A 71,452-nucleotide genomic window follows, 5' to 3' on the forward strand; every position below is an offset into this window, starting at 1 on the left:
TGAGAGTCGACAGTAAACCTATTACAGCTGTGGGTCAGTCAGTGAGCTGCACCAGACGAAGTTTAAGAAAACGTCTGGACAAAGCAGTTAAAGAGTGGCAACAATTACTCATTAAGCTACAGAAAGACTCTTAAGAAACTCAATGGGATAGGGAACTGACATACTGACTAATCAGCCAAAATTCAGTTGAACTGAGTGACTTAGCCTCTGATAGGTGTCAGATAGAATCTGGGAGGAGGAGGGGGAGGGAGAGAGAGCTATTTTCATCCGTCCTCAGACCTGTATCATATCTTAATGTAATTAGGCGCCATTGCCAAAGACATGGAGACATCAGCATTTCAGTTTCACTTTCACCTTGATGGTGGTGGTGCGTGCTAGGGACAGGGATGGATTACTGCACGGGCCTACCGGGCCCAGGCCCAGGGGCCCAAGGTGTCAGGGGGCCCTGAAGCCCAAGCCTTTGCATGGAATCATTGCCTCAACAAATCAGGATGTACTGTAGGCTATGAATCTGATTGAATTTAGTATTGGCCATCCCCAAAATGCACCAGAATACAGGAAATCATATCAAACAAATTTAAAAAAAATTCTGGGGGAGGACCCCCCCCCTCCGACATATACGACAATTAGTGGGGGGCCCTTAATACATCTGGGCCCAGGGGCCCGAATGTTCATAATCTGCCCATGGCTAGGGAGAGGTTGGGAGGGTAGCCAATAATCATGTGACTCTGAGAGATTTGTATTAAGGAAATTGTTTTTTAGCCAGTAGCCTAAATATTTACAGACTGAATTAGTTCCAGATGGTGGTTCAGTACCAATTAAATGACTTATAAGTGGCATTTGGGCATCCAGCCTAACTACTGCTTTGTTGGCTTGTTAAGACAACTATAGCAAACTATCGACCACAGGCTTACCTTAGGCGAAAAGAGATAGAAAGAAATCGAGAAATCCCCAAACTCATGCTGAATCTAATTGAAGGATAATGGCACGGTTTTAAAACATACCTGTTCCACTAGTGTCCCGAAACCATTTCATCCGAGCAGGAATGAATCCGAAAAAGAGTGTCAATAGCAGCAATCCCACGAGGGCGCCTATCTTTACCTGTAAAATGTAATCCATGTCTGAATGCTAATCTAGATGTCCACTGCTAGCTGGCTGGCGATCTTAACTCACGGGTAAATCTATCTGTCTGTCTGTCTGTCCGTGTTGCTAGCTAATGTTGGTAAACAAACTAGAATAGCAGCATGAGAAGAAGTTTAACCAGGTCAGATCTTAGCTAAACTAGCACTTCCGTCCACATGATAGTAACTGAGAAGTAGTTCATGAGAGAAGGCAAGATCGCTAAGAAGTCCATGTTGAACATCTGTAAATAACTAGCTACATTTCTAAAGTATTGTCTTCAGTGGTGCTCAATACTAACTGTGCATGTTTTCCAGTTCACCGATGGACTCCGCCCGCTGATGTATCAGCTGACCAGAGACGCTCTGAAAGAGAGACATTCTACCAATCCCGTTCTAGGTTGTGGTCACATGGATGGAACCTAGCGGTAGATTGATTGACTGAACCACTGAAGAATACAGAAGGAGGCAATGGTCAATGATTTTTAAACAATTCTACCGATTATGTTCAATTATATTCCGGAAAATGTAGGTCTATAAAAGATCTGTCAGCGTGCCAGCGTGTTTGGTCAATAACTGCAGGTCTGTTTTTATTTAGTAGACTGGACTTATCTCGTGGTTATAACAGGCTGACTCATGTAAACTAAGCTAAAGTTTATGAGAGCAACGCTGTTCGTCCGCACTCCCTCTTCAAGCACATGATAGTCACACCTAACACAAATGAGAAAGAAGCATGACTGATAAAACCTTAATGACAAAAGCAAATCAAATGCCATAGGGAAGGGAAGTTAACAGAAACTGCTGAGTCAGTTCACATGACATCCTTAAAGAGAAATGGTGACAGCCAAGCATTTTTCGCCAAAAACATCAGTAGGCTTAGGCGTGGCTGCCATGTATCTATCTATCTGTCGACCTATCTGTCTGTCTGTCTGTCTATCTATCTATCGATCTATCTATCTGTCCATCTGTATGTAAGTTTTAAAGTAAAGTTCTATTTTGTGGTGAACATATTCTTCTCTTATTAACATGTCAATCTGTAGGCTACACAAGTGTCTGAGGTGGTAGGATGTAAGGAATTAGGTTGGGACAGGTGTGACTTAAACATTCTATCATCACAGTCTGCATTGTCATCTACTGGTGAGTGTGCACTCAGACTCCGTGTAACCCTACTCTTGACTGGCTTTGTGTGCTGGGGATGGTGAGGGAGGCAGGCCTATGGAGCTCAGTTTCTCCTTTAATATTCCCCTTTGGCCAGCGAGGCCCACGGAGTGCTGACTGACGGCTGTTCCCCGCATCATCCATAATAGAAGAGGAAGTTTAAGGAGCGTTCCGGGAGGTGGGGGTGGGGGGGGCACTTTCACTGGACCTGCTCAAGTTTCCCATGTGACCATGTGGGAGACGAGTCTGTGTCTGTAGTCAAGGGCCTGATTGTCTGTGCTGGGGGTGACTTTAGGGTGTGTTTGTGGCCGGGCAGCTCCGGTGGAGCCTGTTGGCTCAGCCCCTGTGTAAGGTGATAACCCCCAAGGACAAAGTCATGGAATGAAGCCCACGCTGATGGAAGCCTCAATTGAGAATTAGTCAATGGAAGGACATGATAATAGGCAATGTTATATATCTGATGGGGTAATTAAATCAATGCAGATTTCTCTTGGATGTTGACTCTTTCGTAAACATTGGGTCTGAACTTCATCCCACAGGAAGAACAGGCCTACTGTAGCCTGTGACAGTATGGAGGAATAACACAGCAGTGACAGGATAGCTCACCGACCTGATCACTCTGCAGTGGCTTTCGGCTGGTGGTCACAGTGGAGCCTATGATGGAAAAATCCACACAGTCTCATTTTGGACACACAAGAAGAAGAGAAATATGCACACACACATATACACATGCACACACATACACATACAGTTACACATGCATACATACACTCACACACACACACACACACACCCACACACACACACAATACACAAAATGCACACACCCACACACTCACTATCCACCTTCAGTAGCACATGCATACATACACTCACACAAACACCCACCCACACACACACACACACACACTCACACATGTCGGGGACGTACATGCTCCTTGACCATCCCCTTGCTTAAGTTTCACTTTCCTCTGACTTTCTCGGTCAGCTGTAACACGCAGCCCTTGCAGACGCTGAAACCTGAGGAGGCCCGGGGCCTTTGTGCAGTCGACTGAATCTGGACGCAGGGAGGAGGCGCAGATCAGAGACCTGACAAGTGCCCTCACAGAGAGACAGAGAGAGAGAGAGAGACAGAGAGAGAGAGAGAGACAGAGACAGAGAGAGAGAGACAGAGAGAGAGAGAGACAGAGAGAGAGAGAGAGAGAGACAGAGAGAGAGAGAGACAGAGAGAGAGATGAGGTGGAGCAGGGCAGCAAGCGAGAGAGCAGGGGGAGATAGTGGCGGTACAGCAAGCGAGGGGGAAAGGGCATCGCGGCTGGATCAAGTGCTCCTGTTGTTTGGTGTGCCTTTGAATGACAGTGTCATGACACAGTTTTGTTCATCTGCTTTCGAGATGAATGTCTCCACTTTGCTATTTTTATGGAGTAGAGGAATTGAAAAAAGAATGGACCAAAGTTGTGTGTAAGTACTTCATTTTTCTTTCATAATTGCAATAATTTACAAAGGTACCCCTCATAAGTTACAATGTCATAAATGTTACAGTGTAAAACAACTAAGCAATAAAATTAATTGTACAGAAAGTATAATTAAGACATTTTTGAAAAAAAATCTCCTGCTATTACACATAAGATAAAGTACACATTTTATGCTTTGCATCATAAAACAGAATAATATTGTTTCGTATAATTGCAAATGACAGTTGATAGCTTATTTTACTGCACATTTTGCCGCTTCTAAGCCTCAGTGGTAATGTAGCTGTGCTTTGTTAGAACTCAGTGAATTAGCCATTAACATTTCATGCCCAATCTCCAGAGCGACATTTTACTCCTGCAGTGTGTCTTCGGCTCGCTCTTAGAGTGGGATCCTGCCGCCGTCGGTGCCTTGGCAGAGGGGTGGAGAACATGCCCTCATCCTCACCCACTCGCAGGTGCTGAAGTCCAGCTCAGGATGGGGAAGCTTCGGTCACTGGTGCTGCTTCTGGTGTCACTGGTGCTTTTAGTCGGCCAAATACCCGCTGCTCTTCCAGGTGAAGTATTCTCTTGTGTTAGCCTGGATTCCATTGTTTGTGTGTGTGTGTGTGTGTGTGTGTATGTCGCTATGAGCACATGTTGTCGAAAAGTTTAATGAACTATAAGCTCGTTTTCTAGGCCATTGGGTTTTCTAAGTTATTGGGTTCTGACAGAGTAACCACACACTGTTCGTTTTCTTTCTTAGGTGGAAGTAAGGAAGCGGAGCAAAGGGAAGCCATTCTGAAAGAGCTGCTGTCAATATGGCGGAACGGTGGGAGCTCGTATCCAAGAGGAGACCAGCCCCAGCACTCAGAAAAGCCTCAGGACCAGCAGGTCCAAACCGTGGTGCGCAACATCGTTGGGGGACTCAAATCTCTAGGTCTGCTGTCCCCCAAAAACATGGGCCTCCCGTCTCTAAACAAGCCCATAGACCGCCAGCGCCTGTCAGGCTTCCTCTACAACATCTCCACGTACCTCCAGGAGATGGGGGCCGAACTGGAGGAGAGGCAGCCGGCCTTCAGGGAGGAACAGTTCTGGGAGAAGATCCTCTACACCCTCCTGCAGGCGGAAGGTGGCGCCCCCTATGGGCCGTGGGACAGCAGGGTGCCTCCCAGGCCTAGCTTCAGACTGCAGGACCTGTTCCTGTCCCTCCGCGGCAGCCCGCACTGGGACGGCCTGCTGGGATTGGTCCAGAGCATCCAGCATCTGTCCGAGCGGCAGCCGCAGCGGCCCATCCTGGCATTCGTGTCGCAGAACTGGAGGACGATCAGTGCGCTGCTCGACGCGGTGCTGCAGGCGGTGGTGAGCGGCACGTACGGGCAGGCCAGCGCCGGGCTCCAGGGCTTCATCTGCGTGCTGCGGGGACGCCGCGACTGCGGGGGCTTCAGCACCGACTGGCTGGAGCAGCTGCTGGGCTTCCTGGAGACGCGCAACTGGAAGCCGGTGCTCAGCCTGCACCCCTCAGACGATCCCAGGGGCGGTGGAGGTGCAGGTGGAGGTGGAGGTGGAGGTGGAGGTGCAGGTGGAGGTGGAGGTGGAGGTGGAGGTGGAGGTGGAGGTGGAGGCAGAGGTGGAGGTGGAGGTGGTGGAAGCAGCGAAGGGACATCGGTGTCCACCGGTCGCCTGAGGCCCTTCAGCCTCCCCCCGGAGGCGGAGGCGCTACTGAAGGACGAGGGCCTCGCTGCAGGGGCGTTCCTTCGGAACCAGAGCCTGTTGGACATTGACAAGCTGGACTCGGTGCAGGCCCTGCTGCTGCAGGCTCTGTGGCGCTCGAGCGCCGGGGAGAGGGCAGCGGCGCAGCTGGCCCAGAGGAACCCCGCGCTCCTTCAGAGTCTCGACGGCCTGCGGAGCGGCCTGCTGCACCGCGTGGGCAACTCTGTCTACGGAAGCCTGCGCAGGAAGGTGTTGCGCGTTACCATGGCACTGCTGGACGACGTCAGCAGTGTAGTTGGCGTGCCACAACCGAATCGCCATGGAAGATGCATAGTGGGCAAGTGTAGCAGTTTACTTCTGATTGATGTTTGGTTTGAAGTTTTTGGCAATGGCAACAAGTAGCTTCATTTTATTGAATTCTCAACATTTCTCAAAATTGATTTTTTTGTCTGTGGGCTGTTTGGAGAGCAAATATGTAGGTCTTTATTTGCTATGCATAGGTTTGCATCTGTTATCTGCTAACCTGAGGCCATTACTGTGATGTAGTCAGCAAAAGAGCCACAACAGGAGTATTTTCTTCCAGTATCTCTGTGAAAGAATCACATGCATTGTGGCAGATTCAGCTTCTCATTTGCCTCATTTTTACCACAATATTTCAGTCTTACTACTCTGTAGTGGCTGCAAGCATATGGGTACAAAAATGAAAAGAATCCCATCAGCTCTCTGTCCATTTAAAAGAATCTTCAATGTGTCAGTGTTCCATAGAATCCCATCAGCTCTGTGTCCATTTAAAAGAATCTTTAATCTCCATATGCTCTCCCATTGAATCTGAAGTTCATTTATTATTTACGTTGAGAGACCCACTCTAATCAGTAAAATCTACTCATTTGACGTGGCCTAAGTTCATATGATCGTCTGGGCTGAAAGATTTAGCAGAGAACTCTGTCTGACACAGCTTTAAAATCACAAAGGCCATGTTAGTCATTAAGCATATCGCTGTTACCCCAAATCCTATGGTGAGTTCAATCTGCTTGCGCTTTTGTTGATGGCAGTAACCCAAGCCGTCTGGTATTATGCCCGCTGCGATGCTGTTACCACAAGCCTGATTGCCTAATTCAGGAGCCATAGTTTTCCACCAATGTCAATAGAGTTCTGCCATTGTGTGTGATTTGTGACATGTTTGACATTTTTTGTCATTCTCTTAAAAGGTGATCTAAGGCAGCTCATTCTGTGGTAAGTGTTGGCACCAAACTCATTTTCCACATCAGCCTGCTCCCATACTGTATGTCTGCCGTGCATGTGCCTGTGTGTGTGTGTCCCTCAGGTGCTTTCTTTTTTTATGAGCCTTTGGACAGAGTGTGTTTCGAGTTTCAGATCAGTTTGCACCTTTGTGACGTTTCCACTGCGTCTGTTGCATCGGGCCAGATAAATCAAGCGCAGGCGACAGTGAAACAAACACCAGAGGCACAGATTCTCAGAGTGCTCTCTCCACTTTCTGCTCTCTCTCTCTCCACTCTCTCCACTCTCTGTTCTCTCTCTCCACTCTCTCTCCTCTTTCTCCACTCTCTCTCCTCTTTCTCCACTCTCTGTTCTCTCTCTACTCTCTGTTCTCTCTCTCTACTCTCTGTTCTCTCTCTCCACTCTCTGTTCTCTCTCTCTCCACTCAATTCAATTCAACAAGCTTTATTGGCATGAATGTAAATTTTACAGTGTTGCCAAAGCATTCAATACAACAATAACAGTAATATAGATAATAATAATAGTAATACAAATAATAATAATAATGATAATAATAATAATAATAATAATAATAATAATAATAATAATAATGAAAATAACATCTGGCTTTTAAATGAACAGAACAAAAAAGAAAAAAAAACAAAACTATGGATTATTATGTTATTGATCATGTAACATGGGCATAAAATGTTGTTCATTTTCCACTACATCACTGCAGTGAGCACACATCCTCTTTTCAGGGGCCAGCCAGGTTTGCCTGTGTCGCCCCTTTTCAATAGCAAGGCTATGGTCGCTGAGCCTGTTCTCTCTCTCTACTCTCTGTTCTCTCTCTCCACTCTCTGTTCTCTCTCTCCACTCTCTGTTCTCTCTCTCTCTACTCTCTGTTCTCTCTCTCCACTCTCTGTTCTCTCTCTCTCCACTCTCTGTTCTCTCTCTGCTCTCTCTGTTCAATTCAATTGAGCTTTATTGGCATGACAAAAAATACCATTTGTATTGCCAAAGCATACATGTATGTAGTAGTGTGTAAAGATAAAACAAACCATCATGTGTCAGTGTGTGTGTGTATGTGATGGTGTGGATGGGAATGCATGTGTGTGTGTGTGTGTGTGTGCGTGTGTGTGTGTGTGTGTGTGTGTGTGTGTGTGTGTGTGTGTGTGTGTGTGTATTTGACTTTTTTGTGTGCTTCACTGATGAAGTGACTCCCTTTGTTTATGGCAAGCATCTATATATCTTGCTGCAACTCTTGCGCTCTTTTGTTCCTCTCCTAATAATATTCGTAGACTTAGATCCTTACATTTTTGAAGGTCTGGATGCATTTCTCTGAATTTAGGAAAAAAATTGATCTCGTATCTCTTTCCATTGGCAGCATTCAGCCAAAAAGTGAAGCTCTGTTTCTATGGCACCTTGGTTGCAGTTGGTGCACAGCCTGTCTTCTCTGGGCAGCCAGGTTTGCCTGTTTCTGCCCTTCTCAATAGCCAGACTGTGATTGCTTAGTCTGTACCTGGTCAAGGTTTTTCTCTGTCTGGTATCAGTGACTGTGGATAGGTAGTCTGCCACAGTGTACTCTCTGTTTAGGGCCAAATAACATTGAAGTTTATTTTGTCTTTTTGTTGTTTCAGTCCAATATGATAAGTAATTTTGTTTTTCTGCATTTATAATTTGGTTAGGCCGAATTGTTTGAGAAAGGGTGGCAAGGTCCTGAGGCTGACTATTAGTTGTGTTAGTAGTACTAGCTGGATGAGGGGACTTGTTTTTACACTCATCTCTTGGCGTTCTCTCTCTCTACTCTCTCTTTTCTCTCTCCACTCTCTGCTCTCTGTTCTCTCTCTCCTCTCTCTCCACTCTCTGCTCTCTGTTCTCTCTATCCACTCTCTGTTCTCTCCTCTCTCTCTCCACTCTGTTCTCTCTCTCCACTCTCTGTTCTCTCCTCTCTCTCTCCACTCTGTTCTCTCTCTCCACTCTCTGTTCTCTCTCTTCCCCACGTTCTCCAGGGGTATCAGACACAACTTGACCTGGAACGCCCAGGCCCTGGGCTTCACCTCACATGGCCCCCCCAGCCGCCCCACCTTCTTGACCTGCCCTCCAGCTGGGAAGGACAGTGGTGCCCCCTCAGCCTCCTCCTCCTCCTCTTCTTCCTCCTCCTCTTCCTCCACCCCACCCACCTACCGCAGGTCCAGGCTCCTTCCCCTGCCTGAGGACGCACTGGTGACGACCCCTGTGCCGACCCCTGACCCCTCGGCCTCGGAGGAGATCCTGGAGGCCGCCTGCAACGACTCCATCCCAGGCCTGACGGGCGTGTCCAACTTCACCGTCTTCCTCTACTGCAACCTCTTCACGGGGTCACTGGACGCCCTCAGCGAGCTCGGGGGGCCCGACCTCCACGCCACCTGCTCGGACGCGGCCTGGTACCTGGCGGTGGCCGAGGAGGACTTCCTGTGGGTGCAGGTGTGCAGCGAGTTCTTTGCGCACGAGTTCAACAACACGGTCTGTGCCAACTCCTCGTTCTGGGTCCACAGGGCACAACAGGTAATCAGACCAACGTCAGGTTTCAGGGTTCTGTTTGGGGGTTCTGTTTGGGTGTCAGGTTTCGGGGTTCTGTTTGGGTGTCAGGTTTCGTTCAGTGGGGTGACATAAGTTCAGCGCAGCTCTGTGTTACACCAAGGAGGATGTTTGCTGTGCTGTGTCCATTTGAAGTGCCTACTGGAAAATAATCTATGTTGGGGCAGGCTGGATATAGCTTTGCGATTGTGCTTGTGAAATGTATATTTTTCCCAGGCTGTATCTAGTCATACTGGACAGAAAAAGACCTCTTATGGAAAAATCTTGAGACCACTGTTTTTCAAGATCTTGTTCTTAAAAAAAAAATCATGGTTTTATTAATAAGATCTTAAAACTCTTAAGTCAAATAAATGATTCTAAATGTATAATCTTGAATTTCCCTCAGGCAGCACTTACTAAGGACTACGGGTATTTGAGCCAGTCTAGCATCTCGGAGCTCTGTGTGCAGCTGACAGGGGGTGCTCCGGGAGCCTCTGCCCCTGATGCCAGCCAGGACTGCTTGGCACTGCTGGGCAGCCCCTCCATGAATGCCCACGACTTCCGCAGGTGCTTCTTACCCAACGACTCCGCTCTCATTCTGTCCCTGTGTGGAAATGGGTTGACACCTTCCATGGACGACGGGTCATGGGTGTCCGAATACTGCTCGCGTGTCCTCAACACCACCCGCGGACTCGCGGAGGGGCTCTGTGACTACAGGAGCTGGCACGTCCAGAATTTTGCCAATGCCACCTTGCTGGAGGTCTGCGTCCACACCCCAGGCCTGCGGGACTACATGTGCAGCAACGCATCCCTGTACGCCGAGCTCCTCCACACCCGGCCGTCCCTCCTCATGGGTCTGTGTCTGGGTCCGGCCGAGGTGGACGAGGGCGCCGGGCAGCCCGGGGCCTCCAGCCCGGGTGGACGCTGCGCCCTCCAGCAGTTCTTCGACCTGCTCCCGGCGCCGTACGCGTTCGACACGTCGCAGCTGTGCGCCGACCCGGTGCCCCTGGTGCTGGACGCGCTGCAGAGCCTGAGCCGCTGCGAGGGCACCATGGATGAGCGCGCCAGCTGGCTGGCCACCGTGAGCTACGTGCTGCGCGTGCTGGACTTCATGGTGGGCCTGTCGGCGGGGCTGGAGGAAGGCGAGCGCGAGGTGCGGCAGGGCCTGGGCCAGGCCATCCTGCTGGCCAGTCTGCTGGACAACGGCTCCTTCTGGGCTACGCTGAGGCCCAACGCCTCCCTCAGCGTCCTCCACACTGTGGGAGTCTTCCTGAGGAAGGAGCAGAATCCAGCTGTCAAGGAGGACCTGCTAAGCTGCTTCAGTGTAAGATGGCGGACAGATTCATTCTGGGTGCCTTTGGGGTCCTCCAGTGAAAATATACCATTTTCTCATGTCTAGAAGTTTTGTGTTGTTCCAAGTTTTCTTGAGTATAATTTGTTCACCCAATTCAATGTTTTCTGTGTGTGGAATATTAAACAGTAGAAGCTGTCGCCAAGAGAGAAAAAATGTATAGGACCTGCAGCCTAATCCGTTTTTGACAGTAGCTGTTGTTTACTGCAGCAGAAGGATAAGACCTCAAGAGGGAAATTAGTTTTCTGTCTGAATCAACAAAACTGAATTGGAGAGGCCCTGGTGGCATCACGCTGATGTGCAGTGTATCTCATTTAACGTTTTGACAGTCCTGGAGCACAGGAGCCATTTGTATTTGGTGGAGGGTTTCATGTCATGCACAGGCAGATGAAGTGTCAAGTTGATGACAATACATTTGTCACACCCTTTTCTGAAAAGGCTTGAGAATGTTTTAATGGCCACTTCTGTCTGTCTCTCTCCCTCCCTCTGTCTCTCCATCTTCTGTCTCCCTCTCTCTCTCCAAATATGTCCGTCTGCCTGAATAGCCTGTACTGTGGGATCTGATCCAGAGACAAGGCAACTCCTCTGCCCTCAGAGTCCTTATACAGGTACAAACTAATATACTGCTGTATACTACAAACATGCACTACACTCTCCTTAAGATCTATGCTAACAAAGCAGATCCAGATAGATAAATAGATAGATAGATAGATAGATAGATAGATAGATAGATAGATAGATACTTTATTGATCCCTATAGGGGAAATTCAAGAATCCCAATCAATCTCCCCATATCATGTGTTCAGGAGTATCTGAAGATGCCACGGGAGGGCATCCAAATGTTGGTGATGTCAGCTGAGAAGGACGCAGTGAAGAGATTCCTGTCTCACGTCCATCAGAGCTGGGACCAGCTGGACGTGGTTGTCGAGGTAGAGTAAAACCCACCAGATCATTGTCTAGCCACAGCATCTCTGACCCTAAGCTGTTTCTAGGAGAATCCTCTTTTGGTTGTGTGGTAATAGGCCTGTGACTGCAGGAGGGTAGCTCCACACAGAATGATGAATGAGAACCATTAGGTCAACCCACTGATCTATATGATTGTCCGCATGGATCATGTGGAGTTCTATGAATATCTACTTGAGGATAAATGGCCCCTTGAACCAAAGCAGCGCTTGTTCAGTGCCCTACAGGGCCGTGAGGACTCTATCATTAATCAGTCGGAGAACCCTAACTCAATGTAAGACCGTATTCATCTTTAAGAGGAGCTCAGTGGAGTTGAATATAATTACTCTTGTCTGGCCAAAATCTTGTTACGCAGGGAGGGTTTCCAGAGATAACCTGTAAGCAAGGTCCTGAAATATTACGGTTGCAAGGCAGGCTTTGTGTGTCTGTTTTTTAATTTGATGTTCCGGATAAATCATTTTTGAAGAGCATCAGTCATTTTGGTGTGTTCCTGTTCATAAACCTGTTACTAAGCCTCAGGTGTGTTCCTGTTTATAAACCTGTTACTAAGCCTCAGGTGTCTTTCTAAGGCCTCCCCAACAGAGCAGCAGGCTATGGAAACCATGACGGCCGCTTTCATCCAGAAGTTTCCACGAGTGACCCCTGACCTATTTGTTGACCTCTCCCAGTTCATCCCCTTCATGTCTGTCTCTGACATCATGAGCTTCCCTGCCTCTTTGATGGTCAATGACAGCGTGTGAGTCATATCCCACCCTCTTCTGTGTCTTGTCTGTTTATATTGTTCTATTCAATTGATTTAATTGTATGTGTAGTTTTTCTTGTTCACAAGTTCATGAACTGAAAGCGTATCAGTTGAGTAAAAACACTGGGATTGAATTACCTGCAGCCCGCGGGGAGATGTGGGTAAGAAGTGCTCTGGAGCTACTGTTACAGCAGGGAATGAGTACACATAGACATGTTACTGTGGATGCACATAGACATGTTACTGTGAATGCACATACAGTAGACATGTTACTGTGGATGCACATAGACATGTTACTAGACATGTTAATGTGGATGCACATAGACATGTTACTAGACATGTTACTGTGGATGCACATAGGCATGTTACTGTGGATGCACATAGACATGTTACTGTAGATGCATGCAGGGTGGAAGGAACTGATGGGCACAGTTCAAGACCGTGTGTCCTATCGATATTACTCAACATGTCAAATGAAGTTCCTCTTCAAAACTCCACAGCACTCTGCACCATTTTGAGGACCTAAGCCAACTATATGCTGTGGCTTTGGATGTAAAGAGTTAGCTTCTGTAAAGAAAGTGCTTATTGATCACTTACACTGAACCTACACTGAGGCTTTCTACCTGGCCAGTAATGCAGTGATCGTTATTAGGATGGTATGATACAGTATCTCATAGCTACTCTCGCCGTGCTGGCACATAGCATGTAGCATGTAGCATCCCACTCACACAGTTGCCCCTGATGTGGCACAGCTTGCACCACTGCACACATCATTGCTATCATTAAACCTTTATGGGACGCAACAGCCAAGCAACATGACACAACATGACCGTCAGTGTCATTATGATGCTGACAACAACTGCGTGGATAGCTGAGAGCTCTCAGCACAGTGTGCCGCATAACATGACACCTTATGAGGCCAATTAGCCCCGTTGCAAATTTCATTATCAATCCAATAGAAAATGACTTGAGTGTCTTGTGCGTTCTGCTGCCCCCTGGTGGCGGCTCCAGACTGCTGGCGATCCGGGAGCACAGCTCGGTGATGAAGTCCCCCCAGAAGCAGGCGTTTGTCAAGCGGCTGCTCCAGTCGCCCGTGGCCGGCGAGGTGGCCTCCTGGCCCCACTACTTCCTCACCTCCATCCTGCCCCTGCTGCCCCACCTGCCCCTCGGCCATTTCCAGCAGCTCACCGCACAGCAGGTGGGGGTCACTGGGACACAGAGCACTCATAGGAGGCCATGTTGTGTTAGATAGTAAAGCAGTCTTGATTGGGGGATCCCGGGTGTTTTATAGCGCTTCATAAATCTATCAAGATAATCGCAAAAGGGATGGGCCTTATAATGTATGCATGTCAGATAACCCATTTAAGACGGCTATTATCAGGCACATCAACACTTCTTGAGTTCTGCTGTAAAGTCTTTGTATTCGCATTGTTATTCTTTGTTTGTGTATGAGCGGCATTTCCGTGTGGGTTTAACAGAGTGGGATAATCTTGTATTGAGACTGATAGCGGGGGTAAATTGGCATATTAATTCTGTTTATTTGTGATAAATATCCCCGCCACGCTGTCAGCCAGTGATTGCGTGTGAACTTTATAGCTCAGCATGGCATTTACACTCAGTAGTGTGACAAATGGTCCCGCTGGCCTTTCGACTTCCCCACGGGAATAAATGGTCTCGCTGGCTAAGCTCTGTCCTCATTCAATCCAGGAGCTCACATGTTATGCTGCATGATGTGAATAGAAAATCATTTCAGTCTAGACTAGAGGAAGAATGTGTCAGGTTGTATTATCAGGTTGAAGGAAGTGGCACTGAGGCTTTCTGTATGAACCAGTGAGGTATTTGACATGCGTTTGGTCCCGCCCCCAGCTCACTCCTCTGTTGGAGCTGCTGGGTAACAGCAGCCTGGATGCCACTAGAGGGCACCATATCCTCAGGACTGTCTACCCCAAGAAGAGGAACCTGACCAATGAAACCCTACTGAGGTGAAATTCAGATGCAGTGCATACCCATAGGCATCTATTTGGTTGAAATATTTCATTCCGTTTGTCTCAAGCCTGACTAGGTTGCCATCAAGTGTCTCTTTGCAAAAAAAGCTAAGCATCATTCATTTACTTGCGTGGGTTTTGCGTGTCTTTGACACTGTACATTTATATATGCATGGCTTTTGTGTCTTTGACATTGTACATCCATGTAACAATAGGGCCATCTAATTGTTTTGTCATAAGATCCCTGTGAAAGCTAGCGTTGCCAGTAAGACTGAGTGCTAGAGTTCCTTGGGCAGGTTGGGCGTGCTGGTGTGTTACCTGAGCCTAGAGGACCTTCGGCCGCTCCTGTCGTCCTCCCCTCACCCCGCCCTGTGGCAGCGGCTGGCCTCCTGTGTGACTGACGGACTGGTAGCGTCCGACGGCAGGGTGAGCGCTCCATTTCACAAGTCTTTTGTGCTGCTCTCATAATCCTCCTGAAATGCGATGACGTTGTGCGTCTGTGTGTGAATCTCGGAAACGGGGAATGGATACATGAGGCAGGAGGAGATGAAAGCAAATTCACACTCACGTGTCTGTGCACACATGCAACACACACACACACACACACAAACACACACACACACACATACACCCACCCACACACACACACACACATTTTAATGCTTTTATTTGGACCTTAACTACAGGGGAAGATTCACAGATCCAAACATTGAAGGAAATATGTTACACACTTAGGCAGGTCTGATCAAACACAGAATGCATTGTGCCACTCCATGATTATGGGTAAACATGGCATCATCGTTTCAAGATGGATATACAACCTGTTATTTCAGAAATGGAGCAGTACTTGGCAAGTTTCTGTGCATTTGGCCAGCTTAGTCCACACAGTTGCAATCCATGTAAAACAAGTTTGTGCACATGATACGTTTGCATTGAAACCCCATGTTTGTGATATTGCAGGCAAGTGGCTGATATTTCAACAGCTTGGAGTTCAAACAAGTGTCCATATACAAATCAAAAGAACATCCTATTTCAACAATAGTCATATTCTTAGTATTTTCATATATAATGGTAATATATATATGGTATATATAATGTAAAGTCCACCAGTCTATCATGCCCTGCTATGTAAAGTCCACTAGTCTATCATGGCCTGCTATGTAAAGTCCACCAGTCTATCATGCCCTGCTATGTAAAGTCCACCAGTCTATCATGCCCTGCTATGTAAAGTCCACCAGTCTATCATGCCCTGCTATGTAAAGTCCACTAGTCTATCATGGCCTGCTATGTAAAGTCCACCAGTCTATCATGCCCTGCTATGTAAAGTCCAGCAGTCTATCATGTCTTGCTATGTAAAGTTCTTTATAAGAACTGCATCCATTCAGGACATGTGCAGCGGTCTCGTGGTCTCATGGTTAGTGGAGTGAAGAATGCAGTGTGGTTTGTGGTTGCACACACACACACACACACACACACACACACACACACACACACACACACACACACACACACACACACACACACACACACACAAACACACAGGGATGGGCTGGTGCTGTTTTAATAATTTGTCCAGACTTGGTTGTTTTCAGAATACACAATACACTCCCTCTCACATCAACCTCAAGTTTGAGAACTTTAAACATCAGTTTCTTGAGAACTTGAATCATCCAATCGGAACACATGGAGCTGATTATGTGGTTTCCCCATGTATTGCCTAAAGCAACACGATGAAAAAATTCATATTTATGTGCCTTGGCATCAATATACTGTAACACCATTTTACACTTACACTGTGCCCAGTTACATACAAATCAGCTACAAGGGTCCTTCCTGATCAATAGCATTACACAGTGCAACATCAAGCAATCTGGACATGCATCTCTGATGCAGTATTTAAACTAGTCTATGAGATGTAGCAGACAGGTCAGCATAGTTGATCTGTTGACTGTTTATTAAATAGACACATATGGAAGGTTTGCAAAGTGATTTCATGCTCCCTTCATGCTTCCAAGAGTATTTTTAGTATTTTCAAAATACAAAAATACAGTATTTTATTTTGATACATGGCTTGGCTACTGGCTACTGTATTCTGCAGTTTATTTTGATACACTTAAAATGAGGATATTTGATATGTTATGTATTATGTATTTTTGCCTGTCCCTTTGACACGCACACGTTTCATATGTAATGACACATGTCTATAAACTCACACATTTGAACTCAGCACCCTGACCCTTGGAAGATCAACTAACATGATGCAATCTAATCAAATGAGTGGTCCTCAAATTGCAACATCCTCTTCCGATTGACATCTTCTTTCTCCACACTCCGTAGCCTTTTAGTGAGTAGTTCTAATAGCCAGTCTCGCCCCACGCAGCTGTCCCATTGGTTGGGGTTGGCGCTGGAGTCTCTGAATGCCAGTGCTCTGTCGCCAGCCGTGTTGGCGTCCCTGCGGGGTCTGTTGCCCCAGCTGGGTGCTGACTTCCTGATGCCCGTCTCCTCAGCTGAGCTGCTGCACATTCTGACTCAGCCTGATATGCCCACCTACACACCTGCACAGGTAGGCATACACACACATGCACACACATGTTCAAATGTCAGGAGTCAAATGGGCAACCTTTTAGCTCAGGAGGCAGGAGGAGTTAAGAGCAGGAATTAACTGGCTCACAAGAACAGGGTATTTATCCACCCCCACATGCCTGTGACTATGAGCGTAGATGGTTTCATTTCCAATAAAACTTGTTTGTTTTGGAAAGCAGTATTATAAATCTGGACCGGTATGTCTCTTCCCAGTCAGCCTCAAAAGTTTTGGGCCTCTTGGCTAGTAAACACTGAGTGAAAAACATATTTTTCTGTCATATTTAAAAGCTGTGGGAGATTAGTTTCTCCAGGGATTTGGTGCAACCTGCTGTCTATGTTTCATCCTCCAGGCATTCCAAATACTGGAGCGGATTTCTGAAAACACAAATGTAAGTTGCTCTCTAAATTTCAAACAGGGCTTCATCAAACTTACCACTAGTAGGAATAGCAGGTCTTTCCACAACACTGATAGAAATGTCCTGTTCTTTTTTTTTTTCTGTTCCCTGCCACCTTCTCATCCCTCTTTTTGTCTCTCTCTTTTCCTTTTCCCTTTTTTTGCTATCTGTCTTCTATTCTTTCTCTCCATCTATCCCCCTCTCTCTCGGTCCTCTCCTTCCCTCTCTCTCTCTCTCTCTCTCTCTCTGTCCTCTCCTTCCCTCTCTCTCTCTCTCTGAAATTCAAATTCATATACAAAAGTTGCTTTATTGGCATGACAAATGGGCACTTTTATTTCCAAAGCAGTTAATACTTAGAAGAAGAATAGAATAAGACATTACAACAAATGCAGATACCGAAATATAGACATTGACTGTTATAAGAAATCAGAATACGTACATTAAACATACAGGTACACTAAAGGAACCAGATCTGTTATCAACAGTACTTATTTTAACAGTGGTAATTATTACAACTTTATATTTCTCATTTAGAATTGATTTTATTATGCAGTAGGGTGACCTTCTGTGTCTGTGTATGTGTGTGCATGTGAATTCATCAGCTACAGTGTGCTTTGAGTGTGTGTGAGCGAGTGTTTGCTCAGACGTGTGTGTGTGTGTGTACACGTATGTGTGTGTGTGGGTCTGACTTCCAAGTGGTCTTGGAGTAGGGGTAGGGTGTGCGTGTGTGTGTAATGGTGGCCAGTGAGAACATATTGTGCAGCTATAAGACAGCTATCTTTGTATTCACTTAGTAAGGTAATTTACTGGGGGTTGAATTTGGGGTGTTTTTCTTTAAATTTTGTGAAGTAAAGATCAGAGACTTATTGGATAGATTTGCACTCAGTTAAAAAGTGCAGCTCTGTCTCAACAACATTGTCTTTACACTCTTGACATAGACGTTTGTTACTTGGAAGCCATTTTTTTTTCTGTGGCTGAGTGGTGCTTGCTGAGTGTATTTCGTCAGTATGTTTCTCAAATTTGTTTATTTTGCTTTTGTTAGGTAGTCTGCTAATATATACACTCTGTCTAGGGCCAAGTAGCATTGCATCTTGCTTTGGCATTTCGTTTTAGATTGCCAAGGTTGATAATAACTCTTGCTATAGGATTGATGAAAATTGCTTAAGTTGAACATGTTGTGTAATTTGGACCTGGTCTTGCCCCCTTAATGTGTGTGTCTCTCTCCGTGTGTGTGTGCTGTAGCTCAGCGTGAGTGTGCTTTGCCAGCTCAGGCCTCTGCTGTCTGGCTTGTCGGCAGGCGTGCTGAGGGACGTGTTGGGGCCAGAGTGGGGCCTACTGGGCCAGGAGGAGTGCCAGTGCTGGCGCCCCCTGCTGTTCACCCTGCGCCCTGCACACAGAGCCCTGCTTCAGACAGCCCTCAGGGAGGTAGGCTGCAATTAGCAGGGGGGGGTGATCAGTTCCAGTCATCCACAGTCTTGTCAAAAATAGTATTTTGTGTTTAATTGGATTAATCTGAGAAAGGGACAGTCTCAATGCAGTTAGGTCTCCCTTTTTGTATGCTGAGCATTTTCACCTTTCATATTGTGTCATTTATTTATATGAAAGGGGCTGGACAGACGATCTGCAAACACGTCTCTGCATCTGCGCTGTCTTCTGCCCCACATCTCCTTGAAGAGACTCATGACAGGACTGCGTGGAGAGGCCATCCTCACTAACCTGAACCTCTACAGGGACCTACCGTGGTCCCCGCAACAGGTATATAGGACACATGTGAACACTCATGCAACAGACTGAACACACTCTCTCTGCAGCACACGCACACACACACACACACACACACACACACACACACACACACACACACACACACACACACACACACACACACACACACACACACACACACACACACAAACAATTTCTCTACTTGCTAACATTCTTGGCCCTCTGGCAAATCTGAAACATTGCTTTTATCCAGTGCAGGCCTGCACACCACACACACATAAAAAACACACAACCTCAGGCACATTCACACACATTCTTCCTAATATGCACACCATTACAGGAGCTCTTTTGCAAAACCATTTGTCCCTGTCCGTGTACCCTGAGAGTGCCAGGTTATGCAGAATGCATTTGCATAGCAATTAACTGAGTTGTGGGTGCAGTCAGTCGCCTGTGAACGCACACAAACAAAGGACCTTCCTGGAGGGACCACTGAAGAGGCTCTTCCCTTTAAGAAAAGACAAAACAACATGAAAGTGTTTATCCTCCGTCCATATTAACATCCTATTCACACACACACACACACATTTACACACACACACACACACAAACCCTTCTGGCCCAAACCCAGCCAGCATTGAGAAAGGAGGGAGGGAGTGTGTCATTCGTGAGCGAGGGCCAAGCTGGCATAGGCGATGGCTTTTGCATTTATTTGCCATTCTTTGGCTTCGCTTCAGGTGAGCTTTTCAGGAAATTAATACCGCCGCGCTCCGCCGACGCCATCAAGCAAATTGGTGTCATTGTTCGTGCAAAAATTGTCCCTGAAGGGGACATAAATAAGTAATGTCTACACTCATGGATGCTTGCCTTGGGCTCCCGAGGTGTGTTCGACCCCCCCCTTCACATCTGCTCACTCGATAACTCACACAAAGTTTTTATTGTTTCTCCTAACCCCCCCCCCACGGCCCCAACAGGCTCAGCTGCTTTTCAGAAGGGTCCATCAAGTTGAGAACATTACATTGGAAAGTGTGCGGTAAGTGCCCCTAAGAGCATATGTCTTTTGTTCTGCCTCCATATGTGCGGCTCACTGAAATGAGCAGACCTAGCTGACCTCATTATGCGTGTCACTTGCAAAGTCAAGGAGTGTGCTGCTTTATGTCATTTCATGTTGCTATGGTTTCTGCAACTTAATGAACTGTTTGGTGTAGAATGGATAGAAGAATTGATGAATTCATGTACTGCATGTAATTAAGCAGTTTATTAATTAATGGGAGAATGATGTATGAATGAATAGATGGCTAAATGAATCAGCTTTCACTGTGTAAATAGACTACAAGGGATTCTGCAGTGGTGTACTATTTTTTACAGTACATTCATATTCTATTTCTTTTGGTTTAGAACTCTGGGCCGTATTGCCAGAGGGATGAGCTGTGATTGGCTGATGCTCTGGACCAATGACACAGGCTTCCCTGAATTGTTGCAGTTTGTCAGCAAGTTGCCAGGACAACTGAGGCCAGCTCTGGTAATGGGGTGCACCCCCCCCCCCCCCCCCCCCCCCCGCTCACGTTCCCATCTATCCCTTTGTTTTATCATTGCCTCTGTCTGGGAGTGTTCCCTTATTCTGTATTAATGCCTGCATTACAGCCATGTAGATGACAAAGCCTGCCATCCATCACTGCATGCTGCTTTGTTTGTACCCTGCATGAGTGGAGAATATGGCTGACAGAGGATCTCCCTCCTTCTCTCCTTCCCTCCCTCCCCTTATCCTGCCCCATCAATTTATTGCAGAGAAAGTGTATGGTGGAGGAGTTGAGGAGGAGACCTGAGATGGATCTTAATGAGCTGGACCCGTCCTTCTCCGCAACACTGCCGTATGAATGCTTTCTGCTCTCCCTCTTAGGTCTTTAAATAATTTGAACAGGAAGTGGCTTCTGTTGCCTGATAGCTTGAATTGAGATGAGCTCTGGGTACTTGCATTGGTAAATGTGTGTGTGTATATATATATATATATATATATATGAATATATATATATATATATATAAAAAGTTTGGGGTCACCCAGACAATTTCATGTTTTCCACGAAAACTTACACTTTTATTCATCCAATGAGTTGCAAAATGAATAAAAAATATAATCAAGACATTGACGAGGTTAGATATAATGATCTTTATTTGAAATAAAAAGTTTGTCCTTTTGCTTTCGTCAAATAATTCTCCATTTGCAGCAATTACCTTGCAGACCTTTGGCATTCTAGCTGTCAATTTGTTCTGAAGAAATTTCACCCCACGCTTCCTGAAGCACCTCCCACAAGATGGATTGGCTTGATGGGCACTTCTTACGTACCATACGGTCAAGCTGCTCCCACAACAGCTCAATATGGTTGAGACTGCGCTGGCCATTCCATTACAGACAGAATACCAGCTGACTGCTGGCTTTTTCTTTGCTACTCTGCCCAGAGGGCCAGCATCCCGGAGTCGCCTCTTCACTGTGGACGTTGAGACTGGTGTTTTGCGAGTACCATTTAATGAAGCTGCCCGTTGAGGACCTGTGAGGCGTCTATTTCTCAAACTACAGACTCTAATGGACTTGTGCTCTTGCTCAGTTGTCCCACTTCTCTTTCGGTTCTGGTTAGAGGCCTTTTGTGCCCCTTTGTGCTGTTCTCTGAAGGGAGTAGTACACACGTTGTAGGAAATCTTCAGTTTCTTGGCAATTTCTCATATGGATTAGCCTTCATTTCTCAGAACAAGAATAGACTGTCGAGTTTCAGAAGAAAGTTCTGTTTTTCTGACCATTTTGAGAGTATAATCGAACCCACAAATGCTGATGCTCCAGATACTCAACTAGCTCAAAGGAAGGCCGGTTTTATAGCTTCTTTAATCAGCACAACAGTTTTCAGCTGTGCTAACATAACTGCACAAGTGTTTTCTAATCATCAATTAGCCTTTTAACACGATTAGTTAACACAGTGTACCGTTACAACACAGGAGTGATGGGCCTTTTAACACGATTAGCTAACACAGTGTACCATTAGAACACAGGAGTGATGGTTGCTAACACAGTGTATCGTTAGAACACAGGAGTGATGGTTTCTGGAAATGAGCCTCTGTACACCTATGTAGATATTCCATTAAAAATCAACCGTTTCCAGCTGGAATAGTCATTTACCACATTAACAATGTATTTAGTGTTATCTTTGCATTGCTTTTCTTTCAAAAATAAGGACATTTCTACGTGACCCCAAGCTTTTGAACGGTAGTGTATATGCGGTATATAAAGTGTGTGCAGGTAAGCTTGATGTAATCTTTTTTTTTCAGGATGAGGATGCTTGACAGCCTCGCCAACACCACCTTCTTTGCCATTCTGGAGCACATCCGCCACAACTTCACCCACTTCCTCACACTGCCCAGACACAAACAGATGGCCCTTGCCGACAAAGCTGTTGACATGCTCGTAAGGAAAAAAGAATGACACTAATATGACACCAATGTCCTCTCCTGTCACAGCACCAGAAACCGCTAATGTAATAGCACTCATACCAATCACATGTGAAGCACCTCTGCTCAGAATATTAATATTACAGCTATACCCCAGGGCCATAGATGTAGCACTTACATTAGGGAGTCGCACCAGACAGGAGGTAGAATGCGTGTCTGGGATGATCATTCCACTCGCAGGTAGTCTCAGTGAGGGTCTGCAGGGACAGAATGGATTGCTGAGCAAACAGAGCCGCTGTGAAGTGGAGAGTTTAATCAATAGATATTATGTGCTGACAGCATGGTGTTCACTGGGAAAGTGTGTATCTGTTGTTGCTGTGTTATTGGCAGAATTGTTCACTTAAAGTGGATTTGTGTTAAACTGGATATTAGTGTTTGAAAAAGTATACTGTATATACCTAGATATGATATGTAGCGGAAGCTTGTTTGAGTGCCAAGTACATTTTCCTCGGAACTTTCAACCCCCAAATAGTTCAGTGAAAATGAAAACAACATGTGATATTTATTTAGTGCTTTTATAGGTACCAAAAATGCTGTACAGTTGGGGGGGGGGGGGGGGTTGTTTCACTACAACCGCCAGTGATTTGTAGCACCCACCTGTAATAAACAAATAGTTTTTCCTTTTCATTCACATGATGAACCTCCTCCTCATCCTCCTCCTCCTTCTCGTATGACAGGGCATCTCCCAGCAGGGCCTGACAGGGTCATCTCTGGATCTGCTGGGGCCGCTGCTTCCCTTCCTGGACCGGGCCACCCTGCGCCTGGTGGACCGGGAGGCCTTGCGGCTACGTCTGGAGGAGCTGAAGGGCTACTGTGTGCCCCAGGACAGCCTCCGGGACCTGGGCTCGCTCCTCACGGAAAAGGCCCTGCTTGGGTGAGCCGCGCTGGGAGGGATGCGAAGGGAAACGAAGGAAAGGGTGGATGAATTATAAATGGCATGTGATGACATACAACCACATCATTATATTTCTCCTGGAGGGCGCAAGACACATGAAATATTTACGGCTGAGTTGCTGGCCGGAAATATGCTTTCTTGACACCTTCACAGAGCAATGTGTTGTGTTAATAAATTAGCTGACGTGAGCAAGTATAATGGCTTTTCTTGGCACTCAGGAAATTGTGATTGTTCGTGCACATTTTGTCTGAAGTGTTAGTGTGGTTAATTGGGTGCAGTCGATCTGTGTGATATTCAGGGAGATGTGGTTTTTGTTGCAGGGAGCCGGGTTCCTGGAACGTTGGTGACGTGGAGCAGGTCGGCAGACTGGTGTTTGCGCTCACTCTGAAGCAGATACGCAATCTTCCCCTGGTGAGAACCACTGAGGTCTCCGCTGCACGAAATGAGTCATGCACAGACTCCGGGTGGAGTGGGTGGGGTGGGGTGGGGGTGGTGGGGGGGATTTGGGGGTGGTTGAAGTTGCACTTCCTGGCTTGGAGAACTGGCAGTTATTTAGGGTTTTGTATTTCATGGTAGAGATGCTTCCGTTCTGAGAGAGAGAGAGAGGTGAGAATGAAAGAGAGGGACATTGACGTGCAGAACAAACACTACATTTAGAAACATCCACAGATTACAGTTTTTGCCTGTTGCTTACACACTTTTTGCAGAATTTGTCTCATTATGTCACAACTCTACAGACAGCCAAATAAGACATACTGTAGCACTTGGAGATAAACAACTCACATCTATGCCAAAATGAAACACTGCAATCAAAACTCAACAATCCTTTCTAAAAATGTAATTATTGCAGCAAAACCATACACACATGCACCTTTTGAATTACTCTTTCAAATCAATAGCAACACACTGATGTGTTTTATATAAAACACTTCAGTCTTTGTGTTTTTATTTTTATTGTAATTTTCTCAAACTCAGTCTTGTGTGGAACCCAAAAGTAGAATTTCTGCAGTGATCTACTGACATTTTTTGCAACAAAGGTTTTTACAAAAAACAAACATTCTTACAGAAATAAAGAAAAGTAGAATCACACTTTTTACAAGGCAATACTGTAAGTGAATGTACTCTAAACAAATAAAAATATAGAATAGAATAGAACAAGATTACTGGTGAAATTGTGTGTGTGTGTGTGTGTGTGTGTGTGTGTATGTGTAGCGGGAGTGGGGGCTTTTATGGATCCTGCCTTCTGTTTAGATCTGGCCACAAGCCTTCGTCGACATCGCAGGTGATTTCCCCGTTGCCTAGCCCGAGAGGACAATATCACCTTGTGTGCCATATGCACCCTTGAACTGACCCTTGTGTGCCATATGCACCCTTGAATTGACCCCACCTCAATGTCTCTGCATGCTCCTTCCATTGCTTCCAAAAAAGGCATGCAGGTATGTGGTTGGTGGTCATACTTTTCATTGGCCCACTGAAAATAATCCGTCGATAGGTTTTAGAAAAGGGGAGTACAGAACAGTACATGGGTACTCAATGTAAAATACATACTTGAACAGGTACACAATAACTTACCTGAAGTCTATTTGTAGTGCTAAGCCTTAGACTGACTAGTGTTCAGTTTTCTCTGTAAGTGTTTTCAGGTAATGTATGTGTATGGGTTTTACCAATTACCAGATATGCTTGCATTTTGAATAGAAGTGTTTTCTCAGTGATAAAAGGAAATTTCACTTTTGAACAAAGTGTCTAATGTAAGAAATAGTGTTTAGTGTTTTGCAATAAGTATGTTGCAGAGTTGCAAATAATGTGCAAAGCAGAAAATGTGTTAAAGCTTTTGTTACACAGTGTTTAAAGTATGCTACAAAAAGTTTAGTATAGAAGATTTGGTCTAAGCATTCGGTTCTAGTGTGTAAGCAACGGGCAAAAACTGTATTCATACCGTTCCCCCTGCCATCTCTCTCAGGCAAACAGAATTGTTAGTCTTCCTGTGAAGATTCAAGAACTCAGTAGGTGGGTTTATGTAAGAATAAATGTGTTTATTTTTGTGCCTTTGTGAGTGCTTGTGTGCGTGTGTGCATGCCTCTGTGTGTGTGTGTGTGTTTGTTTATGTGTGCATCTCAGAACCAGCTGGGTGCTGAGGTGGTGGAGCAGACCCTGCAGAGCCAGTGGCGGTGGGAGGAGAGTGATGTTGGCCAGGCCTGTGGTCAGCCCCCGTCCCTCCGAGACAAGATCCACACCTTCATCCACAAACTTATCAAAGGCAGACGCAGGAGACAGAGAGGTTTGGACTCAGCAGCTCCTATAATAAAAAGAATTCATAACATGAAATTAAATGAAATAAAAAAATTCAGACCTGCTTGAAGGCCAGACTTTGTCAGTTTCCTCAATAATGATTACAGTGCTTGACACATTTTGTAACGGCACCTGCCAGCCGGCTGACAAATATATTCTACTGCAGTGAGAATAAACACTCACACACTGCCTTACCAGAGCGGAGGTTGTGAATATTCAGACCTTCAGTTCACAAGGCCAGTCACAGCAACACATCATGTTTTAATCATGACATGGATTTGGGTGATGAGTTCCCACTAGGCATGGGCAGTTCGCGACTGATTCGGTCAGAAAGAACGAATCCCGAAGGTGAACGACGAGAACTGATTCCCAAAACAAGAGAACTGGTTCTTTTTAACATACAAAAATATGGTCACGTAATAAAAGATACATACGAACAGAGCTTCATCTCCCTCGACCGTATATCGCGATTGAGTCTAAAACGTGAATGAGAGTAACAGCAGGTAGCAACCACGTTGCTATGGGTAAACAATTGATAGGGCTGGCTTTACTTACGTGCCTGCCTGCAAGTGCTATAACTTGGAAAAACGCCATATGATTCTTACTGAATTCCATTCAGTTTATTTATGAAAAAAGGCACTTATGTGCTTAATATTAAGCTTGATATTTACATAAATGATGTAACACACCATATGAGACTGTGTTTTAAAGGATATTTTACTTAAGACAACCAAGACGGTGCTCTAAAGCATATTTTGACTTAAGGAACTGAAAGAACTGAAAGAACGAATCAAACGAACGATTTGTGAAGGTGAAGGGAACTGAAAGAACTGATTCCCGTGATGCTGTGCGGGTACTTGTGTGAGTGTTGGTGTCCTCTTCTGCGCATGCACCACTGGTATAAGTTATTAGGGTCATGACCTTGAAGACCTTGATGACCTTGTGCGGCCCTTTTGTCATTTGGCAGAGCCAGTGCCAACCTGCGCGGACATCAAGGGCACCTTCCCCTCGGCCTGGCACACGGCCCAGTACCAGCGCATGGCTGACGGAGAGCTGCAGCGCTGCGTGGAGTTTGTGGGCCGCGACCCGGAACTCAGCCCTGATCAGCGCTGGACGCTGTGGTCTAAACTCAGGCAGGTCAGTCCTCTTCCAAGACACCCCCAGACACCCGCTTCCTCTTATACCTCCATACCAAACCCCCCCCGTTTGGTATGGTTACATCAGATGTTTAAAGACGCCATATATGGGAGTCGTGTAGAAACAGTAACAAAAGCTGTTGAAGTTTTTCTGTAATCTTCTGTATTCCAGCTAGCTCTCTAAGGGGCTTGCGCAGTGGAGAATGTTGTGCTTGCCAAGAAACCTCATTTTTTGGAAGGCCTCACACTCATTTGTCAGTGTTGACTAATAGGCTAATTTTGTGGCATGTTATTTTAGGATATTTCAGTTATTTTTCATGTCATTTTAAAGGAAATTGTTTTACCACACAATGATAGCTACACTAATAATACTATGCCAAATAAAATAAGTCATTTTGTCATTAAAAGAGTGTACATGATTTGGGGGAAAATTGTGTGTGTGTGTGTGTATATATGTGTGTCTGTGTGCGTACGTATGTGTGTGTGTGTGTGTGTATGTTGTGTGTGTGTGTGTATGTTGTGTGTGTGTGTATATGTGTGTGTGTGTGTGTCCGTGTGTGTGTGTGTGTATGTGTGTGTGTGTGTGTGTTCATTTGTGTGTGTGTGTGTGTGTGTATATGTGTGTGTGTGTGTGTGTGTATGTGTGTCTGTGCAGTCCTATAGGCCAGTGCGAGCCATGCGTCCTGAGCAGGTTCTGCAGCTGGGCTCCATCATCACAGAGCTAGGCGAGAGAGAGCTGCAGGCCCTGGACCTCTCTGACCTGGGACTGGTGGCGCACCTGGGCAGCCTGCAAGACTGGAGCCCAAAGAAGGTAAGCGCACGCTCACCTATGGGACACCTCTGAGTATCACATTGGGGAAGCCGTGGACTGCTGGTTAGGGCTTCAGACTTGTAACTGGTTGCCGGTTCAGCGTCGGCGCCAGAGAGCAACGGGTGGGGGGGCTATGAGCACTGACAGGGGGGGAACCTCACCTCACTTTTATTTGTTATTTTTCCAAAATTGCCATATAATAAAGAGCATCCTTCGAGCCTTTTGGATAACTGAATCAATATGATCAAGGGGGAAAATAGTGCAAGAACATAGCGGTCATAGCCTATAGCGTTGAATAGACTAGCACACAACATTTAGAATAATAGAATTTTAATAGAATAGCGTTGCATAGGCTACAATACAAGTAAATAGGCTATATAACAGACTCACCACTAGCAAGCCTAGGCTACACTAGGCTTCACTGTGTCTTTCCATTCATTTCGAAATGTTCTTGTAAGATCCTGCTCAAAAGCAAATTACACATACTGATAATATCACAACATTGCACATAGGCTATGTGATCCCTCAAAATGTTCTTTAAAGTACAGAACAAATTCCAACACATTTACGAAGTGGCTAGGTAGATGCACCAACTTTGATGGAAAGTTTAAGAGCGAACAGGACACTCGGCATGGCTTTTAGTATTTTGTGCTGCTCTGACAGTCCACTTTTATTGCCACTTTTAGTCTACTGTTTTTGAGTTTGGAGAAGTACTTGCAGCGACAGGCTATAGCCTACGAATGCCGACTCCACAACTGTCGCATTTCCCAGCCAGGTCCATGATAGGCTTTTTGTCACTGCTTCCAATAATGTCTCCTTCTGGATAAGGCAGGTTAAGACGCGTGCTGTGTTGGCTCACTAAAGGCCGATTCCATCTCCCCTTAAAGTAGCCTACATGATCCAAAGCACTATACGTCTCCGTTGCTCGAGTTTATCATTAGCACTGGACAATATTGGAAAATATAGGAAATGCGACGTGTCAGTTTGGCCCTTTATTTACAGTTTCTGCAATTTAGATGAACAGCTCATGCATTCAGCTTGGGTCATCCTGCGGTCATACACGAAAAACCTTGTATTTTCCATTATCTTCCCAGATCTATCTTGAGACATTTTACTGAATTTCTTATGCAGCAGTGTCTAAAAACCCTACTGGTCGAGATTTATGCCCATTTGGCGTTGCAGGAGTCGTGGTAAATGTATCGGTGGCACTCACTGCAACGGTGTCCAAGTGTGCAGAATCCCTCTTCATCGTGCAGTTTGCGCACACAATCAGCATGTCATGTTTCATTTTGAGTAGGCTAAGTGTTCAACATCAGTGTTCAATATGGATTTAATTTCAATCATAGGCATAATAATATTTAGATTTTTTTTTATGTGAGGGAGAGAACTCAGTTGGGGGGGCACACTGGCCTGTTTGGGCGGGTCTGGCCCCCTATGGCCCGCTCTTGACGCTGACACTGTGCTGGTTCGAACCCCGACCAGTAGGCACGGCTGAAGTGCCCTTGAGCAAGGCACCTAATCCCTCACTGCTCCCCGAGCGCCGCTGTAGCAGGCAGCTCACATCGTCGGGATTAGTGTGTGCTTCACCTCACTGTGTGTTCACTGTGTACTGAGTGTGTTTCACTAATTCACAGATTGGGATAAATGCAGAGACCAAATTTCCCTCACAGGATCAAAAGAGTATATATACTTATACTTATACAAGGATACAGACATCTGAAATGAGCAAGCACGGAAAACACACTTAATTAAGAGTCTTTTAGTTCTCCCTATGGTTTGAGTTTTCGCAGTTATAATGTTTCGTAGCATTTGAGTGCCTCATCTGTAATCTGTTCCAATCCAGTACACATGGCGCAAAATTAGACATGAAATAATTATCAAAGGACTGAACACAACAAGCCAAGTCAGTAAATGCACCCAGACAAATAAAGTGGGTCCATAATCTCTATTTAACCAGCAGCTTGTCCTGCCAGCTGTCAGTATAACAGAGGCCTGTGCTATTTATGAGCTTCTTAATTCCTTCATAGAATTGCATTTAATTCATCTCTCAGTTCTTATGTAAGACCAGTCATTGTTGGTCTGTAGGCAATGTAATCCACAGGTAAATCCTTGTGACAGTCCTGTCGTATGGTGCATATAGCCCTGGTGCACCACTGAGCTGAATTTCTCTGAATGGTTCAGATGAGGGCAGCTCTGCTTGGCATCTTGCGGCGACGTGGGCAGAGGCCAGAGCAGCTTGGAGTGGCAGAGCTGGCATCATTCGGGCACCTTATCTGCGGATTCAGCATTCCTGAGATTGCCCGTCTGGACCCACACAATCTTAGGTGAGCAGCGTGACGGAATTATGTCCCTTACTTCAACCGAGTTATCAACAGTGGAATCAAACCGAATTATGTCCCTTACTTCAACCGAGTTATCAACAGTGGAATCAAACCGAGCTGAACTGTATGAACAGCTCAATAGCGTTGAGTTCAGACTGCACAATATTTGTAGCTTTTTGAAAAAGCAGCCACCAGTAAAGTAATCTTGTGAAACACTTCCACATTTTCTGCCTTCTTGCTTTTGGTATTTGCCGAACCTGGATTCAATAAACATAAGCCACATCAAACAACGATCAGTCAGTGAGGACTGCACTTCATTTTCACTACATGTCTACATGTGTTCTGGGGGTCCCAGTGATAATGACAATATTGGCACAATACTGTAAGGGACTTTAACAAGAACGAGGATCTCAAGAGACCTCCTACCTGCTAAATAAGCTGTGATGGTTTATGGGAAAACCGTGATGGTTTATGGGAAGCGCACTCATCATTGTTCACTCTGCGTCCCTGCTTTCTTTCATGCCCTGCTCTGCTGGCTCATGTGCCTGGCCACTGCTGGTCAGTCTGGCGGTGCTGTTCCTGAGGGAGCTGGCCTTGCCCTGCTCGGAGCAGCAGCTGGAGGCTGTGGTATCGCGGCTGGCCAGCCCTCTCGCCTTTGGGCCTATTAGTGGATGGACCTCCGATGTCTTCACAGAAATTGGCACCCTGGCAGGTACTGCACTGGCAATACAAGCAGCTCATATTCACGCATTTTTATACAGTATGTTGCTCCAACCAAGCATATGCATGAATGAATTCCTGTGATATATTGTCTACAGGCACATCTATTATGTAAGTATGCATCATGCAGTTGGTGCTCAAGTCTATCCCCATACATACTGTAAACTAAACTTTAAAATACTTTGTAATTCTCTACATTATACGCTATACAATCTATTTGTACATTTGTCCATATCTCTAATTGAAAGCAGGCTAAGCCATGCACTTATCCACATACATTATATGGGCTATCCGATACACCCCTATACTGATATCACACACACCACATACATTATATGGGCTATCCGATACACCCCTATACTGATATCACACACACCACATACATTATGGGCTATCCGATACACCCCTATACTGATATCACACACACCACATACATTATATGGGCTATCCGATACACCCCTATACTGATATCACACACACACACTGGTGACATTATTTCACTGCTCTCCTGCTGGTCTCTGAAGTCTCGTGAATAAGGAACCTGAAAGCCTGACCCAGGTGGAGCCTGTTATGGTAGCAATTTGTCTTTGGAAGTATAGGAACAAAATAGTACAATTTCTTTTTTTCCACCCAGAAGAAAGCTCTCTGTTCTGTGTGGGGGAAAACAACAACATAGCGTACAGTAAACCCTTAAATTGTCCCCATATTTCTCATTATTTCCAGACTCCCCTAATGAAACCTTGAGTGCTTTTACTTTCCTTGGGGTGCAACAAAAGCAAATGGTCATAACCAAGCAGCCACGTAGTTTTGTGTTTGTAACCTAAGATGATGTGTGAGGGAATGTTATTCGGGCTGAAGTGTGTCACAAATCAGGATCGCTGATGAAGTGCAACTCTCACACCGCACTTAGCCATCCCTCCAGGAGAAGCAGGAGACTGGACACCATTTCTATCAATCACATTATGCTTCCAGCTGACTCATTTTCCATCCAGGCAGCTTTTGTGAGCATAACAAAGAGAGCAATTCCAAACACATTTACAAGCGAGCCAGAGAATAGATTTACTCCAGCCCTGCTGGCCAGCTGGATGGACCTTGACGGAAGATAAAATGGTTTTAGGGCTGTTAAGAAGCTCCTCTGTCCACATATTTTGTCTTTGGAAAGTCCATTATCCTACCCATTTTCATATATTTATTAAAAGTTTTGCGCAATCCCCCCCCCCCCCCCTCTCTCTCTATTGGCCTCCCTGCAGTGGGTCTGGAAGACATGTTGATGTCTGCTCTGGTGAAGGATCAGATCCAGGGCCTCACGCCGGCTGCCATTGCTCTCATCCCACCCCACAAACTCTCCGTATGTCTTCACTCTTACCCTTGCAGAAACAGTCTGCATGTTTAAACCCATTATTATTTATTGCAACTTCAGTTTTGTATTATGAGTTGTTTGCACCTCTTTTGGAGCCATAGGTGAAGTCAGCAGGGACAGAACATGGGTGGTTTCCTTATTTACGCGATGATGTCACATTAATTGTTTATAACCCTACCTTTGTTGTTGTGTTTTTTTATGCATCAATATTCAATGCCAGAAAAAGTTCAAGTACATGGATTGTATACTTTTTGTAAACAACAAAAGAACATTCTGTCCCTTGCCAACTGCATCTATGTAAATGTGCCCAGTGTGCATCCCAACAGGAGCACAACCCCTACCCTCCTTCACCCTCTACTGTCTGTCTGTGTGTGTATGTGTCTGTGTGTGGCTTAGGTGGTGCTGAGCACATCCCAGCTGTCCTGGTTGGGCCCGGAGCAGGCCTCTGCTGTCACGGAGGAGCAGTGGGCCGAGCTGGACAGCCAGCAGAAGCAGGCCCTCAACCTGGCCCTGTACGAAGGGGAGGTCATCCTAGAGCACCGAGGTCAGACCTCACCCAGGGCCAGTGTGTGTGTGTGTGTGTGTGTGCAGCGTACAAAATAGGGTTTCATTTGTATAATAAGGATAAGACTGAAGCGAAGGACGTTAAAAAGTGTAGGTAGACAAAAATAACACAGCGTAGTGTCACCTTCCCACAGTCTTGACCCTGCTAACTTAGCATCTAAAGCAGGCTTTTGGTCAGATGTTATTAAAGAGGGCACTGCAGGCCTCATTTGAAATGTATCAGTCCAGTATAATAAAATAATCATCAACTTTACAAGCACAGCTCTCCACATGAAGCTTGGTCTTTCAGTTTCATTATGAAACAGACAATAACAGCCCATTTTTATCCCAGGAGCGCATTTGACAACAGTAATAACGTTATACCAGACCTGGGCATGTGCTGAGATAATTGCTCTCTAATGAAATTATAACCATGTTTTTCTCCACAGGTCGTAATGGAGGCGTTTCAGAGTGGCCCACTGATAGCTTCACTGTGTGCTCACTGTCCCTGTGTTGTATATTATGGCATCTACTGTGAAAAAGAAGAGAATGGAGATTTATTCACTTTATTTATTCATGGCTCTTTATTGAATTCTTACATTTGTAATTAAACTTGCTCTTTTCAACATCCTTGTCATTTTTGCTCTGGTGAATGAGTGGGAGATGTTTTTTTGCTTTGTTGCTAATGTTTAGTGGACACAACCAAATTAATTCCAGTTGAGAGGACTAATGATGGCTCTTGAGATGCTTCTGGATGGTGCTGATGGAGCTTAAGTGCTGCTAGGGTACTACTTGCGCACTGTCGGGGCAGGGATGGTGATGCTCTGTCCCCTCTCCAACCTCTTCTCGCACTCAATCAGGTAGTTCACTCCGTCGATCACGCTCTGTACCAGCTGAACCTGCATGCAGCAAAGAAAACCCATGAGGGGCTCAGCGTTCATGTCATCAGTGTGAAGACACTTCACTGGGAGGTTGAAGGCATGAGTGGCTGTGGAATCATTATGACTAAAAGTAAATGATGATGATGATCATCATACTTTATTGTCAGTCAAGTCTGATAGTTTTCTTTCCTCACAGTGTCGCCATTCGCAATATCACAAAAAATAACTTCAAATGTATTATAAGAGCAGGCATGTTCCCGGCCTGGGCTATCTCACCTCAGATCTGCCCAGTCGGTCCAGGTTAGAGATGTCAAATGTGGTTCCTGTGGTAGCGCTGTCCACACCGCCCGTGCCTCTCTTCTGCAGTCTCAGGCTGTCCAGGATCTGGTTAAATCGTGGGTCCTAAAAACAAAAACACCAATCAACACACCACAGGTCCAATCTTATAGACCCTTTCAATAATAAAAACAAAAACAATGCTTGAACGTTCTATTTGGTTCCCAATCTACTTCCTCTGCATTAAGATAACATATGGAATGTTAAAACGGAAGCCTTGTGGGGCCAACTATGATGCTGATAATGGAACTCTCTTGAAAGGGTCTATAGCAGATGCACTGGATGAAGACTTGAAAGGAGAAAGGAGCTCACCTTGGCCAGGCGGGGCAGGTTGACGTGCACACCAGCCCTGAGGCCAGTGCCCAGGTTGGATGGGCAAGTGAGGATGTAGCCAAGCCTTTTGTTCCACATGAACTCCCAGCCTTTCTCCTTGATCAGCCTCTCCACCTGTCAACCCCAACAAAGAGCTACAACTGAACCAACCGGATAACCATAAACCAGATCACAGAAAAGAGACGACTGTCTACTGTGCTGCATTAGCTCTATTACTACTGCTTTGTTAACTCACAATATTTTACCTCTAGCAGACCATGGCAGAAGCGTTCAAACACTCTCTTCATGTTGCCTCCTTTCTCCATGGAGATGACACGAGTGTGATCCTCCTCGTTGACCCACACAAGGAAGGTCTTTTGATGGTTGTGCCTAGAAGCGAGATTGTTGCAGTGTTCAGTTTACAGCCATTAACAAGCTTACCCTTTTGTGAATATACATTGGCATCCCATTGGCCATGTACTCACCAAATACCTCTTGCGTCTGGCCAATCACGAGCCATCCCAGCGCACGTCAGCAGAGGTGAGACTGGCTTATCAAACAGGAAGTGATCCTGTAAGCAGAAACAGAATCAGTAGCTGGATTCACTCTCATTCTGATTTATGTTCGCAACAGGAAACTAAATCAGGTTTTGTTATGGATGCTGACAGTACAGCTCTGTAAACAATTAAAGTAAAAGTCAGATTTCAGAAAAGATTTTCCTTTGGTTATTTGTCTGTGCTCTGAAACAACTCAGCATCAAATGTTGACAACTTGGCAATACATTTAAGACTTTTATTATTGCCATATGTGGATCTCTTGAAGCAGGGGCTTATTTTCTTTCTCTCTGTATGTATTATTTTTTTCCCCTCTTACATCAATGAGCTGCTGCTGCTCCTGATCAGTCATGTTGGTGAGGCTGAAGTACTGGCCAGCCATCTCCCCTCTCAGGCCGTTGAGTGCATCCACCACCACCCTCTCCACCTCTCGTCTCTCCGCTCGGGTGCACGCAGGCGGCAAGCTCAGGCCTCGGATGCAACGGCCCGTCCGCACACGGGATGACAGAACGTAGCGCTCGTCAAAAACGCCCGAGCGGATCTGGTGGGATGAACATCAGCAAGCAGAGAGGTTATGTGAGGAGGAGAAGACATTTCCATTTGACTTACCATTGGGCCATGGTGTTGAATTTACTGGGCAAGGTACTGAATTGATCAAAAGCAAAGCCCTACATCATCAATGACAACAGTAACAAACTTGTGGTAAGAATGGTGGCTGTTTAATGTTTTTACACTATTTCATTGTATTCTATGTACCATCTCCTTAAGTATACCCAATTACATAGATACTTTCAGAAGGAAGTTTTGGATTGAAAAGCACTGCACTGTACCTTGCTTGCATCCAGGTCTGTAGTGTGTGTCATTGTGCGTGGGTCATAACCATTATGCCTCTCCTTGATCACAGGATCAAACAGGTCAGCAAACACCTGGCAATCAACAAAACATCACAGCAGATTCTAGTTTTAATTTGTTGTGATTGAAGGAAGACATACAGGTGGGTTTCATAAAATTAGAATATCATGGAAAAGTACATTTTTACCCCCTAATTTAGTTCAAAAGGTGGATCTTCATATATTCTAGATTCATTAAATATAAAGTGAAATGTGTCAAGCCATTTTTTTTTGTAATCTTGATTATTACGGTTTACAGGTCATGAAAACCAAAAATGTGTATCTCAGAATATTAGAGTAAAGAGGTTATAATACAGACATGTGGGTTTGCTGAGCCTTTAAACTTAGTCTGGTTCAGTAAACACAACCACAATCATGGGGATGACTGCAGACTTGATACAGTAGTTGTCCAGAAGGCTCACTGACACCCTCCACATGGAGGGTAAGCCACAGAAGGTGGGCAGCAAAGATTCTAGAACAGAGCTCTGTTCTAGAATCTTTGGTGGGCAGGGTGTTCACAGAGTGCTGTATCAAAGCATATTCATGGAAAGTTGACTGGAATGGAAAAGTGTTGTAGCAAAAGGTGTGCAAGCAACAAGGATAACAGCAGCCTTGAGAGGATTGTCAAGCAAAGTCGATTCAAAAACGTAGGGGATCTTCACAAGGAGTGGACTGAGGCTGGAGTCTGCATCAAGAGCCACCACAACGTGGAATGGGCTACAAGTGTGGTATTACTAGTTTCAAGCCACTCCTATATCAGAGACAAGGTTAGAGCGTCTTGCCTGGGCAAGACAGAACTGGACCGTTGCTCAGTGGTCCAAACTCCTCTTTTCGCATAAAAACAGAATGTGCATTTCATTTGGATATCAGGGTCCAATCAATGTTCCAAGAGTCTGGAGGAAGAGTGGAGAGGGACAGAATCCAAGTTGCTTGAAGTCCAGTTTGCTTACCATGGTATTACTGTACTGTACTTAATTGGCCAGACATTGTCTGACATTAATCCCACAGAGAATCTATGGCTTACTGTCAAGAGGCAAATGAAAGACGCCAGGCCCAACAATACAAATGACCTCAAGGTCGCTATCAAAGCAACCTGGGCTTCCATAAGCAAGTGCCATAGGCTGAGTGCCTCCATCCATACCACACCATATTGATGAAGTAATTTGTGCAAAAGCAGCCAGAACAAGTATTGAGTGTATAAATTAACTATTTTAGATGACCGGTAGTGAAGTTAGTCAGATTAGTTTTGATCAATAGAGCATAATCACTTGTATAATTAAGAAGAACATATATGCAAATAGAGAAAGTTAAGAATCACCGCTGCAGTACATTTTAACATTTAGGATAGGCAAAGCTGTGTTCACAATGTGTACAGTGATTCCTTAGCACCTCATATGACTCCTCATCGCCTGCTACACAGCCCACGGTCTTGATGAAAGGATGTCCTGGGTTGTCCACTCCAGTCTGGATGGCCTGATCAAGAGTGTAGCCTCCGGGTGTTCTTTTGTCACATAGTTTGGCATACATGGCTGGCGTGAGGTGACTGGCCATGCAATTCTGATGTTTTCGCAAATCAGGGTACTCTGCACTGCCATGGATATGAGTACAAAAAAAAATGTGATGTGTACAAAAGGCAATTTGGAAACGACTATCTGCAATGCCTTCACGCTAATATAATTCTAAGTCGTCCGTATACATGGGGGAAGTTTTAAGCCTAATTTCTGACCATGGAAATCAAACATACTCAAGTCAGTGACCCACTGGAGTGTCAGTATACGAGCTGCAAGGAAAATACTGCTTTACCTGGGAGGATAGAGCTTTCTGACCCCTGTCCCTGCGCTGACCTGATACTGGTTCAACAGTAAGCCTGTGGCAACAGTTCCTACTCCTATCACAGACATAATGTTTGTCCTAGAGGACAGAACCCTAGAGAAAATGCCTGCCATTTTCAGCTATTCTGAAAGAAAAACAGATGTTTTACCCTAATGTTAAATTGGTCACAAAGTAACATATTGTCAACAAAATCATAGACAATTTTAACTGAAGATTAATGGATATTACTTTAAATGACAATTTACCTGTTAATAATAATAATAATAATAAAAAACATTGTCATTGTTTTGGCTGGCATCTAAACCCTCTAAACAAAGTCAATTTAATCAGCAAATGAAAAGTGAATAAATAAAAAGAATGCAACATAGCAACAACTTCTCATAGAACACATTAGGGCCTGTGTCCACCAATTGCAGAGCTGTGTCCATCCAGCTGCAGAGCCGCAGACATATAGCGACCGATCTACCACAGTGGATCTACCAGCTAGAAGTTATTGCGTTGTTGCTAGGTTACCGGTGTTTTCAACTAGGCTACGGAATCCGACCTATGTCACTATTCCTTGTTCCCATAACAACCAGAACTACAAAATGTAATTTCGAGGAAATTACCAGTGCATGAAAATATAAACATACTGTATATTAACATAAAATGCCAAACTAACATTTATTTGGAAACAGTTGGCAAGAGTCATAGTTGATAACAACTGACAGTTGAAATGGCTGAACAGTTAAATAGTTGAGTAGTTTAAATAGTTAAATTATTTAATAGTGAATTATTGTAGTGAGGACATTTATTTTGAAACAGTTGTGGGCAGAGGAAATAATACTCACTCTAGAGGAAATAATACTCACTCTGTGTCTCTCCATTCTACAAGGATATAAGGCACATTCCATCCAACTTTCTATCCATTCATCCTCTTCAAACCATTCACTCATCCACCCATTAAACTATCCACCAACATCCATTAAACAATCTGCCTATCAACATCCATTCAACTTTCTGTCTATCAACATCCATTATACTATCTATTTTCCACTTTTAAACTATATACTCTGTCTCAGGCTTTAAGCATACAATCTGGCTCTCTTAAGACTACAGATTCTGTTCCTATTTCCTCTGCCCACATCTGTTTCAAAATAAATGTCCTCACTACAATAATTCACTATTAAATAATTTAACTATTTAAACTACTCAACTATTTAACTGTTTAGACATTTCAACTGTCAGTTGTTATCAACTATGACTCCTGCCAACTGTTTCCAAATAAAAGTTTGTTTTGCATTTTATGTTAATATACAGTATGTTTATATTTTCATGCACTGGTAATTTCCTCGAAGTTACGAAGTTTCTACGTTAAACGGTTAAAGCTGAATTAGAAATTTGGTGGGAAGAATAAGAAGAAGAAGAAGAAGAAGAAGAAGAAGAAGAAGACTTCGGATAACAGCACTGTAATAATAAGAAGAAGACTTCGGATAACAGAACAGTGCATTTTCATGCACTGTAATAAAGATATTAACAAAGATCCTTGATTACTAGCAAGATAGAGCAACGTAATTCGTTACTATGGGAGCAAAACGGGACAGTTCCGGTCTGCATAAGTGGGAGTGTCACCTTACGTCACTAAATAAACTTTCTCTCTTAATAAGCAATAAGAACAGATAAACATAATTGTGTTCACAGTATTATTGTCTATAATCATGTATGATACCAATGAATCATTCTTTAGGACATGATATGAATAATTGAATTAGTCATGTGAACCGAGCTAGCTAGCTAGCTAACGCTAGCTTAAAATGCTATACAAGTGGATGGGAGTAGCTATGGCAATACAGCTATGCTCTAACAAGTGACTAGTAGTTGAAGGACTTTGCTTAAACTTAATATACTGTTGCAAATTCACTTGAGTATAAACTATCAACTTTATGTCAGTAATGTTATTCAGCTAGTTGTCATTTCAAAGAAATTACACTTAAGTTCTCCGTTTAAAATGTTACCTTAGCTAAGAGGCTAGCTAGCACGCTAACAACCGGACAGTAACTGGCAGCAGCATGGTCTGATATTAAGTTATTTTATTACAAATCCGAACGCCAAAAAATTACATTTCTCCATTGACATTAGTGCAGCGAGGGTTTACTCTGGTCTGCATAAAGGGGGATTTCCCACCCCCCCCCTTGCAATAATCGAATGCGGAAATTGTCGAACGTTTGCGCCTCTCGCTCCGCTTTAACCCTCTCTGATATTAACGCCGCCATTTTGGGAGTCAAAAAATAACGAAGCCTAATAGCAATACACCTGCACCTGAATAGGAATAACCAGACCTACATAGTGCTTCTTTAAGAGTTTGAAGACTATTTTCTGGCTGAACTAACGTAGTCTCCTCAGTCATAAATAGTGATAGGCCTACTGTACATAACCACATTATTGAACATGACAGACAGTAGCCTACAGAAATAAACAAAATATGTGCCTAAGTGCCTGGACGAGTCGACGTGAGGGGCTGTCAGGCAAAGTTGCATCCAAAGCTGGCAGCGCCTAGTATAGGCTATGGATCCTTCAAGCGAACCGTTCCGTGTTGTCTGCAGCTGGCAGCTAACGTAGACCTGTCAACAGGAGCTACTCTGATTTTCAAGTGAAATCTGGATTACTATTTTTGTCGTTTGGCAAAAATGATAACGTGTTGACTAAGCTACTATCATGAACTGACTTTTTAGTTAGCAATAGGGTTCATAGCCTAACCTAACTTAGCCCACTATATTTTTTATAAATGACACCACAGGCTATCTAACTAATAGAGACCTGACTATAAAACCATCAGTGTATATGGGCTACCACACATTTGCTCTTTATATATCCATCTGCTTATCAACTAATGTTAGCTATAGACAGACTATTAATTTGCTATCTAATTCTACTTATAGAAAGCCTATGTGATGGCAAATGACACAACTGCCATTTTGAAGCCATGATACATACTAATAGTGATCCGATCCTACTCACACCCCTAATCAATTTCCCACTGATGGCCATGATTTACCTACATTTTGTAGCCTATTCGTCTTTACTTTGTCCCTGCCATTCAGGCTCATGCTTATGAACCACTGGCATGTCATAGAGGACATTTTTGGCCTTATCAGTGTAAAAGAAAATGCAGTTAAAACCCACTCTCCCCTATGCTCAACTTTGCTGGAGTCCCTCTTATGAGGTCATCACTGTGTCTGGAATGTTCATAAATTCAGTTATAAAAATAACTGTAAATATTGTTCTATTGTATTTAAAGTTGATTTTTCAAGAAAAATCACTACTCACTACTATCTTGCTTCATGTCCCTTCATTTGTGAAAAATGTTTTTAACCTGACATATACACTGTAGGAGCCATGAAGGTGTTTATTATTATTATTATTATTATTATTATTATTATTATATACAATCTGATTATTATGAAATGTTAAGTAATATAGTTTAATGGTTTATATTTGGGTTACTTGGGTTATTATATTTTGTTACTTTTGTTGTTTAATTTGCTTATCACGGTAATTGGGGGCGGTAACAATTAATTTAATGGCAGGTGCACAGGCACGGGCGGAAGTAGCCTAACTAGAGAGAGGGTGAGTTACGGGGAGGCCGTATTTCTTGTTGACCGCTGTTACGCTGCTCCGCTGCTCCGCTGTTGAACTCTGTTTAGCCTACATTTTCTTTTTACTTTGAGCACGTTATTATTACTGGATTACTGGATTAAGTTGGACTACCTTTTTCAATAAACCCGTCAAACGCATCTGGATCTCAGCGGATATTTTGTTTGGAACAGCGCGTCATACAATCAGCTACACCCATACCTTAGTCTCTCAGCGACTGCTTTGCTTTGGAATCAAGTCGCTACATACACTTTAAACTCTGAAAGACAATATGCATGAAGAAGAAAGATGAGGACAGAACAGCTGAACTGACTTGTGAACGTCAGCTCAGCTGGCTAGCTTTCAGGCAAGGTAAGAACCTCAGTAAGATAACTCTTTTTCCCCAGTGAGCAAGCAAGGGCAGGCTATTGTTATCCAGTTGTTGTCATCAATTGCCTTTAAATTGAGTGAACCGTCTATATCAACTAGAAAAAGAAACTAAAAGTTTCCCCAATCAGAACATTATACTTTTTTAATTTGGTGCCATCACCAATGCATAGCCTACAGGGCAAACAGATCGGTGGATGATGCCATCAATATGGGACTGCAATTTAGAGAGAGATGTAAACAGTGTTTTTAAGAAGCAGAACCCCTGTAAAGCAGCGGGGCCGCTCAGATCAGCTGTCTCCTGTGTTTACCGACATATTCAACACCTCGTTGGAGACATGCCATGTACCAGTCTGTTTCAAGGCCTCCACCATCATCCCTGTACCAAAAAAGATCACAGGCCTCAATGACTACAGACCTGTAGCCTTGACCTCTGTGGTCATGAAGTCATTTGAGCGCCTCATGCTGTCCCACCTCTAATCCATCACCGACCCCCATCTGGATCCCCTGCAATTTGCCTGCAGAGCCAATAGGTCTGTGGATGATGCAGTCAACATGGCACTACACTTCATCCTCCAGCAGTTGGAGTGTGCAGGCACCTATGCCAGGATACTTTTTGTGGACTTTAGTTCTGCCTTCAACACCATCATCCCAGTTAGGTTGCAGGACACTCTCTCCCAACTCTTCCACTCTCTGCCCACTTCACCTCCAGTCACAAGTCTGTCAAGCTCCTAAAGTTTGCGGATGACACCACCCTCATTGGACTCATCTCTAGAGGAGATGAGTCTGCCTACAGTAGAGAGATTGACAGTCTGTTAACCTGGTGCAGTGACAACAATATAGAACTGAATGCTGCAAAAACTGTGGAGATAGTTGTGTACCTCAGGAGGAATCCTGCCTTACTAGCCCCATCATACTCCATGACTCCCCAGTGAACACTGTGGAGTCCTTCCGCTTCCTGGGAACCATCATCTCACATGATCTGAAGTGGGAGCATCAGCTCCCTCATCAAAAAAGCACACCAGAGGATGTACTAATTGCGGCAGTTGAGGAAATTCAACCTGCCAAAGTCGATGTTGGTGCATTTCTACTCTACCATCACAGAATCCATCCTCACTTCCTCCATCTCCATCTGGTATGCTGCTGCCACTGCCAAGGACAGGGGAAGACTTCAGCGCATCATTTGCTCTGCTGAGAGAGTGATTGGCTGCAGCTTGCCTTCTCTCCAAAGTCTGTACACCTCCAGGACCCTGAGGTGGGCAGGAAAGATTATTGCTGAAGACCCCTCCCACCCCAGACACAGTCTTTATGAGACACTCCCCCCTGGCAAGAGGCTGCGGTCCATCATGACCAGGACCTCACGCCACGTTTCTTCCCCTCTGCATTTGGTCTCCTTAACAAAATGTAGCCCCCCTTTCTGCATAGTGTTTTTGTCCCTGCATCTGCACTTTGTCATATTAGTATATAGGCCTATATTATATTATATTGTATTTACTTCTTATGTGTCTTGCACCATTTCACCAAGTCAAATTCCTTGTCTTTTCTTTTTCATGTGGAAAAGAAAAAACTATAAATGATTCTGATTCTGAATTCATCCTTCACCACCTCGACTCCCCAGGGACGTATGCCAGGATCCTGTTTGTGGACTTCAGCTCGGCGTTGAACACCATCATGCCTGAACTCCTACATCAGAAGCTCACTCAGTGTCTGCCTCGGATCATCAGCTTTCTGACTGACAGGCAGCAGCATGTCAGACTGGGGAGTTCTCATCCAAAACCCGGTCCATCAGTACAGGCGCCCCACAGGGGTGTGTCCTTTCCCCACTGCTCTTCTCCCTCTACACTAATGACTACATCTCAAAGAGCCCAACTGTAAAACTCTTAAAGTTTGCAGATGACACCACCATCATTGGTTTAATCTGCCTAAGGAGCTGCTGACCACTTTCTACTCAGCCATTATTCAGTCTGTCATCTCCATCTCCATCACTGTCTGGTTTGGGTCAGCCACCAAACGGGACAGGGTCAGACTGCAACGGACAATTAGGGCTGCAGAGAGGATCATTGGAGCTGACCTTCCCTCCATCCAGGACCTGTACCGGTCCAGGGTCAGGAAAAGGGCAGCAAAAATCTCTACAGATCCCTCACATCCTGGTCACAAACTGTTAAACCTCCTTCCCTCTGGTAGACGATAATAAGGCTCTGGGCTAGGCTACGGCAGAGCCGTATACCTTTATACGGCTCTGGGCTACGGTAACCGACTAGAGCTTCTGACGTTGTCGTAATCACAGAGGTAGGCCTATAATCCCCTTTCAATAAACACTTGACGGAAGTGGTCTGAAAATGAGTGTCAGCGCAAAAAATGCGATTGGTGGACACAGGGCCTTATTCATCACACGTTCCTGCCCAGCATTATTTTTACTTTATTTTTTTTTTTTTAATTGTTGTAAGTTGTCAGCTTAGAACCATAAACACAAATATAAACATTTCTAAAACTGATAGTTCCGGTCCTTGATTGTGATTGGCTGAATCATGTTCGATGGATGCCATAGACCACTCCGGAATAAGTCCCGCCTCCGAAGCATCCGGATCCACCCAACTTCCGGGCGTCGAATGTCTATGGGAAATAACATGGCGTTTCAAAATATCATACCTGTCAAACATCTGTAGGTGGCGAAGTAGAAAAAAATGGTGGGCCGATTGGCCTACACACTTCTGCCATCTAGTTTCCACTGGATTTTTTGATTGTCGGTGCCGTTAAAGTAGAAATATATCAGTACGAAGCACTAAGCTAACGCACGCTTCGGACGCCGCGTCTCCCTGAGTCAAGGTTGCATAGCAACGGCAATGTTTCATAGTTTGTCTTCACCGAAATGGAGTTTGTGGCACCAGAGCCTGTCTACGGAGGTGGCACTAATCCTGCGTGAAATCGTCATGTTTGATAGGTTGTTAATACATTCTGAAAATGTTACTGTTCTGATCAAGGTCATGCAAAATAAAGCTATCGACTCTAAACGACTCTGCCTCTGATTCCTAGTAGGGGTCGACCAATTATCGGCCGGGCCGATTATTAGGGCCGATATTTAGCATTTTTATAATAATTGTTATCGGTCATTTTTCCACCGATAAGCCGATATTGAAATGGATAAAGAATGAAACGCGCTACTTTGTCTGTAAAGCGTCTCTCACTCCCTGCATTTGCTACTCTGTGGTCGAGAGCATTGTCCCGCCCACTACACCGTCTGATTTGTTAGTTAGCACGAATGCAGCCAATCAGGATCGAAGACTGAACACAGACAAAGTTTAGGATTCTCACTGAGGCAGAGTGTTTTTGACAACTGACATATCGGTTTTACATATCGGTTATCGGCCTCCTGTTTTGGTAATAATTGATATCGGTATCGGCCCTGAAAAAAACACATCGGTCGATCCCTAATTCCTAGTCTGCTTATCAAAGACAAAAATCTCGTCTCGTCATGTCTTTAGTGTCTTTGTTGGCGATTTCGTTCTTTTTCAAATATCTCAATAACAGCCAACAAACTCTCAGCACAGTCAAACCAAAGTTAAGTCGTGTTGAAAAGAGGCTGAACCTTGCAAACGATTTACTTTTATAGACCACTGAAATCACTCGTGAATCACACGTGAAAATGACCATCACGTTAGGTTGTGACTGGTTGTGAGCGAGATCTAACGCCCTCCTCCGCCCGCGTACATCGGAACTAGCTCCCGGTTAGCATTAATAATCGTTTACTACTTTAACGCCACCGACAATCAAAAAATCCAGTGGAAACCAGATAGCAGAAGTATGTAGGCCAATCGGCTTTTTTTACTTTGTCACCTACAGAGTTTGACAGGTACGATTTTTCGAAATGCCATGTTATTTCCCATAAACATTCGACAACCGGAAGTTGGGTGGGTCCGGATGTTTCGGAGGCGGGACTTATTCCGGAGAGGTCTATGGGTGCATTCAGGGCACGTCGGAATGACAAGGACCGCCCCCATGGCTACTTTGTTTTTCCGACAGCAAGTGTTCATGTGCTTTGCCATCAGAATGTGTGACAAACACGGATGCCACAACAAAGGTTATACACTCACTAATCCTAAACAAACAACTGTATAAATATAGTGTAAGATGCTCGTGAAAGAAAGATATGCAGCTTTCAAGTGACAAAAACGGCAAATTCCCAAGTTCACATTAAAACTGTTGGACATGAAAGGCCACATGGACTACAAACGAACTACAACGTGACGACAAAAGTGATGATGAGCGCCTAACTGGGCAACTCTGTTAGCAAAATCTAGCCCCAGTTTCCGACCTCTGACTCATACATTAGGCGTGTTCGACTTGAGGCAGATCTGACTTGGTCTGGCTTTCTACGTAAACGTGATCTTCAGAGGCTAGCCGGGAGGAGAACAGAGGGCAGCTCATCCCGGACAGACAGGCTACAGTCTGCCTGACGTGACTCGCGGGAGACATCGCGGGAGATATCGCGGAATGTTGTTTGCAATAAACACAGCAGAACTTTCATTCTGTTCATTAAAATGAGCATGATGACTGACGAAATAAATTCTTATGATGTAGTTTAAATAAACCACTGTTGTCATACAGTTAACAGGCCTGCATTGTAGCACATAAATTCAATATCAAGTGTTTCCCCTATATGTATCTATTTAGCCAACAGCAGAAAATAACAGAATATCCAAACGTTTTCAGTAGGCTAGCCTACCATTGTTGCAGAAATCACGTATAAGAAGGTATCCCTTCGATTTCTGTTTATTTTCGCATATTCCAACATAAGGAAGCAGCATGAGACTCCCGTCATAATCGTCATGAGGACATTCCTCCTAAATGGCCCTATCACGTCTTTGAACTGACGTCATGAGGGCGTGTTTTAGCTCGTGGAAGGCAACTGCAAGATCTGTCTGCAGGCTAAGACTCCCACGATATTTTAAGGTCATGTGACATGGTGTCACGGTGGTAAGTCCCTCCTCGGCTGACAGAAGTCGGACAGAATTTCTAACCAGCAAGCATTGCGTCCATCCCAGTATGCATTGTGTTTAACCCAGCATGCATCACATCAAGTCAGATCTGCACAGATCTGCCTCAAGTCGAACACGCCTATTAAGTGACGTGAATGACGCGGAATGATGATGTTTTCACTCGGAGAAAGGTTTTTCCGAAGCCCATGAACGCTAGGTTAGACCCCATCACGTCTTTGAAATGACGTCATGAGGGCGTGTTTCAGATCGTGCAGATCGTGGAAGGCAACTGCAAGATCTGTCTGCAGCATGGAGGTATTATATATAACTGGAGAGAGTGACTAAGTCCCGCCCCCATTAATTTCAATGGACCATGCTAGGCTAGCTACTTCAGCCAAAAAAGTTTAAAATTGACCGCAGCCATCTTTACAAAAATGGCGTTTCATGGGTGTTCGTTTTCGGCACCAGCTAGAATTAGCCTATTAGATTCCACGTTACAGATGGAGACAACGTAAGGTACAACGGTATGTCGTTGATGAAGATTGGACATTCCCTCAGAGGAAAAGAAGTTGTTCGGGAACACGCTTCACCTCCTTATAAGCGCAAATTTATTTCATTGGTTGGGATAACATTTTGGGAATGGTGGAAGAATTTGCCCTGTCTCTGAAGTCCTAGGTTATTTAATGTGATGTTCATATGTGATAATAAACAATGCGAATCAATATTGAGTCACTTTAGGCTACACAAATAATGAACCCTAAATGCTATATTTGGACAGGTTGTATTATGCAATAGGCTAGCCAACGAAAATTACTAAAATTAAGTAGACATATGGGATGTAAGAAACTTGTGGATAGCTGAAATATTTGCTGCACCCAGTGTGCATGCAGTTTGTTAAACCCGGTTAAACCTAGGCTACATTTGCAGGCAGACAAAATCAAGCCAACGCAAGTTGGACTTACCGATAGACGCGCACATCCCTCGGGTATTGTGGTTCGAGCAGGCAAAGAGTCTGCAACTGTTGTTGGATATTTGGCTTTTGCCTCGACTGGCAGCCTTGGCCATTTAAATCAAATGCATAGCCTAATCATGTCAATGTTGCAAGAAAGCAAACTAAATAAGTAATTGACATTTGTTTCGTTTTAAATCACTTGGGGAGACATAGGTTATATCCAGATGTTGCGCTGTCATGGACTACAGGTAGGAACTACAGCCTGTGCGTTTTAAAATAGTTTTCATCTACAACGCAATGAGTAGGCTAATAATTGGATATAGGACATTGCATCTGCTAAAATGTATGGTCATAGTCAGTTACCTTGTCAACCCACACATAAGGCAAATAATAGCCTAATATGACAACATTTACATTTTTCTTTTATTAACGACAAAGTATGGAAGCATATGTGTAGCTTAATTCAAATGAGAATGCAATCTGCAATATGCAATTCAAAAAGACATTACATTATGCAATTGCCAATTCATTATGTAATTTAATATTGCAATTTGCTATAATTTCCAACAAATTGTATTTTAATCTGCAAAGTGACAATGCAATCCTAAAATCAATTTGAATAATTTGGGTTAAAAAATAGAATAAACATGGATTGAATTGCCAATTCTTTCTTGGTTATTATGGATAACGTTAGTGCTACATCGTTACAGTTCTCCTTGCTGTGCCTTTATGAAACAGTTTTAAGTCCCGAGAGACCTTAGGTTAAATTGATTTTACAACAGCTAAGGGGCGTTGTTAAGCATGATGCACTAGCGGATTGTAAATAAACACGTTGGTACAAATTACCTAAAATGAACGTTAATGTTAATTAACTAGCTGGAGGCATCTATTATTTTTCCAACCCACTTCAGATCAGGTTAAAGGGAAACTTGGCAGGATTTCCCCCTCTGCTGGAGAAATTGCCATTATGCTATTTCAAACTGTGGGAAAAGGTAACAATAAAGCACATGGATTTGTTTACAAGCTAGCGAACGGTTAGCATAAGTTTGGCAGAATTATGTGGATGTTATAAGGTAAGAAACACGATTTAAAATGAGTTTCTTGTTTATCACTTATCTTTCTGGGACGGTAGTCTAGGGTGACCAGACGTCCCCGGTTTCCGGGGACAGTCCCCGATTTCGGTGACCTGTCCCCGGCTGGAGCTGTCCCCGGAAAAGTCCCCGGTTTTCACTGTGACTGACAGACCCGAAATTGGAATAAAAGAAAGAAAACACTGACCAAACGTACAGTTGCGCACCCTTCACGAACAGGCTCAAGCCAGTCAAAGCAAGCGCTCAGCTCAGACCTCCAAGATGTTCTAGAATGCCCATATTTCTGGTAGGCTATTTCGATTGGTGGAATAGCAGCGCGGTAGAATCTTTGAAATGAAACCACTTGTGCGGGGGAATTATTAAACTATTCATCACAAACGTGCCAGCTGCTCAAGTCCAGGTTAAACTAAAATTGCGGAAAACCCGTCACACAGATAGCATATCATACGCAGATATCACGTGAACGGCCGGAATCTAAGCTTTCCAATGATATTAGCGCCAAATTGCTGTGATAAATGGTTCGCGAGAAAATTAACAATGAATTTATGTGACAACTAGCATCGGTAGGCCAATTGCAACAAGTTTCTACATGGTCTACAACTTTGGGCCAAAATTATAATGTAGGCCTATACTCAACGATTTATGTCAGTACAAACATTTTTGTAAATTGTTTAGCCAGAGTAGGCCTATCCCACCATAATGGTTCTCATATTGCCAGATTCCAGACAATCACCTACAAATATGAATATAGCCTATATTTCTACTGGCATGCTTCCTAGTGACATTAAGACAAAAATATAAAGAAAAAAAAGCATGAGACGTGAGTTATTTTTTCTTGATATACAGTGATGGCCAAAAGTATTGGCACCCATGCTAAAGTTGACTGAAAAGAGGAATATAAAATCATCTTTTGGAAATTGATCTTAATGCCTTAAGTGAAAAATGAGGAAATATCTAACCTTTAAGGACACCAATTTTCTTAGTGAATGAATAATGTATCATAAATAAATAAATGTTCTTCCTTAAAATACAGGGGTCATAAGTATTCCCACCCCTATGTTAAATTCCCATAGAGACAGGCAGATTTTTATTTTTAAAGGCCAGTTATTTCATGGATCCAGAATACTGTGCATCCTGATAAAGTTACCTTGGCCTTTGGAATTAAAATAGCCCCACATCATCACATACCCTTCACCATACCTAGAGATTGGCGTGGGTGTTATTTCAGTTAGCCTATTAGCTGGTTTGATTTGCATTGAGCTCAATGAGCATCAAACCAGCTAATAGGCTAACTGAAATAACACCTAAATCTAAATCTAAACGGGTTTATTACGTTGAAATAGTTGCCAAGTTCCCCTTTAAGTTGAGTTAAGTTAATTCAAGTTAGCAGCTAGCCGTGGACAATGTAGGCTAAATTAAGTTGTTGTTAAGCTTGTTTTTTTTAATACTTTAAAATAACATTTGATAAATGAACTTTACACTTTTTAGTAGCCATAAGTGTGTAGATTTGAACAAAATCTGGTTTGGTTCTTACCGGGGCTTTTACTGCCTGAAATATCCGATTTTGACGGAGTTAGTGCTGGGCTGGTGGGTGCCTATTTCCGCGGCACATCCACGGCACATCAACGGTTAGACCGAGAATTCTCGTCGCAAATCAAAATTCCACTGGAGCTTCAAGTGGATTTGTACAAGCAGCCTTACAACACTGTTTACAGCTCTTCGAGTCACGGTAAAATGTCATTTTTGGTACATAGCTAATTTAGATACACCTATGGTGTGGGTGGTTGCGTTTTTTTAGGAGTCCGCTGTCTTGGTTTGTATAAAAATGGATATTAAGTGACACATACACGGAAGACGGTGGAAATATGGGACCGACGGTAATAGGGGGAGTTCCGATAGCTAATTTAGATACACAATTGTGTGGGTGCTTAAGTGACACATACATGTAATAGGAAATAGGGGAAGGGCGGTAATATGTGCTTTTACGATAACAGGCTAACTAATAATCACCTATTGCTAATGTTATTGCTTTCACCAGCTTTCACAAACATGCTATGCTAAACCAAATCATGCTATACTAGCGCTATCTAGCTAGCAGAGAGCTTGTTAATTTTTCTCAGTTTTGGCTGGCATCTAAAAGCTTTCTAAAGCTTTTAAATTTACCAACAGATCACAGTCAATTTAATCAGCAAATAAAATAAGCAATACATTATTTAGCTGTTTGACATTGAATAAAGTAAGACTTACTTTTCAAGGAAAGGTAGATTATTCCACCAAAGACTCCACTCCTCTGGCAATGACAACCAACTTATCCTGCTGGATAACGGTTTCCTTAGCAACCACAAATAGCTTTGAACCAAAGATTCTAGAACAGAGCTCTGTTCTAGAATCTTTGCTTTGAACAAAATTACTCTGTTCAAAAAACAATTCTCAAATCTATTTTAGAATGCTGAACTGCAGCACACACAAAATGTTTACAGTAAAAAACCAGAGACTTTCTAATGAGGAGACACAGCACTCAAAAAATCCTCCATAGAAATGCATGGGGTTAGTTTGTAACGCCAATATGGCCGTTGTCTACACACAGGGTGCGATTTGTAGGGGGGGATGGGTGGGATTCCCCCCCCTCTGGTCTTGATATCCTCCCCTCTGCTTAATTATTTTCATCGCCTACATAATAATCTGACATCAGAAACGCACTGTCACCGTCAGCACTCATGCTGCTGACACAGTGGCTGCGTGATAACTTAATTTGGCCTTGATCGTGCAGGACATTTCAGAATGTCGACTATGTAATCCATCATAAATGGCTAGTTTCAATGGAAAAGTTAGCTGGACAAATGAAAGAAAACGAGAAGGATTCAGTGAAGCATATCGTCATATTTTAGAACCTTCAAAATTAGAAAACTGATGCAACTGAGATGGAGGACAACTCCACGTATAGAACGTAGGCCTATTGTCCGAAGGAACTTACATTAAATGAGGAGATATTAGCTGAATGTCACAAAAAGTGTTACAGAAATTGCTTGGCATCGCTTATTCAATGGCTCTCTACCGAAACACCTGTAGTTTGCGGAGGACGAACGAGAAAGCACTCGTTTGATAAATCAGCCAGTAGGCTAGGCCTAGTAGACAAATAACTTTCAGAAATAATCTGTACTGCAAAAATGAATGTTGGTGGGTATTTAAACTATCTAGCGGGTGTTTTAACAGCTGCAAGAAATAGAAGCTTCATTGTCTTTATGTTCTGGTTCTTAAATTATTTTCATAAAACTTCAAGTTGCCCTATAACTTTACTCTCCAAACTTCACTGCACTGTAGCCAATTAACTGACAGTATGATAGTAGGCTATTTATTTTCTGCAGGCTACAATAAACACTTTTATTTTTTCAACTTTTGCAATATTACGCACTTGGCTACTGAACGCAAATCAGCAGGAGAGAGAAGGCACGTAGCCTACAGTACGCAGCGTGTAGTGCAATGTGTGCTATTTGGTTACCAACTAACACTGTTAGCCAATTCACTAACTCAAGACTTCAGTGCCATCATATACAACATTTTTTTACATAACAAATACAGAAAGGATGGAGGCAGCAAAAGTAGAGGAGTCATTTCAGATGGGGCAAGAACAAGGTGAATTTGTATGCTTGTCAAAACGTAGTCCTACCCTGCATTAGAGGAGCTGATCATCATACCAAGCACACTCGCTATTTAAAGGAGAATTCCGGTGTGATATTGACCTAAAGTGTATCGAAACATGATACCGAGTGTGAACGTATGTCTCATAGCCCATCTCGGCTTGTCCCCTGCACTCCAAAATCTGGCGCTAGTTAGCCGATGCTACCAACATCTTTTTCAATAGTGGTGCTTCGGCATCGGGCTAGCCATGCAAATAAATCACTGTTTTACACCCATTTACGAGGCTCAATGTATCTCCACACTTCATTGGTAGACTTCCGAGGGCCCTGACATTTAAAACGAGACATTGAGAACTTTGAAAAAGCACTGGTAGTTTACTTACAAGACGATTTATACAGACAGTATCTTCACGAAGTTTAGCGCTTGCAGCCATCTTGAATTTAGTCACGATAAGTCGAGCAACGAGTAAGAATGAACAGCTATGATAAGGGATCAGATTCCAAAAATAATTCAGTGGAAATGCATGGATTCCAGTTGCTGCTACTGGAAGAAACTGGAATCCATGCATTTCCACTGAATTATTTTTGGAATCTGATCCCTTATCATACCTGTTCATTCTTACTCGTTGCTCGACTTATCGTGACTAAATTCAAGATGGCTGCAAACGTTAAACTTCGTGAAGATACTGTCTGTATAAATCGTCTTGTAAGTAAACTACCAGTGCTTTTTCAAAGTTCTCAATGTCTCGTTTTAAATGTCAGGGCCCTAGGAAGTCTACCAATGAAGTGTGGAGATACATTGAGCCTCGTAAATGGGTGTAAAACAGTGATTTATTTGCATGGCTAGCCCGATGCCGAAGCACCACTACTGAAAAAGTTGTTGGTAGCATCGGCTAACTAGCGCCAGATTTTGGAGTGCAGGGGACAAGTCGAGATGGGCTATGAGACATGCGTTCACACTCGTTATCATGTTTCAATACACTTTAGGTCAATATCACACCGGAATTCTCCTTTAAAGTCATACATCAACGGTAAACTAAAACTAAGATAAAGGTAAATGTTACAAAGGTGGCAAAATGAATATAGGCTATTATTAGCCATGACATTACTAGGCTATGAATCGTTCGTTCATTAAAAAAAAAAAAAAAATGGAGGGGGTTACAAACTTATTCAAAATCATCCCCCCCTCTAGTTTTTACACAAATCGCACCCTGTCTACACATATCCCACCCCTTCCTCGGCAAAACGTCGACATGTAAATACATTGAGCCAATCATGTGGTGTGATGTGAATACATTGAGCCAATATGGTGTGTTGTGATGACATCTTGCCAATCATGTATTGTGAACTCGCCGCTGGAGCAAGATTGGTGTCGTGAAGCCTTGCGCACGCGCATTTCTGCTGAATAGGATGCCGATGAGTGCCCAAAAAGCGTTGCTATATGGCCGCCGAGTGGAGGGACTTGCCTAAAAGGACTTTGACAACACTCAACTGTTTAAAAACAGCACGTGATGCACTTATTCTGTACTCTACCGTTTTTAAATTGTCCTAAAATTGTTCAGAGAATTGCTTTAAAACTTAAAGCGATGGTTCGGAGTAATTTCACCCTAGGGTCCTTTGCACCATGACCCCGAGCCAAACACCCTCCCAGAACCTGTTTTCCAATATCGTTAATATTGGATTTTTGCCTTTTTTACTGTTTTTGTTGGGCTGAACCACGCGTGGGGGGTTGGGGGGGGGGGGGGGGGGGGGAGGGGTGACCTGATATATTGGCGCAGTGTTGGTGATCACATTTTATCAGCGGATGTAGAGGTGGAGGGCTATCAAACACAGTTCAGCTTGCATCAAGGTGCCAAGCGATTGATAATGTCAGCTCGAGATCAGAACTTCAGATGCAGAGGGAGACATTGCTGCGTCCTGACCTATTTTTTACAGTATGGTCCTGACACTTATGAGTAGGCCTAAGTGTTCTAGCCTACTCATGTTCTGGGAGGCTTTGAAGACCTACATGAGCATCACCAATGGACTTGAGCCGCCTACAGGCCAATGTAGGCTATAATTTGCTGTTGAAATTAATAAATGGATAAACTGATAAATTAGGCTCACTGTTGTGTCTTCGTTTAGCCTAGTGAAACCTAGTCTAGCGTAAAGCGTTAAGTAAGTAAAATGCCATGTCAAACAGTGCTTGGGGTAGCCTGTATCCGGTATAGCCAAGACTGACGTCGATGGCAAAGCATTCTGCTTTGGGGAATTATTTGCTATGGCATGGCCATGGTATTCAAATATACTGTATATGTTCAACATAGGTTGAAAGTTATGTTTAACGTGCCTTCTCCCAAAAAGTTTTAGTAATCTCTAAAGTAATGAGTCAAAATCACAAACAACTTCAGGCGGCGCTCTCTTCCATCTAGCCTGGCCCAGCTAGATGGTGTTCTCCCCCCGGTGCTCGTGGTTCAGTCCTACCACAAGCGCAAAAAAGGAAAATTAGAAAATTGAAGCATCATTTACATTTTTAACTTCTGAACAGAAAACCGTAACTGTGCTCAATTGAAAATCAAAATAAGCAAAAATAACCCATTTACTGTGCCGTCCTAAAGAATGGATAATGGATTTTTAAGTCTATTTTTATATTTTTTCATGTGAATTCTGCAAATAGAACATAGCACTGCAAAGCGTTACACCTTTTCTTCAGTTTGTGTTAATACATGTTTTATGCTTTAACGTTTTTTAAAAGTGAAACAAAGTGATTGCGTCTAGTAATATGCATTCAAGTAAAATTGCCATTGTAGTTGGTTAACTACGTTTTATATGACATTAAACTTTAAACTTGAACTGGATATACTAGGCTGTCACCTAAATTCCAACAATATATATTTTTTCCATGACAGTGACTGCTTTTAATTAGAGGAGGAATACCTGCCTTCATTTCCTGTCTAGACTGGGCTTCTCATGAGATCAGTGGTAGGCAATTACTTTGCATTTAAGTTGACTGCCTGGATTTAATAGATTTATGAATGACTTTCATTTAGCTGGCAATGGAATCAGGAACTTAGAAAGAATCCATTTTCGAAACATTGTATTCTAAATAAATAATTGCTTGCAGAATGGTCAGTGGGCAGGAATCTTTCTAAGCTCCTGATCTGCGACCTTTGGTCATATCCAACACACCTGCCTGACAAAAGAGGTGTGCAAAAAGCCTTACGTTGAAATGGAATCAGGAAGAAAAACACACACAAAACTCACATAAAAAAGAAAAATGAGCACCTTTTTAGTATTTCAATGTAGTTCTGGGTCAAAATTGTCTACTCACAAACTAACTCAAAGGACCTGACACGCTGACACCACCACCAATTGCACTGCCATTAACTTGGTGCAGATAAGCCCGCTAACATGCTGAGTAGCACATTTAGGCAATTTTGTTGCAGTGGTGTGCTTTACTATAGTTATTCACTACATTCATGCATGGACTGAACTGCTGGTGGGAACAGGAGTGTAGCCTATCTACACTGTGGGCAGCCGTGGCCTACTGGTTAGCACTTCAGCCCTGTAACCGGAGGGTTGCCGGTTCGAACCCCAACCAGTATAGGCACGGCTGAAGTGCCCTTGAGCAAGGCACCTAACCCCTCACTGCTCCCCAAAAGCCGCTGTTGATGCAGGCAGCTCACTGCGCCGGGATTAGTGTGTGCTTCACCTCACTGTGTGCTGTGTGTGTTTCACTAATTCACGGATTGGGATAAAAGCAGAGACCAAATTTCCCTCACGGGATCAAAAGAGTATATATACTTATACTTACTTATACTTACTTATACTTATCTAGCCTACTCCCACAACTTTCCTCGTAAACAGTTTTTTTTAAGATAGCTGATGCATCTGACATGGTAAATTATAATATTAGTAGTCAATTTTTCGGTGACTTTTAGGAAATGGGTCAGCAAGGTGCATTGTCTCTTTTTTCCCTGTAGATGGGGAAAGCAAGCTAATTCCTAATCCTGGAATTCAGTGGGCGTGTTCAATGATGTTTCGTTTTTCCAGAGAATGTCTAATAAGGGGAGAACCGCCACTCTCGGGAAACTTCCGGTTTCTGAACTGGTTCCAGCTCCTTTTCAGGTTCCACATGAGGGCGCTCGCGAATAAGTGCAGAATGAATGGAGGCCTATGGAGCTGTACCCCTCAAATCCACTTTTCTCGGGATATAATTTTTTGCCCAGAAATTCGAATGTTGCAGTCAAAAGAGGGGGCAGAGAAAATACAAACCGCTGAGTATTATATTTTTTGAGTCACTTATTTGTTCTAAAAAGCCTTTCAAATGTGTCAATGACATCATTCATTAGCAGAAAGCTAGTGTGTTGTGGGCAACAACGACCCAACCTGTAAGAAATCGAAAGGACGTGACTACTCGTTCATTCAACTTTTGACCTATAATCCATATTGAGCTTGCAGAAACCACAATCAAATCTTCAATTTCTCAACGACAACCAGGTGAAAGAAACAAATTTAGCCGTCTAGCTCCATAGACCCCCATTGTTTTTGCACTTATTCGTGATCGCCCCTAGCGGAACTGCAACATATTGCAGGTACAATGGAGTTAATAGGGAGTGATCCGGCTCTCCGTAAACGGGCTCTGGTTTTTCCCATGTAGTACTCAGTGATGACGCACTTCCTGAGGGGCAGTGTGGACCACCTCCCCGAACCGTTCGTAGAGGGGTGGTGTATTTTTTATGTTGTTTATTTATTTAATTTCACTGTTTTTGAAACGATTTGATGTTCGTTTAGGTGGTTTATGTCTCAACCAAATATGTGGCTGACGCAATTCCGCCGTACTTCGCTTTCCTGACATTGTGTTTGGATAATATACTGGGGGGAGCAGAAGCCATCGAAAAGTTTCCCCTTTGTACTGTACAAGATATAGCGATATGTGGATAGTCGTAAAGTAATGTGCCAAGGACTGTGAGAAGGAAGGATATAAGGCACTCGGCTAACTGTTTTGCTGGTTAGCCCATTCGCTAACGTTACTTATCAACTGCCTTGAGTGTTTGCCTTGTGCTATATGGATCCCTGCCACCTGAAAAGGACAAGCCACTGGGCTGCAAATGAAGCATGAAGCCGTGTATACGGTGTGTTTTTTGGACCTCCGTGGTTTAAGTAAAATTCCGATCGGTCACTCCAAGGGACCCCGAGTCAAGGCTGGTCCTTCAAGGCAAGAGCAAGTCTGTTTGGATAATTTTGGTGAAAACGTGTTTGGAGCTGAGATCTTGCGCAGTATTTAGGCTATTGACAGCCAGCGGAAGAAAATATTCATAGTCGTGAGCCCAACGCAGGCTACACGGGGATTTGGAATATTGGGAATATCGCAGCTCTAGTTGGACTCCAGTTGTGTTGGACTTCTTCGGTAAGTAGTCACGTTACCACACTTTTGCGTCTGACAAAGTGAGGTGGTTTGTATGTTGATGTCGTGGGACGGGGTGGGACTTGTATGGGTAACATTAGTTAGCCTATAACCGAGGCCAACTTTCCCCCCGTGTTGAGCAAGATTAAACTTTTGCTTGTAGTCAAAAGTTAGTCGACCCGTAACGTTGTCGTCATGAACAGGTATGTGTGTGAAGTTTGCTGTAACTTTGCGTTTTGAACATGGATAGGAAAACCTTTTTTGTGAATTGTTGTAGTCGACTGTATTACTGGGGAAAAATGGTGCGCAAAATGTTGTTAGGTTAGCGATTTCAATCAGCTAATGGCCTTCATGGGACAATATCACGGACGTCGTAGGCTACAAACCTATTGGGATTCTAGCCCAATTTTAGTGGTCCATATTAGCTTTGGAAACTTGACTTGGTCTCGTTCAAGTTCACCGTATGTAACGGATGAAAACATTGAACATAGAAGAGGAAAGCCAGTCTTATCAGTCATAAAGCGCAGGATGGTGTCACATGTTTTTCCTCTGGGATTGACAGCCCATTATGACCCAATATTTGTAGTAAATTTGACAAACTCAACTCAGTTGGCCAAACGAAGGCAATATCCTGTTCAGAAATAGTAGGCGATACCCCCCTTCCCCCCAAAAATCTGGAGCATCAATCAAGTCTCTGTGTAAAATTAAGTAGCCTAGGCTATCTTATCAAATGTCATAATCACTATGTAAGATCAAATTTAAGATAAAATGTGCGCACAATTATGGGGTTTGAACGAAAAAACAAACACGTACTGTAGCCTAGGCTATGTGAAATAATTTTTGACCCCTAATGGAAATAGTGACGTTGTCTGTGTTTTTATATTCATGCTGGCTTGATGTTTCTGCGAGGTTGTCTTTTGAGTGATACGGCCTTCGCTTTAGTTTTTGATTAATGTATTTTCTCATCGCTTGCATTTTCAATGTTGTAGCCTACAGTTGGCTACGGCCACATTTACGGCTACACACAAGTCCTATGTTCTCCTTCGTTGAAAATATGGTCTTGTGGAACTGATAAATCTGAGCGGTGGTTTGGAGCTTGTATTTATTTGGTTTGATTATTTGCATTAAGAGGGTAAGTAGAAATGGAATCGATTTGAGCCAGTAAGTTAGTGAGTCAGAAGAGTCAGTGGTGCTCAAATAATATAATGGTCATGACATTTAAGATATAGTTTCATAATATATGTAAAATGTTAAGCTACTTCCAGACCAAGATGCGAATCCAAATGCAATGTTGCTTGAATAGTTTTTTTTACGCCCCGTGACGTGGGGCTGCGAGGGAAGGCGTGCTTTTGAAGTGAGGGGTGCGGAGTTAAAAAGCCTGTTAGGCAAGGTGCGCTCCTTCTTTCTTCCACCACTGGACGATAGTTCATCTACAACAAACACTGACCTGGAACTTTGACGTGAGTAGGCTACTGCTCCCCTTCACAGATCTGCTCGTCTGTTACTTAGTTGATGCTGGTGTTATTTGTTTGTTGTATGTAAACGCAGCTAAGGTCAGTTGATGTGTCTTTTACTGATGGGCAAGGGTAAATTAGCTCTGCTTTACAACATATGGCATAGTCTATGATGAACTATTTGTTCTCACTTTTATCGCAGTATTTAGAGACCGCAGAACTCACTGTAGATTGCGTGAATTACTTGATAAGAAAACGTTAAGATAACGTGGCCAAAATAAGATAAGCTGTAATTTAAAAAAAAAAAATATATATAGGCTATATGTTTTTTTTACTGGGTATAGCAACTAGTTCGATATTGCACGTAATATGCAAGTGGGGTCTATTTACAGTACAGAGTCCTTGTTTTGTTTTGATGACAATCCTTCAAATGATTTATTTGGCCATGATTTTGGAGCAGCCTCTCTCTCACTCACTCACTCACTCACTCACTCAGTATGTTTTAAGAGATGTCTATATAAGTCTATAAGAAGTCCAGACATCATTCTCACCCCATGCAAAATTAGCTATCCCTGTCATTCTCATACGTTTGAGGAGAGAAATGGAGGCTTTGTGTAAATGGGAAGCAGCAGCTCTATTTGAAAGGGAAATGTCTGTCTGTTTTGACCTGAATGGATGATGATGGTCTGGGGCTACTCTGCCTGCCTGATGCTAGACAGAGTTCCCCATCGTCGGTCTCCTCGGCCGTCTCCTCAGCCACCCTGCCTCCCACATTGTTGTCTCCCATTTCCTCCTTGTTGTTCAACTTTTCATCTCCCATTCACTTGATGCATGTGTTTCAGTGGGCTGTTTTTGCATTTCATGGTTGACTGTGGCTGTTCTGTGTTTCCTGGAAGAGGAGTTTGGCATCTTATCTGCCATCAGTTTCTGTGGGCTTTTAACAGTGATAACATCTCCCACGTAGAAAGACTCAGGTGTGGTTTTGCACAGCAGTTTTCGACTAGAAGAAACAATGTGTCAGTTTCGGTTTAATTTGGTTTAATTTGTCTGCTTGCAGAATCATTAAATGCTTTTGGTGTGTTGAACCTTAAAATGCATATGTTAGGCATTAGGCCTTACTGTCCATTTTGAATTCATATGAAACTTCCATGAGACATTTTACAGATGCTCTTTAAAGGGTAAAATACAGGTGTTTTGCATGTTTGCTGCCCTCAAATTTCCTGTGTGGTGCCTTGCACATTGCCACAGGCAAATGTTCAGCAGATCCTGTCCGAACAGAGGAAAGTAGCAAAGCAGACAAAGTAACTCAGAAAAGAAAGAATTGATAAAGGATGTAAGAATATGTCAGTAAAGACTTCACTTGTTCCGTGGTCACCACTTCCTTAATGGGGCACCATTAGGCATTCTGAGAAGTGAACATATGTTGATATTAGCCCATGCTTTTCCTTTTCAGTTGCTTTGGTATGTAAAAGGAAGACATTGTAGCTGAACAAGTACAACAGGTTGTTTTTTTTGTTGCTCCACTTCTAGAAATCCAAAAAATTTTGAGGTTGAACAACTGGATGAGACAAAAGTACTGGAGGCAGAGAAGGTGTTTTGCATTCAACACTTAGCAGTCAGAGAGCTCTTACCGAAATGTGCCATGGGTTGTGCTGCCATTCCTGTTCTCAGTATAAACTAACAAAGGCATCAACTGCTTTGCCTAAGTGCAGCAATCCAACACATTTTGATCATTTTACTCCCTTTTATGAAAATTAGTTCTAAACTTTTGAGAGAAAAAAAATGCTATTCAAGCCTTGCAGTATTTGCAAATAAAAGATGTAACACAGTATCCAGAATGTAGCCTACATTTTGTTTGTGATGTGTGACAATACCCTTAGGGTCATTCCACGTCAATTCAACCAGGGCCCATGCACTTAGGTCTCAAAAAATTCTGAAAAAATTACCAGGTGTACCTATAGGTAATTTTTTTCAGAATTTTTTGAGACCTAAGTGCGTGGGCCCTGGTTGAATTGACGTTGAATGACCCCTTAAGTTTTAGTGATAAACTGGCAAGATTTGGTGGATATGAACCTTCTGAAGTTTCTCATCGATCCTCACTTTAGGGCTGGGTTTCGGCACAGATGCCTCAGTTTGATTTGATTCCAATTAGCAAGCGAACCATTATAATTTATTCAATTTCAAATCTATTCAATAAAGATAGGAATTAGTTATGAAATACTAGCCTATATGAAATATTAGCCTATATGGCAGCTTTCCATATGTTAAGCCATCAAAATGAACCTTGAAATCTTTGCTGAAATGCCCAGTAGCCTAAAAGTTTGATCCAGAAATGTAGGCTAATAGATTGATATTGAAAAGGACAAATTCTAAAAATGACTGATGAAATTAGATACATTTCTGCACACCCCTACCTCATTCACTCAATCAGAAGCTCATAGAATTTCTAAATTATGCATGGGCTTCCAGGATGTCATATTTTTGAATACTGCTGATGATAGACTAGGCAGAACAGGGAGAGGATGAAGGAATAGGATTTCACTTAAAATTGAAGTATTCTGGTTCCATGTTCATTTAGTCTTTAGTTAAAAGCAACTTACCAAAGGAATAGAAGGCTGTTTTTCAAAATTCAACAGGTGGGCTTTTACAGACAGTTGGTGTCTAGCAGTCACAGCCAGATGTAGCCTGTTATGACTTCTCAATACGTAACCAGAGACTTTCTAATAAGGAGAAACAGCACTCAAAAAATCCTCCATAGAAATGCATGGGGTTAGTTTGTAACGCCAATATGGCCGTTGTCTACACATATCCCACCCCTTCCTCTGCCAAACGTCAACATGTGAATACATTGAGCCAATCATGTGCTGTGTTGTGAATACATTGAGCCAATAATGTGGTGTGTTGAGAAGACATCGTGCCAATCATGTGTTGTGATCTCGCCGCTGGAGCAAGATTGCAGTAGATTGGTGTCGTGAAGCCTTGCGCACGCGCATTTCTGCCGAGATGGATGCCCGATGAGTGCCCTAAAAGTGTTGCCATATGGCCGCCGAGTGGAGGGACTTGCCTAAAAGGACGTAATTCAAATAATGAATGAGAGAGAGAGAGGCAGAGGAGGAAAAGACAGACAGACCGGCAGAAAGAAAGAAAGAAAGATGGAGACTGATAATCTTGCAGCCCCACATGGTTAAGGAAGTCAAGCAAGGGTGCTGCTGAGTCGTTTTGCCATTTCTTGGAAAGAAATATTTTAACTGACATGGGTTTCTTGTTAGTCCCTCGCCTCAGGGGAGCACAAACTGTTCATCCATTTTAGAAGTCTGTCACTCTGTCTCTCTTGTTTTGCTGACCCCCCCCCCCACCCTCTCTCTAGGTGTTGGTCCATCATTTCCTCTAAATGTCCTTGTTTTGATATCTGTATCTTCATTTCTGAGTTTACAGATTTGTGTAATTGGAATTAACATCTTGACCACAATCAGTGAAGATTTTTTAAGAACATACAGTATATTGAAAGTTTTTGCGCTCATACCCTGACATGTCAACCCCATTTATTGGCTCATGTCATGTTGCCTTAGTCTGGGTTTTCTCCTTTTTCCTAAGTAGCGTTTTTGGAACACAACACCATGAGTTGTTCTTGTCCACAGCATTGGAGTTACATCATGCCCAATTCTGTGTTGCTCAATAAACAAACACGTCTACTGTGCATTATTTTTCATACCCTGCCATGTTGAAATGTAGTTGTCAGTTGAAATTTCCTAAGAGGAATGGAAATGTATGATATTCTAGGTTGAAAATGCTGTATGATATTCTTGGTTGAAAAGGCTGTAGGATAATAGACATCTATTTTACTCATAAATGAAGCAATAACACTTGACATACGATCAATAAGCTATACACTGCGCTCACTGACAATAAACAAGTCAATTGTTTAAGTTCAGTGACATTCCGGTAGTGTGCAGGGCAGTTTGTCTGTTACCCAGGGAATTGGAATACCTAGCTCAGCTTTTGTGGTGTCAGCATTAATTCAATCCCTTCTGTTTCGCAGACCGTATTTTGTAGCTTGAATCGTCAAAGCATGGTGTCCATTTACTTGGGTATGTGTCATGTTTTCCCCCCCCTTGAGCCACGTTGCTTACGCTCTCATCTCCCCTGTGGCCAGGTGATCTCTTTGCTGGACTGATTCCGAGGCTCCCTCCATCCATCCATTCATCTCTCTCTACCTCTGCATCTCCTGGCTAGCTGACGCCCCTGCCGTGCAAGTACCAAGGCTAGCGCAGGCCCACCACAGAAGCGCCTGTGCTCCGGGACTTGGGTCACGCCACGTCGGCTGCCAAAGACCTCACCAACCCCCCCCCTCCCCCCTCCACCACTCAGGCCCTCTGATGGATCTCCGGTCTGCTCGTCTGCTGCTGGGGACTGTGCTGCTCGCCCTGACCGTGTCGTTGAGTCCAGGCTTGGCTGAGAAGATCTACACCAACACCTGGGCAGTCCACATCAGCGGTGGGGCGCCAGAGGCCAACCGCATCGCCGAGAAGCACGGCTTTGTCAACCTTGGACATGTGAGTACGGAGTTACAGTAGTGTGGGTGTGTGTACGTACTTTATGCGTTAGGTGTTTCTGATGTAAACAATTTCTGGAAGTGAGTGTTAGTAAGTGTGACAGTAAGAGGAACGTAAAATTGTGTGTATGTGTAGCCAAGTACGTTTTGGAAATATAATACAAAATAAATACAGGTTTAGCATCCAAGTTTTACTTCAGCCTTGATATGAAGCTCACGTTTTTCTTTGCTCTCCGTAGCACACTCTTAAATTCAAAAATGAATCTTTACTCACTGGAACAGTGTCACCACATGGTTGTTCTTGCTCTACATTGTTAGTATCTAGTTGTTTTGTAGGAATAGTACGCTTGTAGGCCCTAGGCTATGACTCAGTTTCCTTTCTAAAATATTTAGCAACGCCATCCCCAACGAACTTACTATGGCCAATATCTTTGAAATTTAACGGTCTTGGTTTTATTAGGAAGACATGAATTCTGGGTGGATTTGGGCATGCCTCAGACTCGTGGTGAGGGCGATATTGGAGCGAAATTGGAGCAGAACAGAGCGCCCTCTAAATTAAAAAGCGCTCCGTGCGCCAACAAAATTCCATCCGCTCCGCTCCTCGCTTGCTCCACTCACTAGCTCTGATCAGGGTAGGTGTCTAGTGAATGGTGTTTCTCAGGAATGTGTGTGTGGTCTTGTGTGAGCATGTTGTACTGTCTGAAATGTTATGGGTTTTCTGGAATTGATGTTTAACTATTGGTGTGTGTGTGTGGTGTGTGTATGTGTGCATGTGTGCGTGCGCGCCTTTGCTTCCGTGTGTGTTATGTAAGGTTATATGAGCTGAAATAAATAGCTATGAGGGAATGCCCTGTAAGTGCATCTGTTTGCAGTAGATACTTGTAAGGCAGGTTCATTTACAAGGAACTTAGTTTATAGACCATAAGAGGGTGTGGACATGTTTGTTCGATCTCGGACACTGGCTGACGCAATGGACGTCACAGCAGTGTAGGAGTCCATTGCTGTTCCTCATATCAAGTGTTACTGCCTCATTTCCAGTTATAGTAAGTCTGGTTAATGACTGCTGACAGAGACCTAATTCTGCATGTATGCTATGCGTGGGTCATGTGTGAGTTCCTCTGGCATTACTGACAGACCGTCAGTTTCTGTTTATCCGGAAGAACTAGTGAAGCCCTCCTGACCAATGAAGAGAAGGGATTAGGATCGAGTCAGTGGTGTCACAAAGGTCAGCATTCCTTGTTGGGCCTACTCTGCAGAATCTTGTGATGAGCCTTGAGATTTGCATCTTGTGATGACTCTTCAACGCATTTGGCCATGGAGGACATTTTAGGACCCTGAATAATCTCTTGAAGGAAATGCATTGGTGCTCTAAGTCAATGAAGAGTGTAACTTGAGAATATGAAAGTAAAATGTGAATTTGATGAGTTCCTGTTTTTAGTACGTCTTTGATGCCCCACCACAGTTAACTGTTAGAGGAGTTGCGGTAGGACACAACAAATGGCAAAAAAAACCCAAAAACCTTTAGTCAGCACGCTTACTCGGTCAAGCTGTTTGATATTAGAGCCGGCCGAGTTTGAGCCACTACGACGGGAATGCCGGTGGAGCTCTCCAGGCTTGTGTGTTCGCCGCTACGGCAGCCTTATCTGGCCTCCATGCTTCCTTTGGCCTGTCCACTCTCATTACCTCTGAGGAGACGTCGATAGGACTGGGAGCGGTCCTGAAGGGCCTGCTTCACGATATCGCGTGGATCAGTGGGCTGTTTTCGTACTTCAGAGAGAACCGTAATAGAGAACCAATGTTCTTGCTTAAAGCAGCTCCAGGTTGGGAATGGAGGTCTTTTTCTTTAACAGGAGGTGGTTCTTAACTCTAGCTTTGCTAAAAAGTGGTCCGGGCAGCAACAGAGATGATATGAGACCCAGCGTGGTGGAGCCCAATGGCTTTTTTCCCCTTTCGGCTCAGCAGGGGTGTAACAGGAGTCTTTTAATGTTCCCTCTGAATGAAGATCAGGTGTTGAAACTCTCGCCGAAACACAATCATGGTGGAATGCCCCTTCTCCCTCCTCCTCGCCTGTCTTCCTCTCTTCCTGCTCTTTGTCTGTTGCATGTTTTAAATGGGCTTTGTCCTCTCTGGTGCAGAGCGTTCTCTAAAGGTATTCTATTGTTGTATTGTTTTGCACATTAGTGTAAGATAGAATGTTTTCTTTTTAGTGTAGCCTAACCGTTTGTCAAAAATGCCTTATGATGGTGCCTTGGTTTATTTGTAACACTGTCAATGTTCCTTTTGGTTAACTGAAAAGGCAGCCATTTTTGAATATTTGTGCTTTAAATTTGAATATTGGTTTCCACTGAGAACAGACACCATTACATTTTAACCTTCCCGAAACAGCTGTCCCTGTGGTTTATAGATCTCTCTTGGACAACACTGTTTGGACAGTGTGTGCATGTGGGTTTGTTGAAACAGATGATGCAGCACCACACAGTTCTGTACATACAGTGCTTTCCTGCTGCCAAGGACTTTGAACCCCCGATTTGGTAGAAGAACCTCCGTCTAGGGAAAGACAAGTGCGGGATCTAGTGATGTCACGAGCGGTTGAGATTTAAGATATGCTGTCGTGTTCCTACATTTCTCCTATTTCCTTTCATTATCTCTTCCGTTTGTGCTGCGACCCCTATGAATTATTGAGCTTCCTCCGTTTGCATATAGTTAGCACAGTGGGTGGGTGTTGAAATAAATTAAACATATCCTGTCAGCATGCCTTTCTAGTCTCTGTTTACATCAGAGGCCCCTTCCAACGGCTGGCATGAGAGGAATGAGCGTGTTTACAACGTGATCATTTCCGCAACTCAACTCGCTCCATCTTTCATGACTTCCTGTTTCATGGTTACATACTCACACATGGTCCACAAGCGTTTCTCCTGAAATGTTTCATTTAGTAATTAGAGATGCAAAACTCAATGGTGTGTAAATGAGAGTGAAGGTTTTTCTTCGGCCGAACAAAACCTTGCCTTGTGGCACACTGTGCGTCCCTTACGCATTATCTGAGAAAACAAAGCTTCAAGACTCTGGCCATCAGCGTCTATTTTTCTTCCAAAATGTTGCAAACGGAATGCAATTTCTGGAAAAAAAAACCCTCGGTTTGGAATTTGGTTTGTGGGACGCTGAGGGAGTGAATTCCATATACAACTCAAGACTCCATAATGGCCTGCCGACCTGCTCAGGGCTTGGGTGATGAATGGAGCCCTCTGCCTAACGTGGTTTGATTGGAGCGTGGGCTCCAGCAGGGTGGTAATTGATGGAAATGATAGCCTCAGGGAAAGACACTGAAGTAGGAGGGAGACCCATAACTCTCTGGCACCTCCGAGCACTCTGACAGGGGGGGGGCTCAGTCCACCACAGACGCTTGGAGTGGGAGACATTTTGGAAAATGGCCACCAAGAGGGTGGTATGTGTGTGTGTGTGTGTGTGTGTGGGGGGCTTTTCTGCTGAAGATCTGTGAGGGTCCTACGGCTAAACATGTCCTTCAGTGGACTCTGCTAAATTGCCTGGGCTATTTGGGTGAAACGAACGAGTTAGAGGTCCTGTCAGGTTGAGAGTGACTTTATAAGGTAGTGGGCACCTTGTTTTTTATTTTATTTTTCTTATCTTGATTTCTATTTCCTGTGTATGTCCACCCTTTGAATGCTTTGTACTGGTTCCATCACTTGGTCTGTCCAAGTCTCACAGTTAATTAAAGGGTGGAGTCATCCTCTTAGGGGGTGGTTATCTGTGTGCTTATCTCTGACAGACATAGGCCCTATTTTCTTCCCAAGGACCATTCACATGCTTCTGTCCTTTCTCCTCAGAGTGGAAATCAATTTGTAATTAGTTGCCTCCCTTGAGACCAGTCTGGCGGGCTGATCAGAAGTTGTTACTGTTGTTGACGGAAGACGAAATGGCAATTATTCTGTTGTGTTTGTTATAGATGAAGATGAGGCTGAGGTAATTAACACGAACGCGTTGCCGCATCGAACATGAGAGACAAGGCAAGAGGATCGAAAGCTGTGACTCAGAATATACTGAAAAGTGAACTTTCTTGTTGGGTATTCTACGCTTGCCTCTGTGCCCTGTTAAGCTGGCGACAGACATATTAGCTTGGGAATAAGAACCGCTTGTTATTAGTCAGGTCTAAATGGTGCAATGGATCGTATTGGGTTCTCCCTCGACTGACGAGCCAATTTTGGTTGCTCCATCGGCCGAATCAGTTATTTTGCAAAGCTAATGTGATTTAGCTTAACTGGCATAGCTTGTAGAGCCACTGCATTACAACCATATGGCTGCACCTGGCCCTGGACCAGACTTTTGAAAGACTCTGTTTGGTCAGTCAAGAATATATGGGCTTTTATCAAACTGCCTCTCGCCTCTCTCTCTTTCTCCTTCACATTGTCCCTTTGAAAGAAAGCCTTTTGGGTCTGGCTCAGGGGAGGCTTCTTCAGTTTTTCGTGGCTCAATTTGTTGGAAAAATCGGCTTAACTTTTGATCCACTGCCTGCAATCGGTCTAGTAAGTCAAGCTTGCATGCTTCCACAGAGGCCCAAGGGGCCTCAAAAGAATACTCACAAACTCACACTAGTTCTCTTCTCTCTTGCCAACTATATTTTATAATGTAGGCTAGTAGGCACATACATTTAATTTTGAATGCTATTTCAATTAACCCTGACATTGGAAAGTTCTGCTTTATAGACTACTTGTTGAAATCAATCAAGATTTTTCACATGCAGGATGGGTTTTGGTGAATGTCTGTGAACAGCAGCCCACAAAATCCTTTGATCAGACAGACGGACAACAGCTCATTCCTTATCGCCGTTCTAAGAATGAGATTCACATACGGTAGTTGTAAGAAGTGCTAAGAAGAACGATGTTTCCAGACTGATGGACAACATTAGCGCTCACAAGTTAAGACTGTGGCCCTGAATCATTTGAGGCCGAGTTGGGAGGAACTTATCAGATTTTAATTTCTTTCTATCGTTCCTTCCCTCTGTGTGATTGCTTTGGGTCGGTCTCAGGTCTGTTCTCTCATTTCCTCTCTCCCTCTATCTTGACCTGTGCCCCCGCCTCACACCAGCCGTGGTTTACGTCCCTGGCGAGATTAGTGGACGCCCACCATAACTCCGATAAGGGCAAGCGAGTGCGGGAGCACAGGCTACACCTGGCCATCCTCAGAACCCCCCCCCCCACCTCGCTCTTTATCAGCCGCTAGATTTAAATCTCCTCGCCTGTCCTCTCTGCCTGCTGGCTGCTGACGTCTCTCTTGACCTTCAGTGGCTGCCAGAATCCCCCCCACCCCCTTCAAACCACCCACCCGCCCACCAACCTACCTCAGAGCCAAGAGCACAAATCACGGCCACGTTTTTACTCCGTGGTAAACGAACGCAGCTGGAATTCCTCGCTCTGAACGCACCCCCACCCGTACCACCCGGATACCCCTTCACCTACGCATGTGCACCTCAGCTGCGGCGCACGTCTCGCACGACCCAAGGTGCTGTCGGGAGTCCTTCAGCCGAGGGCTGACGACTTTATTCGCGAGGCGCCACGTCTCGCTGGCTCGTGACATCGTGAAGTCTGTCGCAGGCGAACGCGGCAGAGGTCATCACTTTTTGAGAACCCCCATTAAGGATATAAAAGCGAGGCCAACGAGCGGACTGCCACCCCCCCGGGGGAGGCTGGGGGCGATGGGGGTGGGATGAACGAGACGGGCCATAACGTATCGGCCGCGCTGAGGCGCGAGGTAATGAATGTGGTGATTTGAGAATGGTAATGAGGAGCGCTCACGTTAGATTTATGTCAGGACCAAGGGTGGGGTGGGGTGAGAGTGGCTGGCTGCCTGGTTGGTGAGTCCTGTGGGGCCCTCAAACCCAATTATCAGTGTGTGTGTGTGTGTGTGTGTGTGTGTGTGTTTGGGGGGTGGGGGGGGTTGGTTGGAGGGAGAACCTGCCTTCTTTTTTTTCCTTCCTATCCGACCCCCCCCCCCCCCCCCCAACACGGGCTCTGAAGCCTGTCCAGACACCCCTTATCGTTGTACTGCGCTGGCGTGTGGCTGATTCACGGCTGTCCCTTGCTGGACTGGAGCCGGGAGCCAAAGTCGAGCGCAGGGGAGGATTGAGCCCCAGAGGACGAGGGCGTTGGAGGGCATTGTGGGTAAAACCTGAGGAGAGAAGCCGTGTGGAACAGGCACATCTGGACAGTGCCCAGTTAGGCCTTATCTGTTCAGAATGGGGTCATTGTCATTTAAGGAACACTGAGCAGTATTTGGAGGGGCGAGAGTGGACACGTTTAATGTCATTACAAGTGTGCATGTTTGGATTTCTCTTTGTGTGTGTTTGTGTTTTAGTTTAGTGTATGATGATACAATTTACAATAAATGTTGGTTCATTTTTCATTATACCTCAGATTGAGGAAGGGTTTATATTAGTCTCTCTCTCTCTCTCTCTCGCTCGCTCTCTCTCTCTCTCTCTCTCTCTCTATCTATCTCTCTCTCTCTCTCTCTCTCTCTCTCTCTCTCTCTCTCTCTCTCTCTCTCTCTCTCTCTCTCTCTCTCTCTCTCTCTCTCTCTCTCTTTTTCATTCTTCTCTGTTTCCAGGGAAAAGCCCTTGTTCCAATCCTGGTGTTTAAGCATCATTAGTCCCGCGATCAAAGCAGTTTTTTTATGACCACCGCAAAACGTAGGGGGGTTTATTTCTCAGAAATGGATCTGCTGAAGAATTTGCTCCAGCTGTGCGCGCTGAGCTTTCGGCTTTTGGGAGGGGTGTTTGGTGTGTGTGTGTGTGTGTGTGTGTGAGCAGATCACAGGTGTGTTATTGAAGGTGGTAGGGGGCCTTTATGACTTTAATTGTCCTTGGGAGAATTGTCTCCCGCTAAGCTAACGGGTGTGTGTGTGTCACACACCACCCCTCCAAAGCCTCCCCACAATCCACACGGTGAGAGACAAGGTGAATGGCTCGGAGGGAATGAGTGTGTGTTTAAAACCTTGTCTTTGCTCTCTGTGTCTGCATTGAATATGATGTGGGTGGCGGGGTGACTTCAGGGAGCCGTGTGAAAGTGGCTGTGGCATGCCATCGTAGTGGCACAGATTACTATGAATGGGGGAAATCCATTGATGTCATTTACCACTCAGTTCTCAGAGCAGAGAGGACATTTGATACTGATACCACGCCGTACAAACTTTTAATGGTTCAGTCATATGGAGAACATGTTTGTTTTCCGCCTGATAACATTTGGGCTGACTATGATTAATATTTCTAAATGTTACTGCCCAAACATTGCTTCCCAGATAATGTGTTTTTCAGGCTATAAAACACAATGAATATCAAGGGCAGAAAGAACATATGAAGAATTAAGATCTGAAAACAATTTACAGGCATTGGTTTTGGGACCCATTCACAAAAGTTTGCGCAAAATCTGAAATGGTGCAAGAACAAGCTTGTCTGATTTGACACAAAATGACCCTTTTGGCTTTCAATCTGCCACTGTCGAACTGCTATTATGTTGTGCCAATGACTATCAGTAACAAATCTCCTGACACAGGGCAGCTCTGAGAATTGAGGCGTGAATCGCGACATCAGTGAATTTCCCCCTTCTCTCAACCAGCTGCTATGTGTGCACTGCTGTTTTGGAGGTTCCACTTTGGACTGTTGCTCAATGGGCCCAGCAGAGAGCCCAGAGCCAAAGGAGATGGCAGCCCCTCTATTGTGCGTCACAGATGGACCAACTGACTGACTGGAAGTGAAACACTTAGAAAAAGCATATAGACCTGAGTAAAAGATCAATCAGAAAGTACATCAGTAGGCTGAGTAGTATTAATTCTTGTGTGGGTTTGTCTGTGTGTGCTAAAGAGATACAGACAGAAAACTACAGAGAGAGATAGAGAGATGATTCCGACCCTCCAGTGCTGGTTATGTGAAACGTTTAACCCCAGAACAAAGAATAGTGGACATGCTTATTATGATTCCGATTCTCCAGTGCTGGTTATGTGAAATTGTGGCTGTCCAGATGCAAGGAGCAGGAACTGTGTTAATGAGCCTACAATCTTTCTCGCACA

General features: G+C 44.1%; 4 protein-coding genes across 11 annotated transcripts in view; 2 read left to right on the plus strand and 2 right to left on the minus strand.

Annotated features, from left to right (window-relative positions):
* The window catches only part of slc39a1 (solute carrier family 39 member 1), a 7,241-nt gene extending 5,779 nt beyond the window's left edge, over positions 1-1,462 (minus strand). The window contains exon 1 of the mRNA XM_042062622.1: positions 1,005-1,462. Coding sequence (XP_041918556.1) covers positions 1,005-1,119 — 115 coding nt within the window. The 5' untranslated portion in view covers positions 1,120-1,462. The remainder of the gene's footprint in view (positions 1-1,004) is intronic.
* Positions 1,463-4,033: 2,571 nt separating this feature from the next.
* Positions 4,034-33,151, plus strand: LOC121682470 (stereocilin). Its single transcript, XM_042062635.1, has 30 exons — positions 4,034-4,302; positions 4,491-5,270; positions 5,385-5,774; positions 6,646-6,670; positions 8,668-9,202; positions 9,621-10,538; positions 11,111-11,173; positions 11,372-11,494; positions 12,098-12,264; positions 13,282-13,468; positions 14,137-14,252; positions 14,552-14,681; positions 16,636-16,818; positions 17,189-17,227; positions 18,476-18,658; positions 18,839-18,988; positions 19,930-19,988; positions 20,354-20,477; positions 20,744-20,826; positions 22,271-22,406; positions 23,128-23,324; positions 23,666-23,756; positions 25,464-25,623; positions 26,602-26,771; positions 27,426-27,581; positions 29,763-29,905; positions 30,466-30,614; positions 31,873-31,970; positions 32,379-32,526; positions 32,975-33,151. Exons 1-30 carry the CDS (start codon positions 4,074-4,076, stop codon positions 33,061-33,063), a joined length of 6,021 nt encoding a protein of 2,006 aa, XP_041918569.1. The 5' UTR covers positions 4,034-4,073; the 3' UTR covers positions 33,064-33,151.
* On the minus strand, positions 33,086-50,711 carry LOC121682455 (creatine kinase U-type, mitochondrial-like). 8 transcript variants are annotated; one of them, XM_042062612.1, is made up of 10 exons: positions 50,597-50,685; positions 37,302-37,455; positions 36,888-37,086; positions 35,439-35,534; positions 34,928-35,149; positions 34,540-34,625; positions 34,321-34,444; positions 34,055-34,189; positions 33,683-33,808; positions 33,086-33,424 (listed from the first exon to the last, which is right to left on the minus strand). In XM_042062612.1, the coding sequence occupies exons 2-10, from the start codon at positions 37,442-37,444 to the stop codon at positions 33,314-33,316; spliced, it is 1,242 nt and encodes a 413-aa protein (XP_041918546.1). In that variant the 5' UTR covers positions 37,445-37,455; positions 50,597-50,685; the 3' UTR covers positions 33,086-33,313. The 8 variants fall into 8 exon arrangements, 7 of the variants coding, with proteins under 7 accessions (XP_041918546.1, XP_041918547.1, XP_041918548.1 ...); XM_042062613.1 differs by having other exon boundaries at positions 37,302-37,450; positions 50,597-50,658; XM_042062614.1 differs by lacking the exon at positions 50,597-50,685 and adding an exon at positions 49,884-49,891 and having other exon boundaries at positions 37,302-37,450.
* Positions 50,712-58,702: 7,991 nt separating this feature from the next.
* The window catches only part of furina (furin (paired basic amino acid cleaving enzyme) a), a 117,832-nt gene continuing 105,082 nt past the window's right edge, over positions 58,703-71,452 (plus strand). The window contains exons 1-2 of the mRNA XM_042062564.1: positions 58,703-58,833; positions 62,981-63,380. Coding sequence (XP_041918498.1) covers positions 63,204-63,380 — 177 coding nt within the window. The 5' untranslated portion in view covers positions 58,703-58,833; positions 62,981-63,203. The remainder of the gene's footprint in view (positions 58,834-62,980; positions 63,381-71,452) is intronic.

Source organism: Alosa sapidissima, chromosome 14, assembly GCF_018492685.1.
Source record: "Alosa sapidissima isolate fAloSap1 chromosome 14, fAloSap1.pri, whole genome shotgun sequence".
In the NCBI taxonomy this organism is placed as follows: Eukaryota; Metazoa; Chordata; class Actinopteri; order Clupeiformes; family Clupeidae; genus Alosa; species Alosa sapidissima.

Coding starts and splice junctions, on each gene's coding strand:
- LOC121682470 (XM_042062635.1), top strand. CDS start 4,074: ATGCCCAATCTCCAGAGCGACATTTTACTCCTGCAGTGTGTCTTCGGC. Junction 11,174..11,371: donor CCCTCAGAGTCCTTATACAG/GTACAAACTAAT, acceptor TCATGTGTTCAG/GAGTATCTGAAGATGCCACG. Junction 11,495..12,097: donor AGCTGGACGTGGTTGTCGAG/GTAGAGTAAAAC, acceptor TGTCTTTCTAAG/GCCTCCCCAACAGAGCAGCA.
- LOC121682455 (XM_042062612.1), bottom strand. CDS start 37,444: ATGGCAGGCATTTTCTCTAGGGTTCTGTCCTCTAGGACAAACATTATG. Junction 35,535..36,887: donor GCGATGAGGAGTCATATGAG/GTGCTAAGGAAT, acceptor GTTGATTGCCAG/GTGTTTGCTGACCTGTTTGA. Junction 34,445..34,539: donor CCAGACGCAAGAGGTATTTG/GTGAGTACATGG, acceptor TCTCGCTTCTAG/GCACAACCATCAAAAGACCT.